The 72089-nt window shown below is 38.7% G+C and overlaps 1 protein-coding gene and 1 pseudogene across 1 annotated transcript; one reads left to right on the forward strand and one right to left on the reverse strand.

The window, feature by feature from the left end:
• Positions 1-23311: 23311 nt before the first annotated feature.
• Positions 23312-35746, reverse strand: LOC145640179 (protein FAR-RED ELONGATED HYPOCOTYL 3-like). The gene is made up of 2 exons (XM_081691482.1): positions 34821-35746; positions 23312-23453 (listed from the first exon to the last, which is right to left on the reverse strand). The coding sequence occupies exons 1-2, from the start codon at positions 35744-35746 to the stop codon at positions 23312-23314; spliced, it is 1068 nt and encodes a 355-aa protein (XP_081547608.1).
• Positions 35747-42232: 6486 nt separating this feature from the next.
• LOC145640180 (protein FAR1-RELATED SEQUENCE 6-like) lies at positions 42233-46137 on the forward strand (annotated as a pseudogene).
• The last annotated feature ends 25952 nt before the right edge of the window (positions 46138-72089 follow it).

Below are 72089 nucleotides of genomic sequence, written 5' to 3' on the forward strand. Positions count from 1 at the left end.
GATATTGATGCCGATGTCGTATACAGCTTTGAAAGTGTTCAGTGGAAGAAATTTGAGATGTTCCTTATATTTATGAGTCAGATTTTGAATAAAGAGGCGAACCATCTCTCTTTCTTTGGGAGGATCTACCAAGAGTGAAGTTGTTTCCCTCCACCTGTTCAGGTAAGCGGTGAAGCCTTCATTCTCTTTCTGTTTGAGAATGGAGAGTTCACGTTCAGAAGTTTTAGTTTGAATGTTACACTTGTAACGATTCATGAAACTGTTGGTGACATCTTGCCAAGTCGCAGTATGCTTGGCATCTAGGGAATAAAACCATTGTTGGCAAGCATGTTCTAAGGAGAGAGGGAACACCATAGGGAAGAGTGTTATGTCCAATCCCTTAAGAGCCATGGTTGCAGAGAACGCCTTCAAATGGAATATTGGATTGTCAGTAGGCTTGAACTTTGGAATATCAATAGTGGAGAACTTTTCAGGGAGTTTGTCCTTCACATCCAAAGGAGTGGGAGGTCGTTCCACATAAGTGAAATCCTCATAAATCTTACTCATTTGTTTCTTCAATTTGTCAAGGGTGGAAACAGTGACCTTGTTTTGTTCCATGGTAGGGACCCTAGTAGTAAGGGTTTGCATCATGGTAGACAGTGCCTCGATGGATTTGTTGATGTTCTCAATATCTTCTTTAGTTGCCATTGAAAGGTGATAAGTAATGTGGAGATGACAAAATTCTTTTTGAACGCCTATTAGATCTGATAGATTTTTGCGGTAATGACTCAAACTGTATTAATCTATCCCTGTTCCTGACTGGGTAAAGTCGTATCCCTTAATCAAAAGTAATTCCTAAATCCTCTAACTAATGTAGATAGAGAAGTAGGGTCGAATCCACAGAGAAACAAGTCTTTATATTCCTAATTAATTAATATAATCTAGATTATAAAGTAACCACAATATAATGATCGAAGGAAACTAAACTACGAAGATAAAGAATAAGGAAAAAACAATATATAAAAAGATCTAGGGCATAGGTTCACCAATAAATAATATTCCAGGGTAAAACATAATAATCAAATCATCAATACATACATTAATCAGATCATAAAGGGCTTTCACTACGTATTACAATCACACAATTAATTTACCGGTATTAAATCTCATCTCTCGAATCTCGACTTAACCATTTATAAATTAACCTGCCTATTGAAACTAGACCTAAACATCAATTCTCATCTGTCGAATCTCGAATCAATATTGTTAAACTCTTGCATAAAAGATCTGCGCAAATCTAGTCACAGAGCATTAAATCAATCAATAGGAAATTAATCTAGCATTGAAAATCTACAACAATAAATTACCCCTTCATATTATTTATGGATCCCCACAAACCCTAGAAATAAAACTACTCACACATAATAAAAACTAAACTAATCAAAGCAATAAAACAAGACATGATCAAAGGAATAAAATAAATAACTAAGATTGAGAGAAGAGAAATTGTTACTAAAGAAATCCGGAATTAAGAATAGAGTTAAGAACAAAGTATATAAGAGAGAAACGAATCTAAAAGCTAAGTAGAGAGAGAAAATCTAAAAAAGAAGGTAAAATAAATTACATACCAAGAATCGTACTTAAACCTCCCTAAAACAAATCCTAATTGAAAACTAATCAGATCCCCTAATAAACACACGCCCGATCGGGCAAAGGGCCGCTCGATCGGGCCCGCCTTTTTCTCTGCGTACTCTTCTAAACAGCCGCGCACGATCGAGCTAGCAGCTCACCCAATCCAGAGCGCCTTTGGCCACGCACCAGCACACTCTCGCGCGCCACGCCCAATCGAGCTAAACTTGCACGATCGGGCCCTTGCTTCGCCTCGAGGCTTGAAACTTTGATTGGGCTTATCTATTCGGCCCAATCCGGATATCCGCTTAGGGTTTTAATCATTCGGTCCAAATACCTCGGTATCCCGATTACCGAGCCCTTAATCACCGGCTTAATGACTCTAACCGGCCTTGGGCTTCAAAGATGGTCGTGTCCTCCTAACGCTCGTAGTTGCTTCGTGAAAAACCCGGAAAACGCTCCAAGTGTGCAATTTCCTACAAAACTCAAGCAAAACTACAAAAACATAAGAAAACACAAATTAGTAATAAAAGTGGCCCTAAAGAGCCAAAAACACTACTAATTATGACCAAGGACGGGGGTAAAATACTATATAAAATAGACATATCAAACTCCCCCAAGCCAAACCTTTGCTTGTCCCTAAGCAAAGATCTCATCAATGAATAAATAAATATGCTTCACCCTAAAAAGTAAAAATCAAGCACAAACAATTCAGGGTAAATCAAATAAACACGCTTCAAAGTCAATCAATCAAATCCACCCAATTACCTTTCTTCCCTAACAATTGTCAAATAGAGCAAACCACAAGAGCATATAGAATTCAAGACTAGTGCTCACACACTCAACTCTCATTTATGTGGCGAGTAAAAGATGTACTTGATCGCTCTCCAACCAACCCCTTTATGTGAACAATTCCCTCCCAACTCACACTCTCGTGTGTATAAAAAGATGTACGCTCAACCTACTAGTCGACTCGAAATATGTCAAATCATAACTTTCATTGATAAACAACACTTTCACATTCATACAACTCTATGCACAAAGGTCGGAAGGTCTTTAAAATTTGTAGTGTAAGGCTAGGGTAAAGGGTAGGAATCATTTCGGAACAAGTGAGAGAAAAGCTATGCTTAAGGGAGCAAATCCTAGCAAAACCCATGATCAAAATAAATAATGATCAACATCTCCTACATAACCAACTCTAACATCCACCAAATATACTCCAATCATAATAAACAATCCCAACACTTACAATTTCACTCATAAGATATAATAATAAAGAACTAGAGTGAATAAACAACTTTAATTTCCAAATTTGAATTTTTCATAGAAGCAAAATTTTTTTTCTTCCTTTTAATCAACCTCCAACTAGAACATTTGAACATTGAACACTTTTTCTTTCTTTTTGTTTTATTTTTCTTCTTTTGAAGTTCACTTATTTTTTTCTTGAACTTCTCTTTTTTTTCATAGCATCATACTTTATTTTTTCCACAAGAAAATATAACTTCCAAATTCATCAAAAATAAACATGATCAAAAACAAAATAACTTCTCAAAACCCACCCAAATTGTGCAAACAATAAGCACACTAAAAACTCCCTCACCTCACTCACTAATAGCTCCCCCAAGCCAAGCTTGGGACTAGTAACCAAAGGGGCAAAATAGGCTTGTAATGTGGCTAATAAACAACAAAAAGTCAAGGCAACAACATGGGTAGCAAGAAGGGAACAAATGTATCTACAATCATCTGAAGGCTACCTAAAAGAATGAACGCCTTCGTCCTCCACAATGTGCATAATAATGAGTCATACAAATATTACTTATAGTTGCAAATCAATACTCAAATTCATTGACATACCAGGAACTAACACACATTCCTAACCAAATCAACTAGTCAAGCACTATATTCACAAATAGTTGGCAAAATTGACTCATGTTAAGGTTTCAAGACAATCAAACATCAAATCATGATCAACTAATCCGCAATGCTTATCATCATATACCAAGAATCAAAACAATTTTTCTCAAGTAAGGGGCACAGGGAAGCATGATTTATAATTCATTGGAACGTATTTTTGGATTTTTTTTTTTTAATTTTTTTTTTTTTTTTTTTTTTTTGTATTTTTTTCATATAAAAGAAAGCAATAAAACTAACCTATAAAGAAATAAATCAAAACTAAAAAAACACACCAAAGCAAAAGAAAAGCGGAAAAGAAAGATACCAAATCCAAAATCTCCCCCCAAGCCAGAATCAGACAATGTCCTCATTGGCTCGGGAACTAGCCCAACATAGCTAGTCCTGATCATCCTCATCCATCCTCGAATAGCCTCCTCCATGGCTAGAACCGGCTCCTCCATGGCTCGTACCACCACCTCTGTAACCCGAACCACCTGCAAAATAGTTAGGGTCTACATTCCCCCCAAGCCCACCAAAAGGAGCATCGGTCCCATAACCGTGGACCGAAGAGTAGTCCACATAGGTACCAAAGGCACTTGGGTCCGAATATCCTCCTTGAGGATATTGAAACCAATCGGGAACAAGTGAGTCGGGGGGAATAGTCCCCCGACGTGCGTAGTCATCATACATGGGGCATAAACCCCTCTATCTAGTGACCCTACTCTCGTATCCAAGTCTCACACCATACTCTCCACTCTCCCATGCCCCATCTCAATCTTATCTAGCTGGCTCCTAAAAGTCGAGAAGTCATAAGGGGCGTTTGGGTCGATGTTATAGTTCGTGGAAGAAGTGGGGATATCATAAGTATAGGGATGGGGTGGTGGTTGAGGGTGAAATTGAGGTTGTGGTGAAGGTGGTGCTTGGTGGGCCTCTTGAGCCTCACCTTGGTTGCCTAAAACAAAGGTGTAAGAAGGTTGACCCTTCTCAAACTTGGTCAAAACGGGGTTAGGCAACGTAAAGGCATTGTCCCTTCTACCCGAATCCCTTTGGATTACCCACCAAGTTTCACCCCCTATGACATTAATCCAATTGAGGCTACCTAAGTAGGGTAAGTCCATAAGAGTCAGGCCTACTACCTTCCTAAAGTCGTTTGGAACAAAGTGAAGGTGCCTGACCGCTATGTGGGTGACTACTACCTTCCAATATATAGGGGCCCTTGTCTCACCACTCTCGGCCGCGTTGGCCGCCCGTTGAAATTGTTGGGCTATCCTATGAGGTATGTTTAGCTTGTCACTCCTAGGGATCATGTAAGACCCTAACAACTCTAGTTCGTCCCTTCTTACATTGGCGGGTTCATGCCTCCCAAAGATAGTAAGGCCAACAAACCGTTGCCAAAATTTTGGCACGGGATGTTGTATCAAAGTGCCCTTGGCATGTTGGAGGTTTAGATTAGCATCCCTCATGAGGGATTGATAGACAACGGCAATGTTGTCTTGGGATGGTTCAATAGGCCTATCCAATTTTAACTCAAATAATTTACCAAATTCTTTGAAAGTCAATCTCACATCATTATTAAGCAAACGGAATTAAACATGAGTAATTAAAGCATTAGATTTTATCACATTAAAACTAGAAATAAATTCTAAGGTTAAATAGTCATAAGTATCATAATGCAATTGAAATAAACCACATTCCAATACTCTTAAACAATTTTTCTACCGGTTTATCGATTCCTAATCTAGAAAGCGTAGAATGATGAACAAAACGTGTAGGAATTACCTGCCTTGAGATGAGGTTGAGCATCCTTTGTCGTTGTTCTTGTGAGGTTATCACCACTTCGCTCCATCCTGGAATTTACAGCTCCGGGTCAACCAATGGTGGTTGTTGTTTCCTTGAGAACCCCTTGCGGTTCTAGATCTTTTAGATGCCATTTTTGTGAGAAATGGTGGAATTTGAAGCTTTCTCTCTCTTATGGTTTTGGAAAAATTTGAGAGAAAGTGGTAGAAATTTAGTGTAGATCAAAAGGAAAGATGAGGGGATTAAGAATATGTAAAAAAATTTGAGTTTGGATGGAAGAATTAAAGAAGTTCTTGAAAAGAATTATGGTTTGAAGGTATGAAAATGGGGGTTTTAGAGAGAGAAAGTGATGAAGAAGAAGATGAAATACGAAGAAAGAGAGAAAAGAAGAGGAAGAAAAGAAAGTAAAAGGCCGGCCAAAAAGTGGCGCGCCCGATAGGGCAAGCTTCGCCCGATTGGGCGAAAATAGTTTGTTCTGGAAGTTTAGTTGTGCACCCGATCGGGCAAGCTCCGCCTGATCGGGCTCGAATGCGAAGGGAATTTTCGCCCTTTGCTCGCCCGATCGGGCGAGATTCTCCCGACATATCTTTTCTCCTTACTCGATTTCTCAAAAATTTCGCCCGATCGGGCGAAAATAGCTCGATTTCCAACCTCACTTGCGCGCCCGATCGAGCAAAAATAAAGCTGGAATTTTCTTTATTTGGGCGCCCGATCGGGCGAGCCTCTTCTTTATTTTCAGATTCTTTTTCTTAAGTCTCTGTACCTGTCAAATCTATACCTGTACAAAAACCCTTGCAAAAGGTAAAGTTGTACTCTCCTCTCCTCTCTCTAAAAAATAAAAATAAAGGAAAATAAAAGAGAAACTAATCTAAAAAGCAAGAAATACGGGTTGCCTCCCACAAAGCGCTGGTTTATCTAGGTCTCGCACGACCTTCTTACCAAGTACAAGAACTAGGACCCTTGACCTAACGCTTGGTCGGGTGGTTTCTCACCTGGTCGAGCGTTGTTTAGGCTACGACGCGGCTTCCTGACATACCCTGTGGTACGCCAATTCACTTTATCTGGTGGATCCTCCTTGACTTGGACTGAGGGTTTTTCAATGCTACGCACTAAGGATCCTTCTTCGATCGAGGGTTGCTTCAAATTTTCTTTGCATTTAGCACTTGCAACTCGATCTGGCGGAACACTCAATGTAGGCTCAATTTCCACAACTTGTTTGATTGATTCCACTTTTTCGTCCTCAAAACCAAGACCGACAGTGTAGAGGGCTCTTTCTATCGCATCAACTTCCTTCTGCCATTTGTCTATCTCATCTGAAAGAGATGCAACACAAGATACCGCCTCCAAGGGATCTTTTACAAGAGCTTGGGGCTTGTTAGAATAACTTTGAACCACATTGACACTAAAGCACTTCTCCTCTATCATGGGGATTTTAGGGGTATTATTTAGATTAAAAATAATTTTATCGTCCCCTACTGGTAGTGTTAATTTGCCACTTCTCACATCTATAATTACTCCTGCAGTGTTAAGGAATGGTCTACCCAAAATGATTGGAATTTGCATATCCTCAGCCATATCAAGAACAACAAAATCAACAGGTATGTAAAATTTACCTACTCTAACGGGAACATCCTCTAAAACACCTAAGGGGTACTTGAAAGAACGGTCGGCCATTTGTAGTGTAATATTAGTAGCTTTTAATTTATCCATATTTAACTTGGAACACACAGATAATGGCATAACACTAACGCTAGCACCCAAATCACACAATGCATTATCAATCATTAGATTGCCAATATGACAAGGGATAGAAAAATTACCCGGATCTTTTAATTTAGGTGGAGATTTATTTTGAAGTACGGCACTACACTCTGCATTGAAAGCTACTGTCTCTACCTCACTAATAGTCCTTTTTCTTGTCAATATTTCTTTCATAAATTTTGCATATGCAGGAATCTGTGTGATTAATTCAATGAAGGGAAATGTTACCTTTAGATCTTTTACCATCTCCAGAAACTTACCAAACTGCTTGTCCAAGTTTTTCTTCAAGTGACGATTGGGGAATGGAAGTTTGATAACTGGCTTTGGAGCATTATTGCTCTTATCTGGAGTGGCCACCTTCTCTGGAGTCGTACTCCGCAATGTAGAATTAGATATATTAGTACTATGCTTTAGCCCTGCAGGGCTATTAGCTACATTGTCAAGTTTAACGGAATCAAGATTAGCATTATTTAATAAAACAGGTTCATCATCTCTGGGCATTAGGGGCACTTCATAGTTTGAACCACTCCTTAGAGTAATTGCATAGGCTTGATCTGTTGGCCTGGTCGGTTGTGCTGGCAGAGCTCCCTGTTGGCGGGCTTGTAGAGTAGTGGAAAGTTGCACAATTTGATTATCCACAATTTTATTGTGTGCTAGAATTGAATCAATTTGTGCATCTCTACTCTCCATGTGCTTCTGCATATTAACCAGCATCACTCTAATTTCTGCCAAAGCAGGGTCGGAAGATGAGGAGGGTTGTTGTGGTTGGTTCTTATGACCAGCATTGGGATGGTAATATTTATGTTGTTGTTGTTGTGGCGTCTGTGGTTCTTGTGGTGGTGGATTTTGAACATTAGTACTCCGGTAGGAAAGGTACGGATGATTCTAGGTGTTGGAGTATGGGTTATTCTGCCTATAAGCTTGAAAGGAATTAACTTGCTCCACGGAACTCCTGTAATCTTGTTCCCAATGACCTAAAATTCCACAATTTTCACAGAAAGCCTCATTAGCATTATTATTAATTGCAGAAACATTAGCTACATTAGTAGTGCTAAGATTATCTAGTTTCTGGCAGATAGAGGTTAATTGAGCTTGCAAATAGGATACAGAGTCAACATTATGCTTCCCCTTGTTAGACAAGCCTCTAGGATTCCCACATTGGGAATTGTGTATCGCCATATCTTCAATAACCTGACCTGCATCATCAACATTAAGATTCATAAACCTCCCACTAGTTGCAAAATCTAAGATTATTCTAGATGAATTTCCAATGCCATTGTAAAAGGCTTGGATTAACTACCATTGTGCCAGATTATGGTGGGGGCATTCTCTTTGTAGGTACTTGAACCTCTCCCAAGCCTCATATAAATTTTCGTCGGCTTCTTCGGCAAAGTTCTGAATTGCACTCTGTAGTAAGGCTGTTCTCTCTACAGGATAGTATTTGTTATAAAAACTCAAAACAAGAGTTTCCCAGTCAGTTATACCGAGTGCAGTTCTATTTAAACCATTAAACCATAATTTGGCTTTTCCAGTTAAAGAGAAAGGAAAGAGAATCTCCCTGATTTGGTCTTGTGTGACCCCAGCTTGCCTGATGGTATTACAGTACTGACAATAGTCTGCAATATGAAGATTTGGGTCTTCACCCTTAGCTCCACTAAATTGCTTCCTTTCTATCATCGTTATAAATTGGGGTTTAATTTCAAATTGTACCCCATCAAGAGCTGGAGTGGGAGTAAGGTGTGGAAAATCTATAAGCTTTGGTTGTAAGTAATCACTAAGCTTCTTTGGAGCCGTCATTTCTGATTCTGGATCTGATGATACCTCTGAATCGCTAGAATCAGCTGGAGGATCTCGGCGATTATTATTATCACCAGAATCCGCCAGAATTTGCTTTTAGAAATTCTTCTGTCTATGGAAGGATCGTTCGATCTCAGGATCGAATGGGATGTCACCTGATCTTGAACACCTGGGCATAAACAAAAAAAAAACTAAAAGCAAATATGAGACCTGCCTCAAAGAACTAACGTTCTCTGAGACGAAAGGGAAATAACCTAGACTACAAAAATAATCAGAAATAAAAATAAAACCGTTTCCCCGGCAACGGCGCCAAATTTTGACAGGGTAAAGTCGTAACCCCTAATCAAAAGTAATTCTTAAATCCTCTAACTAATGTAGATAGGGAACTAGGGTCGAATCCACAGAGAAACGAGTCTTTCTATTCCTAATTAATTAATATAATCTAGATTATAAAGTAACCACAATATAATGATCGAAGGAAACTAAACTACGAAGATTAAGAATAAGGAGAAAACAATATATAAAAGGATCTAAGGCATAGGTTCGCCAATAAATAATATTCCAGGGTAAAACATCATAATCAATCATCAATACATACATTAATCAGATCATAAAGGGCTTTCGCTACGTATTACAATCACACAATTAATTTACTGGTATTAAATCTCATCTCTCGAATCTCGACTTAACCATTTATAAATTAACCTGCCTATTGAAACTAGACCTAAACATCAATTCTCATCTGTCGAATATCGAATCAATATTGTTAAACTCATGCATAAAACATCTGCGCAAATCTAGTCACAGAGCATCAAATCAATCAATAGGAAATTAATCTAGCATTGATAATCTACAACAATAAATTACCCTTTCATATTATTTATGGATCCCCACAAACCCTAGAAATAAAACTACTCACACATAATAAAAACTAAACTAATCAAAGCAATAAAACAAGACATGATCAAAGGAATAAAATAAATAACTAAGATTGAGAGAAGAAAAATTGTTACCAAAGAAATCTGAAATTAAGAATAGAGTTAAGAACTAAGTATATGAGAGAGAGACTAATCTAAAAGCTAAGTAGAAATCTAAAAAAGAAGGTAAATAAAATTACGTACAAAAAATCGTACAAACACGCGCCCGATCGGGCAAAGGGTCGCCCGATCAGGCCCGCCTTTTTCTCTGCGTACTTTTCTAAACAGCCGCACTTGATTGAGCTAGCAGCTCACCCAATCGGGCGCGCCTTTGGCCACGCACCAGCACACTCTCGCGCGCCACGCCCGATCGAGCTAAACTTGCCCGATCGGGGCCTTGCTTCACCTCGAGGCTTGGAACTTCGATTGGGCTTATCTCTTCGGCCCAATCCGGATATCCACTTAGGGTCTTGATCATTCGGTCCAAATACCTTGGTATCCCGATTACCGAGCCCTTAATCACCGGCTTAATGACTCTAACCGACCTTGGGCTTCAAAGATGGTAGTGTCCTCCTAACGCTCGTAGTTGCTTCGTGAAAAACCCGAAAAATGATCCAAGTATGCAATTTCCTACAAAACTCAAGAAAAACTACAAAAACACTAGAAAACACAAATTAGTAATAAAAGTGGCCCTAAAGAGCCAAAAACACTACTAATTATGACCAAGGGACGGGGGTAAAATACTATATAAAATAGACATATCTGTTCGTTGACCAAGTATTGTGAAATAAAATAATTCACTTAATTGTTTGACTCATTGTTCAAGATAGGAAAGGATGGAAAAAATAGACATTTGAAAACAGGTGAGAAAACTCCACTCTTTTTTGTTATTATGACGAAAAAAGGGTGCATGAACCTAGTATACGATCATAAACGACCTGGTGCATGACTCGAGTCGGAACATAAAGAAAGTGTGTGGACTAGACTTGACTCGTGAGTGACTAAGTGATGTTATAAGACTCGTGGTATGATCGTATGGCTAGACATGTGAACAATAACCAAAATGACTGACGCGAGGACCAAATTAACACGGAAGACTAAAAAAAGATGAATGGACTTATTTCAAGGGAACCGTGACACGAAAAACTGTATCGTGTCACGGTACAAGCTGCCGTGACGCGGTGGTTGTTTTTTTTACTTTTTTTTTGTGCTGGGTTTCCACCGTGCCATGGTGGAAACTGCCGTGACACGGTGAACTTTCCCGTGGCACGGTGGATGCTGACGTGTCTTAGGAAAGTTCACCATGGCACGATTTTATTATTTTTTTTTGCTGGAAATCCACCGTGCCACGGTGGAAATTGTCGTGACACGGTGAACTTTCCCGTGACACGGTGGATGCTGACGTAGAACGAGAAATTTTTTTTATTTTTTGCGCTAATTACTAAGTGAGTACGGTCCATTGGCAATTGTAAGTCATAAAATAATCCACCATAGACAAAGAAAGATCGTTAAGGTTAGGATCAAAACGACCAAACATAAAACACGTAGGCACAATGATGCAAAGAATAGTTCGCAACCTATGGTCAAAATCTATGTTCGACAATGGTCAGGTTTATTTGGTGTCAATAGGGTATCATGGTTAAGTGTTTGGACGTGTTAGCAAGGCAGCCTCCCTTGAGGGTGTATGCCAATGGGCGGCTCCGCGAGTTCATGATGAAATCGAACTCAACTCCATGGTTTGGGTGGATTTAATAACTCGGATGAACCCTTATTGCCATGAGCGTTTTTGGGTTGATAGAGCTTAAATCCCCCGGGACTAAGACGTATGTAGAACACACACATTTTTTCAGAAAAATCGAAGGAAGTTGACTGTGAGAAGAGAAAACAAGCCACCGGACTGATTTTAGGACTGCCGTGACACGGCAGAGAGCACCGTGCCACGGTGCTGCACACCATCTGACGGTGTACTACACCGTGACACGGCAGATTCTACCGTGGCACGGCAGTTAGAAAATCTGACTGGTGTCCTGTTTTCCTTCGTATGCAATCAAGTTATTCAATTTTTCCTACAAGACAGACCTAAATGCGACGTTAAAACGTCTATGCTTATGCAACATTGCCAAATTAATCACAGGAATATCTTTCAAGAATCTTTAAAGTGTCATCCACTCATCTTAATTAAATATCGATCACTCAAATCGATAAATAATCAAGAATCCTCCCCAGTGGAGTCGTCAAATTGTAGGCGTCGTTCGTTCGAAGTGCGCCTACATTAAAGCATGTGTGAATATGCTTGGCACTCATAGGAAGTGGGAATTGACATAATACGATTAGGGTTAAATAAAGTAGGGAGCCGCCAACAAGTTTTTTAAGGAACTTGTAAACCGTTCACGGATCATAAAAAGGCAACCACGAATAAGGGACAACGATAGGCAACAACAATTGACCCGTGAAGGTTACACCCCATTCATAATCCATGAGATTACTAACTCCATATGGTTCGGAACCACGAAAGGAGGATCGGGGATGATGGTACGAAGTGAGTCATGGAGTCACATTCGCCCGTATTGGCCTCTACTCGATTCTTATAGTGAAAAGTGATCCATGCGGTCTCAAAGGCATACAAACAAAATACTCAATTCGCTCCAAACTATTGTTAAGCTAAATTGGTTTAATATTAATGCAACACATAATTCTAAAATAATTGTAATCTCTTGATTAAACAACAAGATTAAAAGGAACCTAAACCGGTTGTCCAAATTATCTTATTAGGCGTGATTTTCAATTACATATTCCCTTTAACATGAAATATGATGACCAATAAAAATAAATAGAATAAACATTAATATTGGAAACACTTTAACAATAATAGCGTTAGTCAAATCAAATATAAAATAACCCTAATCATGATACTAGCAATATTAAAATAAAATAAGAGTAATTAAATTAATTAATTACTCACATTCCGCGTGTTTGACAGGGAAATAAACGCGTCGTCCATTGTCTATCCCTAGATCAAATACAATTTATACAACCTAAACAAACCTAATACGAGTATAAGGCAAGCATAGGGGTCGAACCACAGAGAACGGTAAACACCACCAAATGTTATCAACAATTAAGCTAGTTCGGAATAGGGGATAAATAAACTAAAGTCTAAAAATGCTAAAACAAGAAATAAAACATTAAGGGAAATGGTTTAGGTATAGCATTCACTTGAACATAAACAAAGGCATAGAAATTGAATTAATTATGAACTAAACATGCTCGAATATCGAAATTAAGAATCCAATCTAGCCGCCTTCCGGGGTCAATTGGCTTCTCCTAACATAGCCTCTATGTTTCCACATTAGAACCATATACTAGGAGGTACTATTAAATAACAATCGATAGTAATGAACCTTAACTAAGTCAACTTCCGTTTCTTGTTAGCAAAGATTCACCTTTAATCAACCAACAATGTGCACTTGCAAGAAGATTAAAGAATATCAAGCATATAAAGACTTTAATCACAAATAAATCAATTCTAAACCCTAGAACATGCTCAAGGTCCAACTACACCACAACCATCCCCTTAATGGGGAAATTACTCACTAATCATGATAATAACAAGATTAATCAACAAATAATCAAGAATCAACATGATCAACAAGCAATACCAACAACTAAAATAATAATCAAAATAAACAAATAAAAATAGAGGAGAGAGAGTAAGAAATTGCTCATTAATTGAAGATGAAGGTCTACAAAGGATTGAACAAGCTCCTTCTTCAAAATCCAAGTTCATTAATGAAGAAAACCTCACTTTCTCTCTCTACCAAAGAAGATTAATCCTAACCTAACTTAAAACTAATTAGAGAGAAGCTCCCCCCCAAACTAATTATGTTCAAGTGAATGCTATACCTAAACCATTTCCCTTAATGTTTTATTTCTTGTTTTAGCATTTTTAGACTTTAGTTTATTTATCCCCTATTCCGGACTAGCTTAATTGTTGATAACATTTGGTGGTGTTTACCGTTCTCTGTGGTTCGACCCCTATGCTTGCCTTATACTCGTATTAGGTTTGTTTAGGTTTTATAAATTGTATTTGATCTAGGGATAGACAATGGACGACGCGTTTATTCCCCTGTCAAATTGGCGCCGTTGCCGGGGAACGGCTTCCATTACCGTCATGTTATCTTATTGAGACTAGTCCATTGTTTATATTTTCTTTTGATTTGTTTTTGTCCTCTTTGTTTTGTTTGAGAAAAAATGGCTTATATTTCTATTCCTAAATTTGATAATGAACCGTTTTGGGTGTATTTCAATAGACTTGAGGATTTCCTAGATAGTGTTAAAGGTTTAACCAAGGGTGATTATTGTGAAATCATCAATTTGGGATTAAATGAGAATTTTAGAGGAGTAGTTGATAATATGTTAAATGGTAAATTTCAAGACATGTCTTCGGATGAAGCTTGGGATTTCTATTCATGGTTAGCTAGGGATAATTATGATTGGGAGAGGGCCAATCATGAGACTTATGTTCGGGATTCTCAGGATTTAATGTTGATGCTAATTGTCATGATTTGTCTAATATGAATTCCCATGATGTGCTTGATGCTCCCCATAGTGACCATGTAATGCATGATTTCAACTCCCCTCCCTCTATAGCTCAATGTAATGAGGTACATTCTAATGATGATGAAGTGCATGTTCTTTCTCATTTTGCATCCGATTTTTGCATGAATTCTAAAGGTGTGCCCCATAGTCCCCTAGATGATTCCAATGAGCAAGCTTTTGACTCGTCTATCCATGATGATTTGGACTCATTTGAGATTATGGCCCAAATATTTCTTGAGTTTCAAACGGTAGCCCATAACCTTATGAGTGAGTTCATTGATAAGGCTTCTTTAGAAAGAGATGAGTTTGAGAGAAATTTGACCCCATTCACTCTTGATGTTGAGATAGTAGAAGGAAAGGTTGTTTATTGTGGTGAAAAGGAGGATAAGGTTGATCACCTTGGAGTTTTTGAGCTTGAGGGAGATGTAGAACATGAGGGTTCTTCATTTGAGGATTCCATGATTGATTTTCATTCCCTCATTAGTGATGTGAGATCTTGTGATGAGGGATTAGCTACCCCTTTTTGCCTTTCTCATACACCTTTTTCCCAAAGGTTTAACCATATCTCCTACTATCCTATGTTCCTCCCTTCTTTTCTCAAAGAACCTCTTAGGGATCCTCTTCCTTTTCAAGCTTCCAAAGCCCCTAACCCTTTCATTGTTGATGAGGAAAAGAGTTATAATGCCAACCAAAAAGATTTTTGTGAGGATTTTTCTTTTTCTTCTTCTACTTTTTCTTCTTATTTTCTTGATTTTTCTTTTGATTCTTTTACTTTTTCTTTTCTCCCTTCTCTCAAGCATAAAGTCTCCTTGTACTTTATGTTTGCTTGTCATATGAGCATCGCGTATGCTCTATTTCTTGATATGTTTGCCGGTGCATATGACAAGTTATTGCGTTCTTTGTCGGGTTATTTACTAGATTGGTCATGCTTGGACGTTAAGCAAGCCTTTGCGGGAAGTAACCCGTGTTTTATTGCTTTCTTTTTCTTTCTTTTGTGTTTCTCATTTTTGTTTACTCTCTTGTCTATGTGTATAGGTACTCGATGCATATACTCATGTGCAAAGATTTTGGATTGAGCTCCTTGAGACGAAGCACACCAATGATTTCTTGCATTTGGAAAAGCAACAAAGACAAGGAATTAGATGAAATTGTGGACAATGTGCTCAATTGCGGGTTTCAACACCCACCTCACATTTGGTTTACTCTTTCCTTCTTCCCTCATCTTGGATTTGCTTTCTTAATTGCATTTGGATTGTATGATTATGAATTGTTGTGTGAATGAGTTTTCTTCCTTCCCCTCCCACCCACCCTTTGTGCCTTTATTTTGAGCATTGAGGACAATGCTCCATTCTAGCTTGGGGGAGTAGCTATTCGCTAGCTTGGGGGGGTTATCTATATCTCTTGGTGGTTTCTTAATCCATAGTCTCATGATTGCTTGGTTTATTTCTCTCATACTTGCCAAAGTCTATTATTGAGATTGGTTTTCTATGTTTGGATGGCCATGAGCGCCTTATTGAGTTGACTTTTGGTATATGTAGTTTTGATTGATCATGCTTTCATATTGCACTATTGCATATGCATTCTTGAGTATTGTTGGTTTTGTGAATATTTGTGTGTATAGTGTCTTTCCGTGGCATTCAAGGCAAGTTTCAAAATGTTTTGTTTTAAACTTGGACATAATTGGGCTTTAGCACCTAGAATACCCTCTTTGCTAGTTGTTAGAGGTTTTCATGCACTTGAATGTCGAGGTTGGTTCACACATATAACATTGCCAAGGTAGTAGAATTTAAGGGCTATGAGACCTTAGCTCACTTGGTTTGTGGTAAGATGGTTGTCGCTCTCTAGCTAGTTGAAGCTTTAAAGGTGATTTTTGCTACTCCACTACCGTCATTTTTGTGAGGATGTGTCTATTTTGTTCTAGCCTTCTACATTTCTTGCATGTGTGGCGTTTGGATCCTTGGCATTGCTAGCTTATATCGAGAATTTGGCTTAATCTACCCAAGATCGAGACCGAACCAACCTAGGGGAAGACGAAGGCAATTAGGATTTTTGTTTTGTTTTATTATTTTCTTTTCTTTTATATTTCTTTTGCATTTGCTCATTTAGTAACCCAATTTGAGCCATTTTCCCTTCTTTGGCATAACCACATTACAAACCAATGGACCTTTGCTTTATTTTCACCTTTATTAGTTCTTGTGAAGCATTCTTGGGACTTGATTTGTATTTTTGGTTAATGAAAGTGAGAAAAAGAATGAAAAAGAAGTGAAAAAACTCAAATTTTGGTACTTGAGATTATTTTTGTTATGTTGAATGGTTTGAGTAAATGAAAAGAAAATAAAGGAAATGAAAGAAAAAGTCGCTCAAAGTTAAAAGAGGCGAGAGCAAAGAATAAAAAGAAATGAAAAAAAAAGGAAGAAAATATCGAGAAAATACAAAAATATTTGTTGTTTGGTTGAAAAAGAATAAGCTTGGGGGAAGAGTTGCTAGAATTTTTGATTTGAAAGTTGGTAGTTTATTGAGTTTGAATTGAGGAATGATCAACCTTGCTTCACTTCTAAGTTTACCACCAATTTTCCAAATTTATTTCCACACCCTTTACCCTAGCCTAAACGTTTCAACCCTTTTAAGACCTTTTGACCTTAGTGAGGTTTAGTTACTACCGATGGAGGGTAATCAAGCCAAGCCTATTGAGCGAGCTATCAATGCCAAGATGTCGGGTAGCCTAAATGTTTTTCATTGATTATTTCTTCCGATTCCTTCGAGGAATCTCGAGATATCACCTTAAAAGTGGATGCAAAACTAGTGAGGATGCGGGAGTTTGGTTGGAGATAAGGAGGAGTGTAAGTCCCTCAAAGTTCTCTACCCTTTGCATGCTTTATGTGTGTACCAACCTTAACTATTCTTTTGCTTGGCTACCTTTAATGTCTAGAAAGGTTTGTATTCTTGTGCATTTAGCCCATTGTTTGTGTTTGGTTTGAAATATCAAAACTCGAGTTTTCTTGATTTCACCTTTGCCTTGAATGTTATGTTTTGTCAAGAGTTGTGGGGTAAGCTCTTAGGAAACCCTCACGAGAGCTTACTCGTCCTCTTTGGCGACATAGGGGTTTAAAGGGCTTGATGCATACGCTAAATGCATCCGTGATTCCTACGACAGTGAGTTAATGTACATTCTCTCTCTTTGTTTCTATTTTGTTTCTTTTGCTTTAAAAAATTCCATCTTGTTCTCTTTTGCCTTAGCTTTGCTCGAGGACGAGCAAAGGTTTAGCTTGGGGGAATTTGATGAGTGACATTTATGTCACTCTTAGGGAGTAGTTTTAGAGTCATTTTCGTGTTTATTTTATCTTATTTTCCTTTCTTTCTCTTTAATAAAGTTTCTAGTTTATTTTGGTAATTTTGTCGTGTTTTAATTCTTTTCGTAGTTTTTAGTTTATTTTCGTATTTTATTTGCTTTTGATTTGTTATATTTCGTTCTTTATTTTGATGAGTGGCATTTATGCCACTCTTTTATCCTTTTTCTCTAAGGATTCTCCCCTCGTTTGCACTTGTTTGGCCCTCTTTCTAAGCATTTTTACTTAGCTTTGCTTTCTCTTTTCTTTCTCCTTTATCCTCCCTTTTCTTAGTCTTCCCGCTTTGTTCTTATTGTGCTTTCCATGCTTATGCTTTGTAGGAACCATCGAGATTTTCAAGAGGAGGAAGCTAAGCTCAAAGGAAGCTAGAGGAAGCATGATTCAGAAGAGGTTCGGCCGAACCTCCTGATGGTGTGGCCGAACCAAAGTGTGGCCGAACCTGCTCAGTGGTTCGGCCGAACTTCGAGGCAGGGGCAAGATGAAAATTGGCAGTTTTGCAGGAGTGGCCGAACCACAGGAGTTCGACCAGACCAGGATCAGGGAGGTTCGACCGAACCTACCCATGGTTCGGCCGAACCTACCCATGTTCCGGCCGAACCTACCCTGTAGTCCGGCCGAACCTTCCCATTTGTTCGGTCGGACCTCTCCTTTTCTCAGCTGACTCTGTACGGACTATATAAGTCCCTTTTTTTAGAACGTTTTGGGGGAATGGAAGAACTATCTATTCAACTCTCTAATTAGTTTGGGGGGGAGCTTCTCTCTAATTAGTTTTAAGTTAGGTTAGGATTAATCTTCTTTGGTAGAGAGAGAAAGTGAGGTTTTCTTCATTAATGAACTTGGATTTTGAAGAAGGAGCTTGTTCAATCCTTTGTAGATCTTCATCTTCAATTAATGAGCAATTTCTTACTCTCTCTCCTCTATTTTTATTTGTTTATTTTGATTATTATTTTAGTTGTTAGTATTGCTTGTTGATCATGTTGATTCTTGATTATTTGTTGATTAATCTTGTTATTATCATGATTAGTGAGTAATTTCCCCATTAAGGGGATGGTTGTGGTGTAGTTGGACCTTGAGCATGTTCTAGGGTTTAGAATTGATTTATTTGTGATTAAAGTCTTTATATGCTTGATATTCTTTAATCTTCTTGCAAGTGCACATTGTTGGTTGATTAAAGGTGAATCTTTGCTAACAAGAAACGGAAGTTGACTTAGTTAAGGTTCATTACTATCGATTGTTATTTAATAGTACCTCCTAGTATATGGTTCTAATGTGGAAACATAGAGGCTATGTTAGGAGAAGCCAATTGACCCCGGAAGGCGGCTAGATTGGATTCTTAATTTCGATATTCGAGCATGTTTAGTTCATAATTAATTCAATTTCTATGCCTTTGTTTATGTTCAAGTGAATGCTATACCTAAACCATTTCCCTTAATGTTTTATTTCTTGTTTTAGCATTTTTAGACTTTAGTTTATTTATCCCCTATTCCGGGCTAGCTTAATTGTTGATAACATTTGGTGGTGTTTACCGTTCTCTGTGGTTCGACCCCTATGCTTGCCTTATACTCGTATTAGGTTTGTTTAGGTTGTATAAATTGTATTTGATCTAGGGATAGACAATGGACGACGCGTTTATTCCCCTGTCAGTGTTCCTTTAAATTGCTACATCATAAATAAATTGTTAGTAACTTCAATAAAAAAATATAAATCAAATGAAAATTAAATTAAATAAATGTAGATTTGATTTGGTCCAAACCCTCAGTTATTTGTACCTTTCACGCATTGGTTTAAGGACGGAACCTCGGGTTAAGTATGGACTCCTTGGAGTGCTTAAGGGAAGAATGATGTAATTAGAAATATAGGTTTAAGGCTTCATTATAATTTGAGAGAGAGAGAGAAGAGAATGATTTTTGGTGTAAAAGAGAGAAAGAGAGAAGGATTTGATTATTGGTGCCCCGAACTGCAGAAAGGGGGGTCTTATTTATAGGGAAAATGAGCAAAGAGGACACGCGGAACCCTAAAAAGATAAAAACCCTAAAAAATAATACCGTGTCACGACAAAGAGCACCGTGACACGGTGACTGGCACCGTCAGACGGGGGAAGATCCCGTGACACAGGGAAAACTGAGTGACGCGGGAAATAATTAGGTTACGGGAAGTGAAAACACGTTTAGGGATTACGCGGAGAAAACACGGAGCAATCCCGTGTCACGGGATGTGCACCGTGACACGGGAAGAAATGTCATGACACGGCATTGTCCACCGTTGCACAATGCAGTATGCCATGTCACGGTGTAAAAAATACGCGGAAATTACACGGAATATCCCCGTGTCACGGAATGGGCACCGTGACACGGGAAATTGCACCGTGACACGGTGCAAAATCCCGTGACACGCTATAAAATCCCATGACACGGTGGATTAAATGTGCATAATTACACAAAAGGGCACCGTGTCACGGGAATAAGCCCCGTGACACGTCAGCATTTGCCGCGTCGCGGCGTTTTAGCTGCTGCGCGGTAATTTCAGTTTTTTACCTGTTTTAAAATAGTCATAACTTTTGATCTGTAACTTGGAATAAGGCATATAATACATCATTGGAAAGCTTATCAAGTATACTTTCCATAACAATTCAAACTAGGTTAAAATAATTTGTAGATTTTAAGATATGTCCGTTTTAGTGGAAGGGTGTCGGTTTTAGGCCGAGTTTAGTATTTTGCTCATATATTTTTTCGTTATAGCTCAGAATTGGGCTTATGATATATGGTTGGAAATCTGATTTAAAGGCATATCCAAAAAAATAATAATTAGATCAAAATTATATAGCCATAAAATCAATTTCTCTCGGTTTTGCGACGTGGACACGGAAAGTGAAAAATAGGTTATGGTTTAGGGAAATGAGCTAGAAATTGGATTGGTTCATGAAATATATTGGATAGAACATGGATTTAAGCACTCCAAAGATTAAATACTCAACCCGACCAACAATGGCGGTGAAAGGTGTTCATCAACGGGTTTGGTTTTGGGGAGATATTTTTAGGTGTCTATATATCCAAGAGGGTGTAAACCACTAGATGCACCATCTGAGTTGATTTTGATGGAATCAAACACAACCAAAAGAGTGATATGGATTTCAATGGGTTTGTATATGGTATCCTTAAAAATGAACCATATGGAGTTCAATTCCTAGACGATGACGACATTAGGGCGTTGATAAGGAACCCTGAGGCACCTTGGCTGGACTGTTATGATCCTTTTCAAATGATGACAGAGGATGGTACAATGCGACCAGCTCACCTTCCCAACTACTACGATATGTACGGTATTATTGATCCTTCCTTTAGGTTAAATGATAAGCTTGCTTCTTTCGATTACTCTGAAATGAACACTATGTCGATGGTTGTTCCAACCTTCTTACTCAATATAGTTGATCCGCTACCTGTTGTGGACCTCAATTGTCCAATTTATCGTTTGTCCAAAACAACCCCAACCAAAGCCAAAGTAGGTTGTGGAACTGATGCCCTTGTTGTTTACCATGTTCATGGCCTTTTCACTACAATTGATTTTGCGGTTCTAACTAGCCACCTAATTCCTGAAGCACATGCATATCGCTTTTATAGCCTAAGAATTACTCCCACCGTTGAACCAAATACCCGAAGCTTGCCAATAGGAACACCTATTGTAGTGTGGAATGTTCGTGATGTGTCTAGACCTTCATTTGTTACCAATTTCCAATCCGTAGTTGATAAGCACAATCCCAGACTTATAATACTCCTTGAGACTCGTGCTACCCTTAGGAACTGGACACGATTATATGCTAAAATTCTGAAAACAAACTTTCAAGAGGCTTGTCTGCCTGGTCTTAGTTCCACGGGGGGCATCATTGTGTTATGGGATGCTTGTCAAGTGCACTGTGAAACTATGTTCAATTCCGAAGGCGCATGCGATTTGCTCGGGTTGGGTTCTCTCAAAGTGAGTCTCATGCCACATATCACATTGTACTCATATTATTCTCACAATTATTCTTATAATACAAATTTGTTACATGGCTATGATAACTTTATTTGGACATCATCATAACTAATACATTTATCTACTAAATGATGTATAATGTAGGTAAAGAGGCAAGGTGAAGATGGAGTTGGTACTTCTACGGCTGTGAATGGCGAATGAGGGTCCTGGTGGTGACAAGGAGTAATTTGTGGTGTGAAGCTACTGCTATGTTTGATCTTGTTATTATTCTTCTTATTTCGGGTTGTTTAATTTCCAGTTAATGTTATGAACTATGTCTCTGTTTTATTATGTAATATTTCTATATTCCGGATAAACCTGAATTCCGCTTATCGAACAACTATGTTTGTATTCCTATGTATTCCTAAGTGGAGTAGTATTTTCTACTACACCATCAACTATAATTTCGTACTATGTTTGTAGTAATATTTAGTTGTTCAATTCGTATGTTCGTTTTTTTATCCTAACTTTTATTTCGACATTATCATGGTAGTTCATGTATGTTATATCCAACATTACCCGGGGATTCGACCGCTCCCTAATTTTTTTGTTAGTTATTTTTCCATAATTAAACCAAAATTCTAATGTTATTGATAAATACAATATTAGATCATAGATTACAAATTGGACCATGTGTAGCAATTAAGGCCCAATTTGCAGATTAGTAGTCCATTTAAAGAAGAATTGTCAAGTAGTGTATGATAAATTACAAATTGGACCACTTGTGTAAAAGTTAAGGCCCAATATCAATATTATTACTCCATATGCTGATAAAATCCAGTGTAAGTAATTATTTTTATTAATTATTTTATGTAATAAATACAATTATCATGTTAGTTATTCTCCCATAATAAACCAAATTATAATGTTATAGATAGTTATCTTACAATGCAAACACAATGGTCAATATTATCATATATTACAATTTGGGCCACCCATTGGACCATGTTTAACAATTAAGCCCAATGATAAAATCCATTTGCTAAAAATATCCACTAGTCACTAAAGTTCATTACAAACTTTCAAATAATCAACCATTCAAATAATCCATAACAATTAATTACAACTAAATTATTCTAATTATCTAACTTACTAACCCCATTGAACACCATTTCGTTTTATAAAATCATCCTCATGCAACACCCCATCAAAGCACAACGGTTCTGAAACATCAAAGCACTCAATGGCTACATCATCCTGTCCAAGAAGAATCTGGTTCCCCACCGTATCTTCGCTACACTGGTGAAGTTAAAAAAAATGCAACATCAAGTTCAAAAACGCAACATCAAGTGACTTATTCATACCGCCTAATGCATAAAAAAAAAACATCAAGTGACTTTTTAGAGAGAATTCATGAAACATACTTCAGAATCTTTATATTACATTGGTTTGGAAAAAATACCTGCAAACTTTGACTTAAGCTGTGATCAAAGTCAATCTGCCTTGCTACACTTTTATCAGTCATCTCGTGTTCATCACCGGATGCATCTTCTTGCTTTTTTTTGGCTCGCTCCTTTTGCCGCTGCTTCTTTGCATATTTCTTTCTCCTTACCTCCTTTTGATGACACACTTCCTCGTACGTTGTCATAAACCTTGTAGCTCTGACACACCAGGCCCCCTGTTTGTTGGCGGATCCTTAATGCCACCATCAACTAGTAGCTCAACATTAACCATTGTATGATCATCTTCACCACAATCGGCCAACTGTCCACCTACAACAACAATCCTGCCCAGAGAGGAAGGAGTACGGAATTGGGGTGCGTTGTTAACACTATGTGGCGTGCTATTAGTCAAGGCCTCACCAAGCTCATAGGTAGAGCTGGTTTAACTACCTTCTTAATCTGCATTTCTAACTGTTGAAGCCCATTAATAACCATTCTCAATGCCTCATCATTCTCACTTGCAAGACATGATATTGGCTCAAATGCAACCTGAAAGTGCAGCTGGTACTCAAGAAGGGGGGGTTGAATTGAGTACAGGGTAGTGTTAAGAATTATTGGATTTTCTTCTCTATGTATGTAGGGGGACCAGGTGATGAACTGGTCCTGCAGCGGAAACAGAAAATTCAATAAATAATCAACACAAAGATTTAACGAGGTTCAGCTCAACTCTGAGCCTACGTCCTCCACTACCCTAATTACTTTTATTAATCAACTCTGAAAAACAAAAGCAATTACAAATGATCACACTCGTGATCCCCACACCTAACTCTAGGTGTCACTTCGCACTTGAACTCACAAGTACTTGCACTCACACTCGTAAATGCTACCCAATCACTAACCTCTTAGTGATTCAATACAAACCCTTTGTTTCCCTCTAAATGCTTCCACTCAAAGCTTACAAGAGATAATTACAAAACAATTTTTACTGTGTGCATAAATAGTTTGTAAGAGATGAACTAACTATTTCCCTTAGAGTGTATTTCGAGCTTTCAAAGATAGAGAAGTTTTTCAGAAAAGCTAACTCGAAATTCTGATCGAGTTTATGCTTTTATAAGGTTGGGAGATGAATTCTTTCGTGATCTTTTCAGATCATAACTTAGGTAAATAGAATATATTTTATTTTGTAAATAAGAGATATTCTAAGATATTATTCTACTTTCCATAAATGGGTAGAATAATATATTCTAAGTTATATGCGAAATAATTCATCTCCAACTCTGCATAAACTGAATCAATTAGTTTAGTAAATATTCTCTAAGGATAGGAAATATATATTCCAGAAAATATTTACTGAACTAATGTCCAGGTTCATGAAACAAGCTACGAAGCAGCTGTTTCCTAACCTGTTAGTGTCCTAGAGATCAGGTCAACTTTTCCTGATCTCTACAACACTAAATATTCTAAGTAAGGGATACAGATAGCTCACGTACAAACATCCATGCACACTTAACATTATAAAGACTACAAAGATTAACTATCCTAATCTGAGAGACTTCATAATCTTCAAGTCTTGACGGCCTTCCTTGATAGAACATTCTGATACAGATTTCTTGAATGCTTTGATTCAAAAGGACTTCATATTGCCTCAAGTACTTGGGATAGCTGTTCCTGTTCAAAATGTCAGTTGATATAATATAAAACCAACAAGAACCAGCTAGTCAGCTGTTTGTCATCACTCAAAACCTTAAGTGACTTAACAAATTCCCCCTTTTTGATGATGACAAACACTTTGAAGTTTCCTGCACCTGCACGTTAGTGAGAAACAGCAAAGTAAAGAAAGTTCTAATCTACTACTTAAGAAGACAAGACTTTCTACTAGACTTTCTACACAAGGGATATCTTGTGTAAAAGACTTATGACACTGATGACTGACCAGGATAGCCATCTTTATTTAAAAGAAACAACTTGTTTTTGGATTTTTGAAAAAAAGACACTGAAACAGTTAGTTAATCTAACTGTTCCCTCTATTTTAACTTGTTTTTGTGATTATCTGACTCAAGGAAATAAAAGACTCAATCTAATTGTCTAACAAGGCCTTTTCAGAAACTTCAACCTGCTTTTCCCCCTTTTGGCATCATTAAAAAGCATTCAAAAAATAGAATTGCACACCAAAATATCGCAAGTAAGCCAAAAATCAGTAGTTTCAACCACTGATCAATCTCAATGCTGCAGGTTAGCACAAACAGGTTATTCAATCACATAAAACAGAAAAAGCTTAAAACTGTTCAGGATTACACACCAGAAGGTTAGAAACATAATAGAAACCACACTGCATGAAAAACAGTCTAGCAGTGTGGGGGAACAACAAATATTATGGCAGTTAATGGAAGGGGAGGGGGAGACTGAAGTGATCATTCATCATCATCTTCATCCTCTTCTTCATCCTCTGGGTTGATCTCCTCCTCGAAGTCAGAACCTTCCTCAGCTGTCTTTTCTTCTTCCTTCTTCTCCTTTTCCTCTGTCTCTTCTTCTTCTTCCTCATCAGATTCATTTTCCTCTTCTTCAGAACCTTCTCCTTTTTCAGCATCAGGACCCTTCTCACTGGAGGATTCCTCATCATCCGTCTCAATGATCCTGCAGTGTGTAGAGTCAAACTTCATCCCAGACTCTGGGGGCAACAGGTGATCAATCACCCTGCAAATAGTGAGGAATTTCCTGTTGTTCATAAGCTTATCAAGCTTCCTTTCTTCTTCAGCCTGCACTAGACTGGTAGCCAACTTTATGATCCTCTCATCCTGCCTTTCCAACTTGGCAAGAAGCATTGCCACATCCTCAGGAGTGATTTCCTCCTGGTTCCCTGCATCCCTTGAGCTACTTTCTTGACCTACAAAAGTCAGCCTCTTTCTAGAGTAGTCAATCTTCTTCTGAGTGAGTATTTTCTTGGAGAACAACTGAAGACTCACCACCTCACCAGAAAAAGAAAACTTGGGATTCTGCTCCTTGATGATTTTGCATATAAAGGAACCATAAGGCAGGGAGTTGTGGGATGAAGCATGGCAGTAAACCATGTGCTCCATCATTAGAGCTGGCAGATTAACCTTAACCTTTTTCAGGATCAGATAGATCAGGACCATGTCCATGATCCTAACAGTACCTCTGCCTTGACCCTTGGGCAGAAAGACCTTCAAACACATGGAGTGCAGAACCAACATAATTGCCTCCCTAAAGTCACTAGGGGAACCAGCTTCTTCCTTCTTTCCAAACAAAAATTGAGTAACCTCCTCAGGTGTTACTCCTCCCATTAGGGGCCACCCATCACTGCTATATCTACCAAAACCATCTCTAGGTATACCCAGCAACTCAGATAAAACAGACTCAGAAACATGTACAATACTACCAGAAACAGTTGATGCCACAGACATATCAATGTTTAGCTTCAGATTAACAAAGAACTGACGAACAGGACCAACAAAAGCATCATTTAAATCATTAAACAGAGACATCCATCCTTGGAACTCAAGAAGTTCCTTAACTTGACTCAAGGCAGGAATATCAAAATATTCATTCTCAACACCACAACCAGATAACACAGTCCTAGAACTTAAAGAAGTTGCACCAATACTGGGGTTAACAGGTTGTTTACCTTTAGCAGCCTTAGAGATACGGGAAACAGATGATGTTGCTTTCCTTTTCTCTCCTCTCTTAGGCTCAGATGGTGTAGTCTCCTTCTCTTCTGAGCCCTTAATGACCTTTGAAGCAGCCCTAGTCTGCCTTTTCCTTACAGAACCAGTAGTGGTACCAGCAACCACCTTGGTCACCACTACATCTAGATCCTCCTCCATCTTCTTGTCCTCCTTCTCCTCATCCAATCCTTCATCAGCCAGTTCCTCTAACTGTTTTTCAAGTTTCTTGGCTATCTTTTTAACAGGTTCCCCCTCAGAAGGTGATTTGGGGTTTGAAGAAACGGTTTCAGTTATTTGAGTGAGGGTTTCGATGGATTTTTCTTTTGGGACCTTTTTGGATTTGGATTTTTGTGGAGATGGGGTTAAAGTTTTAGTCTTTGATGGTGAAACAGGTTTTTCCTTCAAGACATTCTCTTTTGAAGGAGTTTGTCTCAAGGGAACGGCCTTGATGGGTTCAGTTTCAGAGGGGTTGATTTCTGGTGTTGCTTGTGAAGGAGTCTGCTCAGAGACGTTCATAAGAACATCCTTGATTGTTTCTTGAGATTTTGAAGAGAGGGAACTAGCCAAACTTCCTTTGGAACCTCCTTTCCTTCCTCCTTTCCTTCCAGTTCCAGCCTTTCTCACCATTGTTGCTTGTCTAAGCTTCGAAGAATTGATCTTGTGTAGAAAGAGAAGTTGAGAATTTTTTGATGAATGATGAATAATCACGGAGCAAGGAAAGGGAAGCAAATATATAGCAAGAGGAATTATAGAGACAATCAGAAATAAAATCAGAGGATCAGAAGATATTTGGAAGTTATTTTAATTTGGAAATAACTTCCATAAATGAACAACTGCCCATAATTGCAACTGTCAGAACAAATTGCCGTTGGAGGAAAATAACTGCCATATTTAAAAGATTTTAAAATCAAATAAAAAAATATTTTCTCACGGTTTAATTTGAAATTAATTTCAAAATTAATCCGTTTGTATTTGCTGCTGTTTCCTCTGCTGGTAGGGTTACTGAAACAGTTGCTTATCTGTTCAATATGGCCTTCAATCCTGAAAGTGATTAGCTGCAATATTGCTCACATAGAGATAAGCAATTAACATTGAGATAATAGACAGATTGCAAAGGTATGATGCACGCACACATTTAAAGAATACTTAATTAGCCAATCATTGGGGAAAACAGCTGAGAGAGGTCTCTTAGTTTGACCTAGTCAGACCTAACATGACTCTAAACTTGCAGAAAGACTCTTTACCCAATGGCTTAGTGAAGATATCTGCAATTTGTTCTTCACTATTGCAAAAACTCAGCTCTACAAGACCTTTCTCAACATTATCTCTTAGGAAATGATGTCTTATCTCAATATGGTTTGTCCTGGAATGCTGCACAGGATTCTTAGAAATGTTAATAGCACTTGTATTATCACATAAAATAGGTACATTTTCATAGAAAATACCAAAATCTTTCAACTGGTTTCTTATCCACAACAGCTGGGAGCAGCAAGCTGCAGCAGCTATGTATTCAGATTCTGCTGTGGATAAAGCAACAGAATTTTGTTTCTTTGATCCCCATGAAATCAAGCAGGGACCTAAGAAATGTGCCATACCAGATGTGCTCTTTCTGTCTACTAGGAATCCAGCATAATCTGCATCTGTGTATCCTAATAGTTCAATTGAACCACCTTTGGGGTACCACAAGTACAGATCATCTGTTCCTACTAAGTATCTAAGTATTCTCTTGACAGCCTTTAGGTGAGATTCTTTGGGATTGCTTTGAAAACGTGCACACAATCCCACAGAAAACACTATATCTGGCCTACTAGCTGTCAAGTAGAGAAGAGAACCAATCATACCTCTAAACAGTGTAGCTTCCACACTCTCTCCTTTACCATCACTGTCTAGCTTTGCATTTGTAGGTATTGGAGTTGCATATGATTTACTGTCTTGCAATCCATACTTCTTGATTAGTTCCTTTAGATACTTCTGTTGATGTATCATGATCCCATCAACTGTTTGCTTGATCTGCAATCCTAGGAAGAATCCTAGTTCTCCCATCATGCTCATCTCAAATTCACTTTGCATCAGATCTGCAAACTCACTACACAAAATTTGATTAGTAGCACCAAATATTATATCATCTACATATATCTGTACTACAATCAAATCAAAATTCCTGGTTTTGATAAAGAGGGTCTTATCAACCGTTCCCCTTCTATAGTCATGTTCCATCAGAAAGTTGGACAGCCTTTCATACCAAGCTCTAGGAGCTTGTTTAAGACCATAGAGTGCCTTGTCCAGCTTATATACATGATTTGGGAATTGACTATCAGCAAAGCCAGGGGGCTGCTCAACATATACTTCTTCTTTCAAATAACCATTAAGAAATGCTGTCTTAACATCCATTTGAAAGAGCTTAATGTTCTTATGAGCAGCAAAGGCAATCAAGATCCTTATTGCCTCAAGTCTAGCTACTGGGGCAAAGGTTTCATCATAATCAATGCCTTCTTGCTGATTATAACCTTGCACGACCAGTCTAGCTTTGTTTCTGACTATAGTACCCAGATCATCCAATTTGTTTCTGAAGACCCACCTGGTACCTATGACTGACCTGTTCTCAGGTCTTGGCTCAAGATGCCACACTTTATTTCTTTCAAATTGATTTAATTCATCTTGCATAGCCAAAACCCAATCAGGATCTTTTAAAGCCATCTTGTAGTCAGTTGGTTCTATATTAGATAAAAATGAGAAATGCACAAAAGTTTTCATAAACTGCTCTCCTAGTCTGAATGCCTTTACTGATATCACTCAGAATTTGTTCAGTAGGATGAGAAGATTTATATTTAAAAATGCTAGATCTAGGTGCATTCTCATTTAATCCATCAGAACCATCATGCATCCCTGGTTCATTTGTGCCATCGAATTGGTTTTGCACAGATGGACCAGTATGCTGAGATGTTCCCCCTACCTCCCTTACCTGGGTGGAAAACTTGTCCTGAAAGTTTTCTGTTCCCCCTGAGGTGTTGCTTTCTCCATTTACTTGGGGGCCTTCATCTCCATCCTCATGAGTATCTACATGTTGAGGATCTCCTTCATTGTGACCAAGTCCTTCACCAGCAGCATCTGGTGAACCAGTATGTGAACCTGGTTTTTCTAAGGAAACATCAGTTGATTCTCCTGTAAAATACAAAAGTCCTATCTCATCTAAGTCATCAACCTGCACATTCTCACAACACATATTAAATTCATCAAAGACTACATGAACACTTTCTTCAACACACAAAGTTTTCTTATTGAATACTTTATATGCCTTACTGTGAGAAGAATAACCAAGGAAAACAGCTTCATCACTTCTTGGATCAAATTTATCCAAGCTGTTCTTACCATTATTATGCACATAACACTTACAACCAAAGGTTCTGAAGTATGCTATGTTTGGTTTCCTTCCTCTAAGAAGTTCGTATGGAGTCTTCTTCATTTGAGGCCTTAACATCAACCTATTTAACATGTGACAAGCTGTATTTACAGCTTCTGCCCAAAAAGACTTGGGGAGACAACTCTCAATGAGCATTGTTCTTGCCATTTCTTCCAAAGTCCTGTTCTTCCTCTCAACTACTCCATTTTGTTGAGGAGTTCTTGGGGCAGAGAAATTGTGAGAAACTCCATGTTCCCTGCAGAACTCTATGAAGCTAGAGTTATCAAACTCTGATCCATGATCAGATCTTATGGCAGCCAGTTGATGATTGATCTTGTTCTGAACCTGCTTTACTAATACAATAAATTCATCAAAAGTTTCATCTTTAGAAGACAGAAATAGAGTCCATGTGTATCTGGAATAATCATCAACAATGACACACACATATCTAGAACCATTTCTACTTTGGACTCTCATGGGTCCACATAAATCAATATGAATAAGTTCTAGAGGTCTGCTGGTACTGATAGTTTTCTTTGGCTTAAAAAAGGATTTGACCTGTTTCCCTTTAGCACATTCTTCACAAACTCTATCTGCTTCAAACTTGATGTTAGGCAGGCCTATCACCAATTCTTGAGACCTGAGTTTGTTAAGAAGTCTAAAGCTGACATGTCCCATCCTTTTATGCCAAAGCCACTGGTCCCTATCAGAAACAACACTCAAACAGATGGACTTGTTCTCAGGGATTTGGTTTAAATAAGTAATGTAAACGTTTTCATGTCTGAATCCCTGGCAGACAAGTTCATTTGTTTGCAAATTCACTATGTGACAAAGGTTGTCTTTGAATTCAACTTTATTACCTTTATCACATAATTGTGAAATACTCAAGAGATTATGTTGTAAACCATCAACATAATATACATCACTAATAGCATGGGAAAGTGACTTACCAACCTTACCAATTCCAAGAATGGTACCTTTGCTGTTATCACCAAAAGTCACCTTTCCCCCTTCATGAGCTGTAAGTGAGAGAAACTGTTTCCTATCCCCTGACATGTGTCTTGAGCAGCCACTATCCAAATACCAGTAGGTATTGTCTCTCACTTCAGCCTGCAAAGGAAAAATTCAAACATTAGCTTTAGGAACCCAAATCTTTTTGGGTCCCTTTCCAACAACAGATTCAAGCAAGTCTTTTCTAACCCAAATCTGTTTAACATTTTTCTCATTTTTATCCAATCTACTTTTCCTGTCTTTACACTCATATTTCTTATGGCCATTCTTGCCACAATGATAGCACACATGCATGTCTTTTGCTAAGACATACATACCTTTCTTATACTCCTGCAACCATGTAGTATCTCTGGGAGACCAGTTCCTCCTGTTCCCCTTCCCAGTATAACCAAGTCCCCTTCTACCACTGTTTCCAGCAGTTAAGGTTAACTGGTTCAATGAGTTCTGGGATTGGAGGACTTTATCCATTCTCTTCTTAAATTCTATGAACTCTCTGTCCTTTAAGTTCATTTTCTCATGCAGGGATAAATTCTGGTCAACAACTATCTCAAAGTCAAGCTTAGCTCTTTCAAGCTCAGCTTGCAATTTTGAAATACTTGAATCATGCAAAACTACAGAATCACATGAATTAGTCTTTCTAAGCTGGGCTAACTCAACCTGCAAGCTACAAATTTTAGCTTCACATTCATCATGCATATTACTAGAAACAGTTCCAGAACCAGTACTTTTGCTGTCCTTAACTAGGACATATGCTTTATATAGTTTCTCTACATCATCAACTAACAAGTTGAATCCTTCTAACAGTTTAGACCTATTTAGAGCACTTGCCCTAGATTTTATACTATCAAAGTCGTACAAGTCATCATCACTATAATCAAGCACGTTAATGACACAACTTGTAAACTGTTTCTCACATTTATCATCACTATCATCACACAAACCCATATCAGATTTTATTCTCTGAATTTCAAGTTTGCTTTGATCTAAAGCAATCTCTAGTTCAGCTACTTCCTGCTTCAAGTTAGCACAGACACTTTCCAACAAATCACAACTTGAATTAGCAATATCATATTCTTTAGACTTTTCTTTAAACTTTCTCTTAAAATCATGATAAGCAATTCCAAGTTCTAAACATTGATCTAAAGCACTACTAGCACATTCCATCAAGTTTTCTCTATCATAAAAGAGCATATCCTTTTTGATTTGATCAATGTTTACCTGATGTTGATCCAAGGGGTGCTTCTTTGTCATGAGGCAGTGGACATCTGAACTGGTTCCTCTGCTGTTCCTGGTACCTTCTTCTGAACTTTGATTCAGTATTGCTGTCATACATACATCTGACTGACTTGAATCATCTCCCTCTTCATCACTGTCTGTATCTCCCCAGACAGCAGCAACCATGGCCTTTTTGTAGGCCATCTTGTCTGCTTCCTTGGACTGGTTGTCCTTCCATTGAGGACAATTCTTCACAAGGTGTCCCTTCTCACCACACTTAAAGCATCCTGTTGCAGAGAAGTTGTTAGATTTTTTATTTGATGCATTATTAAACTTACCCTTGATGAATTTTCCCTTCTGGTTTCTGAAACTTCTTTCAAACCTTCTAGCCATCATTCCTATCTCATCATCCTCATCTTCGATTGTTCCCTTTAGTACAATTCCTTTTGCTGGTACCTTCTCTGACTTAGATCCAACCAGCATTTCATAGGTCATGAGGGAACCTATCAACTGTTCAACTGAAAGAATTGAAAGATCCTTTGCTTCATAAATGGCTGTAACCTTGGGAGTCCATTCACCTGTCAAACTTCTCAAAATCTTTCTAACAAGATCTTCATCAGTAAAGCTTTTACCAAGAGATTTTAAATCATTTACAATAGTCATGAATCTACCAAAACAAGTATTAATATCTTCATCCTTAAACATATTAAAAGATTCATATTTTGACATAAGTAAATCAATTTTAGACCTCTTTACCTCACTGGTACCCTCAAAGGCAAGTTCAAGGGTATCCCAGATCTCCTTGGCAGTGGTGCATGCTGAGATCCTGTTTGTCTCATTCTCAGCAATGACCTGTTGCAGTATCGACATAGCCTTAGCATTTTTCTCCAGCTTTTTGTAATCAGTGGAGATGTATTCATCTTCAGTCTTTGGGACTAGCTTCCCTTCTGGATCAGACTTCTCAATGGTCAAGGGACCATTCTTAACAACCAACCAGCATTCATAATCAATGCCAATGATGATGTTCTTGATTCTGTTCTTCCACCATGCATAGTTCTTCCCATTGAACTTTGGTGTCTTGTTGTCATATCCCATAACATTCATTTCCTGAGTACTCATGATCTACTTCTCTAGGTGTTACCCTTACAAGAAGCCGAGGCTCTGATACCAATTGAAAGTGCAGCTGGTACTCAAGAAGGGGGGGGTTGAATTGAGTACAGGGCAGTGTTAAGAATTATTGGATTTTCTTCTCTATGTATGTAGGGGGACCAGGTGATGAACTGGTCCTGCAGCGGAAACAGAAAATTCAATAAATAATCAACACAAAGATTTAACGAGGTTCAGCTCAACTCTGAGCCTACGTCCTCCACTACCCTAATTACTTTTATTAATCAACTCTGAAAAACAAAAGCAATTACAAATGATCACACTCGTGATCCCCACACCTAACTCTAGGTGTCACTTCGCACTTGAACTCACAAGTACTTGCACTCACACTCGTAAATGCTACCCAATCACTAACCTCTTAGTGATTCAATACAAACCCTTTGTTTCCCTCTAAATGCTTCCACTCAAAGCTTACAAGAGATAATTACAAAACAATTTTTACTGTGTGCATAAATAGTTTGTAAGAGATGAACTAACTATTTCCCTTAGAGTGTATTTCGAGCTTTCAAAGATAGAGAAGTTTTTCAGAAAAGCTAACTCGAAATTCTGATCGAGTTTATGCTTTTATAAGGTTGGGAGATGAATTCTTTCGTGATCTTTTCAGATCATAACTTAGGTAAATAGAATATCTTTTATTTTGTAAATAAGAGATATTCTAAGATATTATTCTACTTTCCATAAATGGGTAGAATAATATATTCTAAGTTATATGCGAAATAATTCATCTCCAACTCTGCATAAACTGAATCAATTAGTTTAGTAAATATTCTCTAAGGATAGGAAATATATATTCCAGAAAATATTTACTGAACTAATGTCCAGGTTCATGAAACAAGCTACGAAGCAGCTGTTTCCTAACCTGTTAGTGTCCTAGAGATCAGGTCAACTTTTCCTGATCTCTACAACACTAAATATTCTAAGTAAGGGATACAGATAGCTCACGTACAAACATCCATGCACACTTAACATTATAAAGACTACAAAGATTAACTATCCTAATCTGAGAGACTTCATAATCTTCAAGTCTTGACGGCCTTCCTTGATAGAACATTCTGATACAGATTTCTTGAATGCTTTGATTCAAAAGGACTTCATATTGCCTCAAGTACTTGGGATAGCTGTTCCTGTTCAAAATGTCAGTTGATATAATATAAAACCAACAAGAACCAGCTAGTCAGCTGTTTGTCATCACTCAAAACCTTAAGTGACTTAACACAACCATCATTTTATCATACCGAAGAACTTCCTTAGTCTTAGACAGGTCATGGTATGCGACTTTTACTCTAGTATGCTTGCGGTAAATATCTTTTCGCCATCTATCCAAAATGTATTTCTTCGGGACATCAGAGATTTGTTGGGACTCAAGGGCATTAATACAATGCCTGCAAAGAATCTTATTGCACTCAAACAACATGCATTCACATTCAACTTCTTCTGTTTTTGCATTGTATAATACCCGGTAGATTCGCCACCGATCAATTGGTTTCTCCTTCTTCTCAATGTCACTGTAAATATAAACTCTGTCTTTGATAAGGTGCTCATACAACCCCTCTTCAATCTCCTTGATGTTGTTGCAATTACAGTACAACAACCTCTTACACTCCTGTTGCACCTCCACGAATTTCGCATCTGTATACACATTCCTAAATGTCTTTTCTATCTTAAAATCTGTTAGTAGGGTACGAAGATACATAACAGAATTCCCATCAGCCAACCGTTCTGCTTCAATGCGGTGTTCCATAGCCCTAACATATCTCTCAGCAAAGTCACATAGACCAGTATGCCTATAAAAAAACTCATCTAAAAAATTATGGATGCTCTCCGACCTCTGAGTGGTCTTCATTCCAGCCCAAAACATGTGCTTCATTGCTGTCGGAATCCACATTTCCCTCTCCGAATACAAAACAGCCAACCACAAGTTACTCTCTAGCTTGTGCATAGCTATAAACTCCTTCCACCTCCATTGGAACTCTTCCATACTTAAACTATCATAAATAATATTCTTCAACTCATCTTTAAATTCAGCATACCCTTTACACTTGCCTAACTTGCTGCCAAAATTTTCAGTTATATGCCAGATACACCATCTATGCCGTGTCTGTGGCATAACTTCCTTCAACACCTTGCGCATGGATGCATCTTGATCAGTCAAGATAGCCATCGGAGGAATACCCCCTACGGCATCAATCCAAGTAGAAAACACCCACCTAAAATGTTGTAGCCAAGCCTAACAACTTTGTTATGGACGTTTCTTTAGTTCAAGACGTAGCATCATGCATTGGTGCTATGCGTTCTATCCATGTGCAGCAAGATATTCAATCCTTTGAGTTTCTTGTTGTTCTTATTAACTAGTTCAATCTAGTTCATTTTATGCTTTGAATAACTTGTAAACTTTAGTCTTATTTTAAGTTTGCAAATTAGTTTCATTTTCTTTAGTTTTCTTTAGCTTGTTAAAGTTTGAAAATGTAGTGTCACATTCACATGAAGTACAAGTACAAGATACAACAAGAAGGCAGCCGTTTAGCTTGGGAAAAACATAGAATCCGAAAATTCCTTTTGGAGGAGTTTCAAAGGCTTTAACTTGGGTGTTACAATCAGCTTCAATGAGGAGTTGCAAGCTATCAATTGAGCCTCCAAGTGGGCGTCATTTCAGTCAGCATTTGAGCATCAAAAGGCGTCCAAATACACTCTTGTCTACATACATTGAATCAAGAAGGAGTTACACTTCTTTTTGCTGTTTGAATTGGGCGTGAATTAAGGCGTGATTCTAGGGAAGGTTATGCCCACTTTTTAAGCTGATGTATCTAGACACAAAACATAGCTTCTTTTATTGATGTATCTAGACACAAAACATAGCTTCTTTTATTGATGTATCTAGACACAAAATCTGTTTTTGATGCTTAGCTTAGGCGTGTAACAAGTGAGCTGAAATTTCACTTAGTTTAGCTTGTACTTAAGGATGCTTGTTTACTATAAATAGCAAGCAAATGTGAATGAGAAAAGGAGATCATTAAAACATAAAAAAACCTGTCTTACATTCGTTTCTTGGATTAGAAACAAAACCTGAAATTCTTGGATTTGGAATTTCGTTTCCTTTGCTTAGTTAGCTAGTTTAGGCTACTAGTTGGCTTGTGATCTTAGGAACCCAAAACGTTTCTTAGTGGTGTGACTATATCTAAGAAACCTTTGGTTCTTAGCCTTATCTATCCCTTGGTTTATCCCTTGTGTATTTCGAGTGTTACTCCAAATATACAACATAAAATTCAATAAACAACAAAACCAAACAAACATCTCAGACAAATATTACATCCAAATGAAATACAATAACAAAAATCAAAATTAAAAAAAAAAGTAAGAGATCACCTAACTTGAAGGTTTCAGTGTTTTCACGAGAAATAAGAGCACAACCAAGCACTACTACAAAAACTAGAATAAGAAACGCAAGATACAAAATGGTTATCTAAGGTAGGCGATCTCTAGGATTATATAAAACGCCTATGTTAGAGAGACGTTTTATATGTTGAATCATATAGAACGCCTCTAAAGTTAATCGTTCTTTTTGATTTGTTTTATTTTTTAATAAATTGTGACTTTACAATGTAGGGCGCCTTTGTTAGCTAATCGTTCTATTTGATTGAAACATTTTAAAAAATAAAATTAAAATTAAAATGGCAAAACCAAATTTCTCACGAGTTTACCCTTTTTTTTTTTATAACTCCATTCTCAACCAGCCGTTAAAGGCATACATCTCTTCCCTTCATCAATACTTTCCTCCTCTCTTCCTCTCCTTAGATATGGCTTAAGGTTCCTCCATGGATTTTACCCTAACTACAATCAAAATTATCTCCATGGCAGAAAACCAATCTCTTCCTCAACCAAAAAGCCCAAATTTAAAGCTCCAACAATGGTGAAACCACAAGCAACTAAACCAATACAAGTCGCCCAATTTTCGGCCACAACGCCTCTTCCGCTGTCCTTCGTCAATTCTCCTCCACATCACTGCCCAATTTGGATTTGATTGTCAAATTCAAATTGACTTATTCAATTTATAGATGTATATTTAGCAGATTAGACTGTGATTTTATATGTTTATTACTTCATTGTTAATTATCATATACTGTTTGTTCTTGTTTTCTCACATCTTTTAATTTTTTTTTTCATTTTCATTAACTGTTCATTTGATTAATGTGAGTTTCTATGCTTTAAATTAAAGGTTTTTTTTGTTTATGGATTAATTTCGAAATGATGCTATAGATCTACATTTTTTTGTTAAGTTGTTTCGTTTTAGGAAGATGTTTCTTTGATCTTGATTTTTTTTTTAATTTTTTTTTTTTTGAGATTAAGATTAAGATCTACAGTTTTGTGTTGATGAAAATGTATGCCTTATACTTCCTATTTGTTTTTTTGTTGGCTCTGACATTTAAAACAAAGGGTTATTATTTGGATGTTTGGTTAATTGCTAGTAACATGATCTAAAAATGAATACATTTTAGTTAAATATGTTTTATTTGAATTATCTATACATCTAATACTTATAATTTTTTTTTGCTTGTTTGTTTCAACAGATGAAGTAGATATAGAGGAGAAAACATTCTTAAAGATCTTCATGGAATCCTGCATTTTTGTTTCAAGTATTATTTTTTTTTCGCATTTGATTTGTATCAAAATGTAGTTAGTGTTTTTGTCAAAAAAATGTACTTAGTGTTGTAATTAATTGAATACAGAGGTGAATAAAATTTATTTTGGTATTGGATTTCGACTTTTATAGTTTAAATTTGATTTGAGTTATTGATTGATGATGTAGATTTGTAGATATCAAACCTCCGCAATTCATGGAAATTATTATATTTTTTAAAAAAAAAACAATTAGACAAAGAGAACTGTTATCTATGGGAACCGTTCTCTTTGATTTTGTATTCTATATGAGTTTTGAAGAATAAAATAAAACGGTTGACTCACAAAACCGTTCTCTTTCTTTTGCATAAAGAACGCCTTTTCTGCCTGTTTTATAAACTTTACACATCGCGTAGCAGAAGAACGCTTTTAAGACATTCTATAAGCCCTATTTCGACAGTTCTCTATCCCCTTTTTTGTAGTAGTGAAGCAAGGTAGTCTGACCGTGATGATTAACACCAACAAAATTTGCAAAGGGCAACTCATATTTATTCAATAGGAATGTCGTATCAAAACAAACAACATCCCCAAAATCTTCATAAGCAGCTCGACTACGAGCATCGACCTACAAAACATCTTGAAGCACACCATTCTTATCCAACCGCTGCATGTGAAAGAAATTCTTGTTGTTAGTCTACATCATTTGAAAGTACTTCATCATCGCATTTGCATCACCATCTTTAAATTTCAGCTTCTTCTCCCTCGCCCTTAAATTATGCAAGTCCTTCTTACTGAAACGCATATTCTGTAGGTCATTCCTCTTACTAGCCATGAGGTTATGCATAATTGAAGTGCTTATCCCAACATCATCATCAAACTTTAGTCTTTTCCTAACATGAGGCATCCTCTCCAATTCTGTCATTCTATACTTTGGAACTAGCAATGCTTTGGAAGGGGTTGGATTATGATTCTTATGCTCCAACTCCACCTTCTTCAACTCCCATTTCCCATTCTCCAACAAACCAACATATACCTTCGCAAGACACCCACATTTTTTAGTCTTCTTTGTTGCTACGGGTTCCCCTTCTAACTCCCTTGCCAATCTTTTCCCACCAACTTTCCTCCTAGTATCTGGTTTACCATAACACTCGCATTTCCATGTTGTTGCACGCTTAACCTTAACTCCCCCCACAACCTTATAGGCACTTTGTGCAAGCACAACCCCAAACCCTTGCTGCTTGCCATACATATTGTAATACAAATCCGCTTCTTGCCAAGTATCAAAAATCATACCAGCCTGAGGAGCCTCCGCGGTTACACAGTCTAGGTTCACCATAGACTTGCACACCTTCTCATCTGGAGTGCAATATCCTCCCCTTTCCCCACTCCCATCCTCCTCTACATAATCTTCTACATAATCCACAACGATTTTAGCTTCATCGTCACCCACTTCATCATCACCAATAAACATCAAGTCATCTTCCTCATCCTCTCCTTTTTCCCCCAACAAACAACCCTCAACTTCTCCTGACATTTACACCTATATTGGGGTAATTCAAGGCAAATTAGCACAAACACAGGCATATTCCACAAATACAAGCGTATAACAACCATTTCCACAAAAACAGGTAATTAACCAAATAAATCAGAAATCTAACTAAACTAACTCAAAATCAAATAATTACCTACCCAAAATCAGATAACTAAATACAAAATCACAATGATTTTCAAATATTTTCCCCAAAAAAACAACACATTTCTACAACAACATGATATACCAAACTAGTATAGCAACATAACTAGTCAAAAATCAATTATGTAAGCTTCAAATATAAGCGTATAACAACCATTTCCACAAAAATAGATAATTAACCAAATAAATCAGAAATCTAACTACACTAACTCAAAATCAAATAATTACCTACCCAAAATTAGATAACTAAATACAAAATCACAATGATTTTCAAACATTTTCCCCAAAAAAACAACGTATTTCTACAACAACATGATATACCAAAACAATACAGCAACATAATTAGTCAAAAATCAATTATGTAAGCTTCAAAACTTTAACAAAAAAACAAACAAATTGGCAAGAAAACACTAAGACAATAACAATTTAGCATCAAACACTAATTTAATGGGACTTACAAATCAAAGCTTCAACACCGTTAATCGCCTTAGCCAATCAATCAATTGCAAATTCACTATGCATACTCAAACAAAATAGACCCACAAATTAGCTTCAGCTCAAGCAATCCACTTCACCTTCAATCGCAAAAATTAGATTTGTAACCCTAAACGTGCAAAAAATATTGCATATCAACATTAAAATTCCCCAAACAAATACCTACTCACGCTTGAATTGATAAATCATACCTGATTCGGAAAGCTAAGAAATGTTCACAATTGAATTGCGAGGAGAAGTACTGCACAAGGAGAAGACATTGATGATTGCGAGGAAGAGCGCAGAATGTGTTGAATTTGCCTTTCATTTCGTGGTTAAAGTCTTCAATATGACACTGTTGACACAATGGAGTATACAATACCCAAATACACTCACTTCGTATAAAGATACATCTTAAAATACAGCCGGGACCCACAAATACACTAACTTCGTATCGTGCTATACATAGCACGGTTCTGGGAGCCTGGGAAGAGAATTAGCCCACCAAAAACCCAAAAAACTATTGCCCATTACCAGGTATTGGCCCCCCTTGCCCAATACCTGAATTAAAAAATAATATTTCCTAATTAAAAAAAAGGCAAAATAAAAAAAAGGGGGTAAAATTAGAATGGGGTGGGTAAAAAAGAAAAAGGAGGAGAGAGAAGTGACTCTTTGCTGAAGTTACTCGCGAAAAAGAAGACTGGCGCCGGTGGTTTGGCGATTTTGGGGTTAAATTCCACCAAAAATCTGCAAATTTGGGCTTAAATTCCACCAAAAATCTACAAATCCACCAAAACTTCCACCTCAAAGAGGCGAATTTGGGCTGAAATTCCACAAAAAATCTGCAAATTATCCACCAAAACTTCGACCTTAAAGTGGTGATTTTGGGCTGAAATTCCACCAAAATTCTGCAAATCCAGCTTAATTCTAGTAAGATCTTTGCTGTATTTTAAAAGTAGTTATGTTAATTTTTTGTGAAAGTTAGGGTTGGTTAGTTAATCAACTATTGTGTTTTGTACAGGGAGAATTGTAAATGGAAGTTGGTGAAGCTTCATGTGGAAATGGTGACCACCATCAAGTAGAAGTGTTAGACTTGTATCCGGTTGAATTGGATGAGGTATGTTATTCCTGTTTGGATTTATAAATTGGATTTCCTTTGTTTTTATTTTTTACTTCTTCAATAGTCAAGTAAGAATGTTGTTGTAATTTTTTTTTATTAGTAAGAATGATATTTTATTTTGAATGATAATTTATTTTTTTGTTGTAATTAATTTGGAAATCCACCAAGTAAGAATTTTGTTGTATTTTGTGTTTATTAATAAGAATGTTGTTGTATTTTGTGTTTATTAGTAAGAATGTTTGTTAGTATACCTGAAATTATATGCTCTTGTTCTGTTGATTTTAGTCATATATAAGTTTGTGTGTGTTTTGATTGTTGAATGGAAATGTCTGACCAGTGCATCGTGCATAATGAGTAATATAATGACCAGTGCATAATGAGTAGTATAATTAAGCAATTTGTTAGTAGTGATACACAAGCTATAGAGTTTAAGGGAAGGACTGAGGAAAATACGTCTTGCATCAGAACTATCACCATCTTTATTATTCTGTTTTTATTTGTTCTTGTCTGATCTTGTGTTGGATACAAATGTAAATAATTTTCTTACCTGAGCTAGTAAAGAGTAAAGGCTGAATTATATACAAGGCTTACCCTCTTCAGCTTCTTTGCTGAAGTCAATTGTATGCTTTAGTAAGCATTTGAGAATTTTTACTTAATGGGGGACTTTTTGTGAAGTCAATTATTTGTGCTTGCTTAGACATGTTAAGGAAATGATTAATTTGTGTTAAATTTGACAGGTTGGGATCATGGGGACCCCAGTTAATGATGTGGTAGGGTCTGCTGTCTTTGTGGCTGGTTCAAATGAAGCAACCCCAACTCGGTGTGTTGTGGAGTGTGATGAAAGTGATTATGAAGAGTTACTGGACCATCCAGAAGTGGGTATGGTGTTTAGTACCTGGGAGAATGCTGATAAATTCTTTAGGAAATATGGTAAACAAAGGGGATTTGGTGTATACCGGGCAGCTGGAAATTATAAGATTGAGAATGGTAAAACAGACAAGAATAAGAGAAGGAGCTACATTTGGCGGTGTGAATGTGCGGGTAAGCCAGACTTACAAAGAAGGGTAAATGGGCAAAGGGTCTATGGTGGTCGTTTATCATTGGATCCAAACAGGAGGAAGACTAAGAAATGTGGTTGTCCTGTGGAAATGAGGGCTGCTTGTAAAGCTGATGGTTCATGGGAAGTGCGGAAGGCAATCATATAGAACATAAATTTTACAATCCAACTCCCCGAAAGTCTCGATATATAGCTATGTATCGACAGGATGAACTAACAAATGCAGTTAGGAGGAGGTTGTTCAATGACTGTAGTGCTAGGACTCAGGTTACTCAACTTCATCGCAGTTTAGCAAAGGAGCGGGGTGGGGTAGAGAACATGGCCCTTACGGAGAGGGACTTGAGGAATGTATTGGCTCGTGACAAGAAGTTGAAGTTAATGGGTGGTGATGCAAATGCTATGCTTGCCTATTTTGACAAGATGTGTTCGGATAATCAGAATTTTTTCCACAAGTACCGATTAGATAAAGAGGGTCGGTTAACGGATGTGATGTGGGTGGATGCTTGTAGTAGGGTAGCGTATCAAGAGTTTGGGGATGTTGTGTGTTTTGACTCTACATATGTTACCAATGATTATGCGCTACCTTTTGCCAACTTTGTGGGTGTAAATCATCACGGACAGACTATTCTTTTGGGATGTGCTCTATTATACCATGAGAACACCGATACTTTTGAGTGGTTGTTTGGCAATTGGCTTGATTGCATGGGTGGAAAAGTACCCGGTGGTTTCTTGACAGATCAATGTGCAGCAATGCGGAAAGCTTTGAGGAATGTTATGCCTAATTCTAGGCATAGGTGGTGCTTGTGGCATATTGTCAATAAGTTTGGTACGAAGCTCGGGAGCTATGCGAACTACCAGGAATTTCATGATGTGTTGCTTAATGTTATATATGACAGTTTGAGCGAAGATGAGTTTGAGATTAACTGGACGTTAGCAATGGAGTCTTATGGTCTCGGATCAGATGAGTGGCTTTCAGGTGATCTTAAATCCTCTTCTCTTTTATGTTACTAATGATATGTAATTTTTTTATGAATTACCTGAGGTTTATGGATAGTCTAACCTAGTACATAGGTCAATGAGAAGATCTAGAGTTTGGTTTTAATGTACGATGTATTCCTTATGAAGAGGTTATTAGTGTGATGGTTCTATTTTCAGAAATTTGGAGTTACTGAGAGTATCTTATGTAGAAAAATACAATTATTATTCTTGTATGAATTTGATGTATACATTGAAGTGCAAAAGGTTTGGATGGGGATTTGGGGACTGAGAGTCTGAGATTGACTGTTGTTGAAGCGGTTTATATAGCAAGTTAAGTAAGGCAGCGAGCTTCAAATACTATTAAGGTTTGTTTGAGTAATAAACTGTATTTCATTTATTTATGGGGAGGGGATAATACTTGTTGCAGTTGTATTGATTTAATAAGGAGCAGGAGAAGAACTAGATATGATATTTTCTAAAGAAAGGGAAACATAATTGTTCAGACGGAATCAACAATTCATCAGAGGTTTTTTTTAAACTTAATAAGTTGTCTGCACACATGGGCATAATGACGGAAAAAATAATATGTAACTCATAATTAAGGGTAGATCTATGTAGGATCCAAGGTGGCATGTTCCCAATTTTTATAATAACCTTTTAATGCAATGTATGATACAATAAATTAAATGTGTAAGCGTTACACAATTACACATTGAAACAATTATTTTATTGGTTGAGTCATACCCTTCACAGCACACGCACAGAAGTCCATGTTCCTAGAGATCTTTGGTCTTTGATCATAACTTTTGTAGTTGTAAGGACTAAGGTATTGAAAAGCTGCAATTGCTTGGAATTTAATTGTAGTTATAGTGAAATTTTTTAGACCATAAATATTTGAAACTTTGAAAGCTTGAATGTAGAGATTAATCAAGATATATTTTTATTTACATCTTTATTATATGTAAATTTCTTACATTTTAGTGTTATTGGAAGACAGGTATTGAAAAGCTGCAATTGCTTGTAAGGCATGTTTCCATTTTTTTTTTTTTTTTTTTTTTTTGACGGGGAATGATATGTATGTTAAAAATTAGTAAAAGTGATGGTTATTATGTGGGTGTTATGAGTAGCAATTGTAAATTGATATTAGAATGATGTCGATATTTATGCCATGTAAGAAATAGTATACCCAGGTATAATTTATGCTTTTTATATAAAAATGAAAATGGACATGTGTTTAACATATTAATATATACTTAAATTGAAAAATGCAGCGAATATTGGCAGACTGGTAAACAAGTTAAGCGTTGTTATTTTATTGTTTTTGTCTTAGGTCTGTATGAAGAGAGGCATATGTGGATCCCTGCCTACATGAAACACCTATTTTGGGCAGGGATGAAAACCACTCAGCGTTCAGAAAGAATTAACAACTTCTTTGACAAGTACGTGAATTGTGACACTCGTTTGTACCAGTTTGTGGAGAGGTATTGTGATGCCATGGAAAACAGGTCCAATGCGGAGAAAGAAGCTGATGCGAACAGTGCAAGGAGATTGAGGCATGTGATAACTGGTTTTGCATTTGAGAAAGCCTTTCAGAAGGTGTACACAGATGTAAAATTCGTCGAGGTATAGGAGCAATGCACCAGGCTAATGTACTTGAGCATTGTTGGGAAAAGGGAGGTGTCTAACAATGTTGTTGAACATTTGGTTCAAGATAGGGTTTGGTTCTATGATAAACAACTGAAAAAGGAAATTCCTATGGATAGGAAGAGAGTGTACACTTTAACATTCAACTCTGAAACAAGTGACGCTTCATGTGAATGCAAGCTTTTCGAATGTCATGGAATCATGTGTAGGCATCAGTTTAAGGTGTTTGACGATAATGGGGTTAAGGAAGTCCCTTCAAAATATATATTGAGGCGGTGGCGTAAAGATGTCCATAGGCGTCACACGCGGGATAAGGTGGCATACCATGATCCCACGAAAACGGAAGAAGTTAAGAGGTATGATAGAATAATGGTGCAGTTTGACAGTGTTTGTCTTAAGGCAGCAACTCGTCCAGAGTATGCTAAAATGGCGTTTGAAGCTATATGCAAGCTGGAAAAATCCTTGGATGCTACCATCCTAAAGGAAAGTGATAAGGGTGCTGCAATTGAAAACGAAAGTGTTAATGCAGCCAAGCTAAAGGAAAGTGATAAGGGTGCTGAAAGTGTTGGTAGTGAAGCTGCCACTATGGAATCTTCCCCTTCGGTGAATATGGATTTAGAAGGGATAGGTATCGTGCCGCCCTCTGATTTTACGGGATCGTGTATGGTCAGTTCTGCTTTGGGGTTAGACGATATATCCATTGACCCCGTAGTTAACACTCCAACTCAAGCTATAGTTGTTGCAAATGATGATTCTTCTGTGAATGACAACCTAACCCCAGCATCAGTGCAGAAGCCATTGTCTGTTGGCGATCCAATCTCTAGGAAAAAAGCACACCGACCGAGGTCTAAGAGTTTCCTTTCATTTGCTGAGAAATGTGCCAAGAATTCATTGCCCACACATAGTGTGCCAAACAATGGGGTATATGCGTTAACTTTTTTGTTTGTGTTTTATATGCGCTATGAGATATGAAGTCACAAAAATGTTTTGATGTTGATTAAAATATGTAGGTTTATGGAATTATGCTTTATCTATTCAATTTTTTTTTAATCTATTTTATATATATATATTTTTTAATTGATAACTCAGGTTGTTCAGCCTCAATGTAACGCTCCTAAGCCAAAAAGAAAAAGAGGAAGGAAGGCCAAAGATCAGGAACCCGCAACTGTTATGCATGTATGAACTTGATTTGTGAAATATGGCATTATGTTTTTTGTTAATGGTTTTGACATCTAAAGGGTGTTTTACTCATCACAGGGGCATTTTCAGGCTTCTCAAGCTGCAGTTCCGACAATGTGGGTAGGTGGAATAGGGTATGGCCCTGCATATGGTGAAGTTGGGTACTTTACGAGGTCTATTCAGTCCTGTCCCGAATGGGTTGCTCGTGATGTTTTTCCGTTCTCAGGAAGCTTTAGTGGGCCGTCGTACAATAACTAAAAGTGTAAAAGTGTTGTTGTGTTTTTTGGGCATCAAATGTTAGAACCTAATGCAGAAACAAAGTGTTTGATGTAGTAGTGTCTCGTATGAAAATGAAATCACTTTATGTCTCGTATGACATTTAAGCAATGAAAATGAAATCAGTTATGTCGTTCACTAATTCAGTTATTTTAAAATCAAAACTGTTAATTTCATTAAAAATACAGTTACTTGTTACCACTTAAAAATAGAATCATTTAAGTTCAACTCATACAAAATGAAATATTTATAAAACAATCTTAACAACAAATGCCAACTCTTACGAAATCAAATATTTAGGGATTTGAAAAGGTGGCATGTTAAAGTTGAAATTAATTTAAAATCAGTTATTGGTTTAACTAAAATTAACATTAACCCGAAAAACCAAAAAAGTGTAAAAATAACTTAACCGAAAAATGCATTCGAAGTTAGTGCTGTGAAAACCTGAACCGACCCGAAAAACCGACCTAACACGATTCGGATCTGACCTAACCCGAACTGAAATTTGACCAAACCCGTTTTAACCCGTCAAAACAGGAATTCAACCCGACTTGTTCCTAACTCGACCACAAATCCAACCCGACTCTAGCTACAAACCTGACCTGCTACAAACCCAATCTCCTAGAAACCAGACTCGAATTTCTCATGTTGGTATTGGAACAGAAATTGAATCCTAACTCTATTCCTTGAATATTTCACTTTGAAATTTGAGAGGTTAGTCACAATATGTTTTCCGCAAATTATTGAGTTGAAGGGTCGAACCCGACTTCAACGTGAGAATGACCCGAATTAGAAATGACCCGACATGGACTTGATTATAACCCGCAAATTATTGACTTGAACCGAACCTTACTCGAACACGGAGAACAACCCCAAGTTGTTGAAACCCGTAAAAGACCCAAATCCTAACCCTAATCACTATATTGCAAGAAACAGATTTTTTGATCTCCTTTTGAAAGACAAAATATTTTCGATCTCCTATTTTTTTTCACTCTGTCATGGATGGAAAAGGGTGAAAGTTCGGCATGCGGTTTGGATTATAGCCAAAACCGAATTCAATCTGAATTCATATAGCCAAAACCGAATTCAATCCGATCATGAATTCATTCTGTTTCGGAAATCTCAATCCGAATTATGATTCGATCCAATCCAATCCAATCCAATCCAAACCAAAATTTGAATTATGATTCGATTCAATCCAATCCAATCCTAGATGAAAGTATTTCGTTCAATACAGTTAATATATAAACTAATACATCTTTTTTACTTTATAATAATGTTATAATGTACACTAATACTTGTTGTTATGTACACTAGTACAATACTGTGGTAATATAGTTAGTACAATATTGTGGTAATATAGTTAGAATATATTAATATATACATTTATTATAGAAATAAATACAATTATTATGCATTATATATACATCACATTATTTATATATCACAATTTTTTTAATATACAGTTATTGTGTATAATAGTACTTCTTTTAGCTACATTAGTTATGTTAGATTAGTTCTGTTACAATGTAAATTAGTTATGTATAATAGTACCAATCTACATTAGTTTGAGGATTTAGGAATTACTTTTGATTAGGAGAAACGACTTTACCCTGTCCAATGGGAAGTACAAAGATAGATTAGTTATTACCCATGACATGTCATCAATCAGTTGCTCTTAATTGAAAATTGTTAACCAATCATATTCATTGTAATTTTTGCACAAGGATTATGAGTGTGTATTAAGTAAGGATGAATGAGAAAGCATTAAAATAGAAAGGAGGAATGTCATTTAAGGACGGAGGGAGTACTTTAATTAGGGTTTGGGTAATCTCTATATGCCAATTACCACGAATGAACCCTAATTTGTTTAATTTGTTTTGCTAAACCGAAACAATTAAACAAGGAATCCAATTACTATACCCCAATTTCTCAAATTGATTACCCCAAAGCAATTTAAGATTGAATGAATGACCAATTACCACGAATGAACCCTAATTTGTTACCCTTAACCAAAACAATTAAACAAGGAATCCAATTACCACGAATATACCCCAATTTGTCAAATTTGTGGAATATAATTTCTCAAATTGATTACCCTAATTTGTGGAATTAAACTAATTAGGTGAGTTCGTCATGTGTCAAAGTGAAATTTTAAAACTTTTGGAAAAAAGTACTTGAGGTGTATTTTATATAGATGGCTTATTATCGGATTTTCTTACTATTTGCATACAATTATTGGTTAATTTAGTACTGTTACTATATAAATTAGTACAGTTATTATGTATATTTTGTATTTTAGTACTGTTATAGTTTTATTTGCACATACATTTATATATTATTTTATACAGTTAATATCTAATAAAATACAGTTATAATAGTATTTTGTCATTTAGTACACTTATTTTTATAGATCTTTTACTTGTATAGGTGATAGATTTTTTACATATTTTTCATAATATTATACAGTTTTAATATACAATAAAACCGTTATTATTAAATTAAATACTGTTAAATTATGGAGTTACCTTTTTTTAAAAGATACTAGAGTTACTTTTTAGCAACAAATTTTTTTGGGAGGGAAAGATTTATTTTCATTTTGGCGCCAAACCAAATTTTAAAGTATATAAAAACAATAAAAACTTATAGGTATACTGTTATTATATATATAAAAAACAGTAAAAGTTTATCACATATATAAACACAGTAAAAGTTGATTTTACAAAACCTACGCGGTCAATTCAAAACATATAAATGTGCGAGCCCCAAACTTTCTTATTACCCAATCTGAAACCATGAAGGAAATCCTAATAAGTTCTTTGATGATGAAAACTCACAAGATTAAAAAAAATTGCCTCCAATCTACAAACATGAACCTACAAACACGAAATCTAAATCAATTGGCAATCTATTATGCCCAAGCTCATGTAAAAACCTCGTCAAAATCCAGTTCCTTACAAAAAGGGAACTACTAAATTTGATGCTACAACCTGAAAACACCGATCACCCAATGAACATCGTTCAAGTTTCAAACAATGGTTTTATATCACCTTTCCACATACCCGATTTAACCAACCTTTCATTACTACCAAAACCATTGAAGGTGTACTTTTGGTGGCTAAATTAAAAATCAACAGTTGGGAACCTATTAACTTCATTAGATGAAGTGTTAGCATTCACTAGTCCAATGCCAAGGATGCTTAAATCTACTACCATAGTATGTGGAGAGTATTGTACTTCGTCTCATAGTTGTTCTGATGAACTGAATTTGGTGGTCACTCAACGAAGAAACATACATTTGTCGTTGAAGACGGTGAATGCCACTTCTGATGCAAGGGATGGACGTCATATCACAATGAAGGTTAACGTCGTTCCACCATTGTTAGTGGGAGAGGAGGCGGAATTATGTGGAGAATACAAAATTCTGACATGGAATTGTAAGGGTATGTCTAACAAGTATTTTCCAACTCGAGCTTCCCAATTCATAGAAGTCATTAACCCTGATATCTTAATTGTTGCGGAAACACGGGTGTCTAATGTCCATGTCCGATGGGTAATAAGCGTATTAAAATCGTACAACATATCTATGGCTCAACCAGAAGGTGTTTGCGGAGGCATGGCAATACTTAACTTCTATAAGCAATGCTCATTCAAGAATGTGATGAAGGAGACAAATCACTGGAATGGTATGCTTGTTAATAGTTAGTTAGTGTAATTATTTATATTACTATGAATGTTATTACTATGAATGTCATTACTATTATATTATCTTTAGTATTAAATCAACTTGAACTTGTGAATGATGCTTTTTGAATCATTCTTGGAAGAGGTTTGACTTTCGTTGACTTTCTCTCTTCTCTCTCTTCTTCATGGTTCTTCATTTTTGATTGGTTTTCTTCATCAAATCTGGATATCAATGGCGAAGAAGAAGAAGCAAGCTATTTCTACACCTCAAGTAGCGCAACAAAAGACTTCTCATGAAGTTGTTGATTCGATTTTGCAGAATTTGGGAATCTCAAGTACCCCTTTCGTTCCTAGCCCGATTCAAGAGGGGGATGAACTGCTTACTCCGGCGCCGAAGTTAGTTTAGTCGACCTGTGGTGCTATTTCTGGTGTTCCATTGGATGCTGAAGCTACTTTCGTTCCTGAAGTTGCTGCTAGGCCGAGTCAGTCCAATGGAACAGTACCTAGGGTTTCTGGGTTTACTGTTCTATTGGATGCTGATGGATCTGGGCACAGTGGTGAGCCAGGGCGTTCTTCCTCACCCTCTTTGGAGCATAATGTGCATAAAGTTAATGAAGATCGAGCTGCTTCTCCCTTTGCCTTGGAGCTGAACTCGCGCAAGTCTGATGAAAACCGAGCTGCCTCTTCCCCTGTTCTAGAGCAGAATGTGAGTGATCAAGCTGCACCTTTTACTGGGAAATTGGCTGCAAAAGGGGCTACATTATCCTTTGTTTCTCCGAAAGTGCAGGATGGGAAACTCATTGCTGAGCTACAGGCAGCCGAGCTTGAGGCAAGTAATCGAAAATGGGCTAATGCTCTAATTTTTTATGTGGTTGGCTTTTACCCTACTATTGCTGTTGTTCTTCGTTTCTTTGCTCAACAATGGAATGATATGCAGAAACCAGATGTGTATTGGCATGATGATGGGTACTTTATTATCAATATGTGTTTTAGTGAGTATAGAGATACTATACTTTGTTCTGGTCCTCATATGTTCTTTGGAAAGCCTGCAATAGTTAAGCCTTGGTGTTCTAACTTTGATTTTCATGCTGAAATTCTTAGAACTATTCCTCTTTGGGTTAAATTCCCTAATCTCCCACTTAATTGTTGGGGATCTCACACTCTTAGCCGTCTTGGTAGTTTGCTTGGAGTGCCAATTTGTGCTGATGAGTGTACTACTAGACAGCTTAGAGTGTCTTTTGCTAGGGTTCTGATTGAAATTGATGTTACAAAGCCTATGCCCACCTTTGTGTGGGTTGAGAGTCCCTCGAAGGAACTATTGGAGATCAGGGTGGCATATGAGTAGGCTCCTTCTTTTTGCAATAAGTGTAACAAGATTGGTCATGATTGCTTTGTTAAGCCTCCTATGCCTAAGCAGGCTTCTAAGCAACCGGCTCCTGTTCCTCCTAAGAAAAAGCAAGTTTGGGTTCCTAAGCCTACCCATGCTCCTGCTTCTACTGCTGCTGTTGATGTTGGTGTTTCTGTTCATGGGCAATCTATTATTACTCCACAGGTTCATACCTCTAAGAATTCAGATGAGGGGTGGAGAATAGTAGGGAGGAAGATAAAAAGCCAGCAAACTAGAGTTCATCAGCCTGCTTCTACCTCTAATGCCTTTGTTGCTTTATTTGCAAATGAAATGGATGGTGCAGGTGGTTTCACTATAAATCCAAGCGGGGGTGAGGTTAATCCCCCTTTGGTGTCATGATTTACTCTGTTTGGAATGTCAGGGGCCTGAATGACCCTGACAAAGTTGCCTCTGTAAAGAGGTTGCTTCACTCTCATTCAGTTGATGTTGTTGGATTGCTTGAAACAAAAATCAAATTGAAAAATGTTCTCACTTATTAGAGGAAGTTTGGCTCTTCTTGGCTTTGGTTGTGTAATTATGATCATTCTCCCAAAGGGAGGATTTGGCTTGGTTGGAATGTTGATAGAGTAACTGTTAATGTCTTGAAGATTTATGAACAGTTCATTCATTGTACTGTTTCTTCTAAGGATCTCTCTACTCAAATTTATCTCACTGTTGTCTATGGTCTTCACTCCATTCATGATAGGCTTCCTTTGTGGGTAGGGCTCAGAAGCATCTCTATCCAGCATTCTCCTTGGCTTTGTGTTGGTGACTATAACTCTGTTCTTCATACTTCAGATAGGCTTCATGGTGCTGATGTTACTGATTATGAGACTAGAGACTTTCAGAATTTGGTTGATGATTTGGACCTCACTGAGATCAAAAGCAAAGGGTCCTTCTACTCTTGGTCTAATAAGGCTCATACTGGCCCTATAATGCTCTCTAGACTTGACAGAGCCTTTGGTAATCAAGCTTGGTTAGCTTCTCATGGGCATGTGGAGACTGTTTATCTCCCTCCTTCTTTATCTGATCATAATCCAGTTGTGTTGGATATTTGTTTTGGCCCTGTTAGGAAAGGTAGACCTTTCTGATTTCTAAATTGTATTGCTGATCACCCTGATTTTCTTGATACTGTTTCGCAGGCTTGGGGTTCTGGTAGTTCTGTTTGGCAGAAGCTTAATTCTGTGAAGTCTAGTATCAAATCTCTTAATAGCAAGCAATTTGGTAACATTGAGGAAAAGATTTACCAGGCTAATGTTGAGCTTTCTAGAATTCAAAACTTAATGGCTCAGAACACTGATGATTTGGATTTATATGCTAAAGAATCTGATGCTATTAAGGTTGTCAAGCACTGGAATGATATTCAGGAAAGCATCTTCAAGCAAAAATCTAGGATTAATTGGGTTAAGCTTGGAGATGGCAATTCTCACTATTTCTTCTCTGTGATGAAGACTAGGAAAGCAAGGAATAGAATTGATTCCATCTTTGATTCTAATCAGGTGTTGCTCAAGGATCCAGATGCTATTTCTCATGAAATTATCTCTTTTTATAAGTCTCTTTTAGGGACTTAGGCTCCTTGGCTCCCTGCTGTTGACCTTGTTACTATGAGGAGGGGTAAGCAGCTTAGCTCTGCTGCTCAGGGCTACCTCATTAGGCCTATTTCTTATGCTGAAATTGATGTCGCCCTTAAGGGAATTGATAACACTACTGCTCCTGGTATTGATGGCTTTAACTCTTTTTTCTTTAAGAGAGCTTGGCATATTGTGAAAGATGATATTTATGCAAGTGTTATTGATTTCTTTAATAACGGGACCTTGCCTAAGCAATGGAACTGCACAACTATCACTTTGGTTCCTAAAGTCCTTTCTGCTTCTCAAGTTAAGGATTTTAGACCTATAGCCTGTTGTATTGTGGTCTATAAGCTCATTTCTAAGGTCATAACTGCTAGGCTTGCTGTTGTCATTGGTGAGGTGATTGATGATGCTCAGGCAGGGTTCATTCCTGGCAAGCACATTGGTGACAATATTCTTCTTGCAACTGAACTGATCAAAGGCTATGATCACAAATTTATCTCTCCTAGGTGTATGGTTAAGGTGGATTTGAAGAAAGCTTATGATTTAGTTGAGTGGGGATTCTTGATCACTGTCACGCAGAAGCTTGGTTTCCCTCAGAGATTTGTTGATTGGATCTGGAATTGTCTTACTTCTGTCTCTTACTCTATTCTTATTAATGGTTTTCCTGCCCCCCCCCCCTTTGAAGCTAAGAAAGGGTTAAGACAAGGTGACCCTATGTCTCTGACAAGGGAATAAACGCGTCGTCAATTGTCTATCCCTAGATCAAATACAATTTATACAACCTAAACAAACCTAATACGAGTATAAGGCAAGCATAGGAGTCGAACCACAGAGAACGGTAAACACCACCAAATGTTATCGACAATTAAGCTAGCCCGGAATAGGGGATAAATAAACTAAAGTCTAAAAATGCTAAAACAAGAAATAAAACATTAAGGCACCAAGGGAAATGGGTAGGTGAAGTTGATGCTTGACCATACAATAACAAAGTAGCATATCAATGGTAAACTAAACATACATGAATATCGAAGTAAAGGGTCTAATCTAGCCGCCTTCCGGGGTCAATTGGCTTCTCCTGACATAGCCTCTATGTTTCCACATTAGAACCATATACTAGGAGCTACTATTAAATAACAATCGATAGTAATGAATCTCAACTAAGTCAATTTCCGTTACTTGTTAGTAAAGACTCATCTTTGATCAACTAACAATGTGCACTTACAAGGAAGACCAAAGAATATCAAGCATGCAAAGACTTTAATCACCATTAACATAACCCCAACATTAAAAGCATGAACAATTAGCAACTACACCATCCCCACACCCTTGGCTAGATGACTACTCACAAATCATGTTGAAAACAATATTAATCATCAAATCAATAAGCATCAACATGATTAATAAGCAAAGAAGAAAAAAATAAAAGCAAATAAACAAAATCAAGAACAAAGGTAAAGAAAGAGAGTAAGAAATTGCTCATTAATTGAAGATGAAGGTCTACAAAGGATTGAACAAGCTCCTTCTTCAAAATCCAAGTTCATTAATGAAGAAAACCTCACTTTCTCTCTCTACTAAAGAAGACTAATCCTAACCTAACCTAAAACTAATTAGAGAGAAGAATAGATGATAGTTATTCTATGTCTACCCTTTTAATTATCCCAAAAATGGGTATTTATACTCACTTAATAAAACTAGGAAAAATAGAAAAATAAAGAAGAAAATAAATAAAGAAAGAAAATAAAAGAGAAAAGAAATAAAAGAGAAAAGAAAATAAGAAAAGGAAAAGGAAAAGAAATAAAAATAAAAGAAAAAGAATAATGAACCCACAAATTCCCCAAAAACACGAATCATCAGACCTTCATTCTCTTCTCTTCGTGGCTCCCTTATTTCCATTCATCACCATCACCACGCATCAAAATAATCAATCATCATCGCTTATCATCATCATCTTCATCAAGCATCCAAGATCGTGGCCGTCCAATTTTCATTAAAACTCGCGTGAGAAGCTCGTGAAGTGGTTCGGTCGAACCACGGGTTGGTGCGGCCGAACTGCGGGGTTGGTTCGGTTGAACCATGGGTATGTTCAACCACTCCTCTTCGATTAACGAAACCCACAAAGTCTCTGACTCGAACTTCGACCGAACCACCAACGGTTTGCCCGAACTTGATTAAATTGCTAATTGTTCTGATTTTTCTCTATTTCTTGCGCGAATTGGTAGGGTGATGGCCGGAATTGAGCGGCTGCGGTGGTCGGGTGGTTCTGGTTTTGTGAGGTTGATGTAGCAAAGGTGAAGAAAGGTGCGGTTGTGGTGGTTCTGGTTGTTGGGTGCGTGAATTGGTAATTGGTGGTTGTGATGCGGGGTTTATTGCGGTGGTCTGGGTTGTGGTAGGTTGCGGTAGCTGGTGGTGATTGCTGTTGTTGTTGGCGACTGGAAGTGAGGGGTTATTGCGGCAGCTGTGTGGTGGTGTTTGGTTGTGGTCGTGTAAGGTGGTGAGAGAAGGGGGTTGTGAAATGGAGCAGGGGATGTAGCTTGGTTGCTGCAATTGGTGGTCAGTTGGTTGTTGGCTGGTGGTGTGAGGGTGGCAGCAGGTGAGTGAATTGGCTGGTGTGTGTGGTGTTTGCGAAGGTGGTGTGTGGTTTTTGCTGTTGCGGCTGGTGGAGCAGGGATGAAGCAGGGGTTGTAGCTTGGGGTGGTGTAGGATAATGAAGGGTGCGGTGATGGATAAGATTGGGCAGCAGCTTTGGGGCTTGAAAGCTTCTTGGACTGACACCTTTGACCCGAGCCTCCAACCTCCGAGCACGATCCTACACAACCAAATAAAAACAAGGAAGAAACGGGACAAAGATAAAATAAAATAAAATGAAAATAAACAAAGGACGAAATAAAACAAAACCACGACAAATAGAATAAAATAAATAAAATAGAAATAGATAAAATGAAATAGAAAATAAGAGACATAAAACTAAACTAATAAAAATAAACAAAAACTATACAAGCAAATAAAGTAAAATAAAATACGAAAATAAACTAAAGCTAATAAAATAAAGAAAATAAACTAAAACGCTCCAACACTACCAAATATACAAGAAACTTTATTAAAGAGAAAACAAGAGAATAAAAGGAAAAATAAGGGAAAATAAACACGGAAAGGACTCTAAAACTACTCCTTAGGAGTGACATAAATGTCACTCACTATGTCTCCCTTTCTCTTTGCTATTGGTATGGAATACCTCTCCAGATTCCTTGATGAGCTTAGGTTATCTCCTGATTTTAACTTTCATCCTAGATGTGAAAAGTTAAACCTAACCCACATGATGTTTGTTGATGACTTATTGATGTTTTCTCGAGTTGATAGTGTTTCTGTTAAGCTTCTCTTCCAAGCCTTCTCGAAATTCTCGGGTGCCTCTGGGCTTTCTGCTAATCTTGATAAAAGTGAAGTCTACTTTGGAGGAGTCTCTGTTGATGTCCAGAAAGAGTTGAGGGAGCTTCTTGGTGTTTCTCAAGGTACCATTCCTTTTAGGTATCTTGGGGTCCCCCTCTCTTCAAAGAAGCTTACTATTGCTCAATGTAGGCCTTTGGTGGAGAGAGTCACTGCTAGAATTCAAGGGTGGATGGCTAAACACTTATCCTATGTTGGGAGGCTTCAATTGGTGAAGAGTGTATTGTTTGGTATCCAGACTTATTGGGCTCAAATTTTTATTCTTCCGAAGAAAATTCTGAAAGAGATTGAGGCTAGGTTCAGGTGCTTTCTTTGCACTGGATCCTCTACTCCTGCTAAGAAGTCTTTGGTTGCTTGGAATAATGTATGTCTTCCTAAAGTTTGTGGTGGCTAGAACTTGCTTTCTCTTCCTGAGTGGAATAAAGTAGTTGTCACTAAGTTACTTTGGGATATTGCTCACAAGGCTGATAATCTTTGGGTTAAGTGGGTCCATATCTACTATTTCAAACATAAAGATTGTTGGACCACCCCTACCCCTGCTAGATGCTCTTGGTTCTTGAAGAAGATTTTGAGTTGTAGAGATATTGTGAATGATCAAGGGGGATGGGATGGGTTCACTTAGGGCAACAAGTTGAAAATCAAGAAACTTTATGCTGCTATTAGGCCTGAAATGCCTAAAGTTCCTTGGAAGAGAGTTACTTGCCATAACTTAGCAACTCCCAAAAGTGTTTTTATCTTGTGGCTAGCTTTGTGGAATAGGCTTGTCACTAAGGATAGGTTGCTTCAATGGCACATCTCTTGTGATCCAAAGTGTTTCCTATGTCTGAATGGCAATGAAAGTGTTCAGCATTTATTTTTTGATTGTGATTTCTCTAGGAAGGTTTGGAGCAAGGTATTGGGTATCTTACGTGTTTCCAAGCCGGTTCAGCAGTTTAGTGATGAGGTCGATTGGATGAAGAAAATCTGCAGAAGTTCCAGATTGAAGAATAAAGTGATCCAGGTGGCCTTCATTGAAACAGTTTATGGTATTTGGATCCAAAGGAATGCAGTTCTCTTTACTGGTTGTTGCAAATCTGTTGATGCTCTTGTTCGGGATATTGTCTTTCATTCAGTTTGTAGAATCCCGGCGAGAAGCAAATATTTGATTGTTTAGGGCTTGTCTCGGGCTCCTAGTGTTTGCGTTTTGGTTTCTTTTTTACTCAGCTGAGGGTCCTGTTGCATCTTTTTTTTTGTTTGCTGTTCTTTTTCTGCTGACTATTTTTCTCTGCTGTATGCTGGTTGCTACTGTTTGCCTTGCTGTCTATGCACTTCTGGTGCTGTGTTCTGCTGGGTGTACTGCTGTGCATTGTTGAGCACTGCTGTCTTGCTGCTGCACTGCTGGTTGTGCTACTGCACTGCTGTTTTGGTGCTGTTGTTGTTGCTGCAGTTTGTTGTTGTTGTCTGTTGATGCTGTTTGTTGCTGCTGCACTACTGTCAGCTGCTGTTGTACTGTTGTTTTGCTGCTGCTGCACTGATCTTTGCCTTGTTGTGCCTTGGTGCTGGTGCTGTGCACTGCTGTTGGTGTTGCTGTGCACTGTTGTGCCTTGCTGTCTGCTATCTGGTGCTCTGTGCAATGTTGCCTGCTGACTGCTTGTGCTGCTGCTGGTCTATGCACTGTTGTCTGTTGTCCGTTGCTCTGTGCCATGCTGTCTGTTGTTGGTGCTAGCTTTGTTGCTCTTATTGTTGCCTGTTTTTGTTTTATTGCTCCTGACTGTTATTTTTGGTGACTTTTGGGTGTTTGGCTTTGTTGTTTTTCTGGTTATTTTGTTGTCTGGTCCTGGTTTCCGGAACCCTTCCTAGAAGGTGGCCGGAAATCTGAGTCCAGTTGTTCTAGGCCCTTCTTAGAACCCTTCCTAGAAGGTGGCTAGGTTTGGATCTAGAACTGGTTGTGGGGTTGGCCTGTTGTTTTCAGGTCTTTTGGTGTTCTGGTGGTAGTTATAACTTAGCTTATGTAAGTTGTAACTTTCTCTCTTTAGTAATAAAATCTTATTTTCCAAAAAAAAAAAAAAAAAAAAAAAAAAAAAAATTGAACTTGTGGAATGAAATGAATTTAATACTATCTTTAGTATTAAATTAGCCTGTGGAACTTGAAAAATTAAGTACTTTGAACTTGAACTTTAGTATTATTAACTTACTACTTACTATGATGTTATTTAACAAAGACTTTATACAAGTTACTATCTCATAAATTACTTAAATTACTTTCATTTAAAACTTTTAAAGTAGCCAAATATAAGTAATTAGACATCATACACGTGTCATTTATATAAAAGAAACTACGTCATATTTATATAAAAGATACTATGTCATAATTAGTTCAATCAGAAAACGAGTCAGACCACAATATGATTTCTGAGGCCGAAATTTACTTCCAAAATTACTGCCAAAACAAAAACATAAAGTACTTTTTTCAAGTTTTTTCCCTAAACTTATACTTTTTTTCCCCTGCCTGCCTAAATATTGTTGGATCTTTTTTTTCCCTAAATATTGTCTAATACCTGCCAATTATACAAAATACAGGTATTTTGGATACAAAATACCTTCTTACACCGTACCCAAAATAATAGTCCACACCCCAACCGTAAATCTTCATCACCTAGTTAAAGTCCTATCCAAAAAAATACAAAGTCACACTCCATATACACATAGATCATAGATTTAAAACGAAAAACTTCTTTTTTTGGAAACCACATCCAACACCGTATCGCGAGCCTCGTTGAAATCAGACAGTAAGTCCTCGAACAACAGCCACGACCGTTCCACATTTATATCAGGATCCTGTACAAGTGGTGATACAGTCAACTACAACAATTTATTTAAATAAAATGTGATAAATAAGAAGATACACACTAACCATTCTCAAATCAGTTAGAAGTCCGCAGCATTCCGCTTAATTGCTGCTAGCATATGAACTCCGCAACTGTGCCTGTTTTTTTAAGCATTTGACGCATTCATAAAGTAGACATGTAAGGTTGAATCTATAATACTTAGCATCAAAATGGTTACAAAACTAAATGGTATTGTAGACACCCATTTGTGTCTCCCCAAAACCAAACCCAGTGATGAGTGCCTTTCACGTCGAATCATAATCGAATGAAACGAAAGAGTGGAAAGGTCTAGTGTTGCGGAAAGTTTTATTTCTTTTCTTTTCTCCCTGTTTTGGAAAACTTTATTTTAAGAAAACAGCTAATCCAATTTGGTTGGTCCGTGATATGGGTCCAATAGTGGTGTAGTTGGATGGGGCTTGCAAAGACCTTTCCAGCGATATATTATAAGCCCAATTCCGATGAATATTGAGGAAGTTATGACCAATTTACTAAACTGGGCCCGGTTTGAGTTTTATGTACGGCCCAATGATCTAGGGGAGGGCCTAATATGATTTATCATTCCTAATGCAATTAGGAATGGTTTTAGTCTTCTAGAATCTTCTAGAAGGTTCTTTTCATTCCTAATTCAATTACGACTCTTTTTAGAGTTTTAATTAAGATCAAATAGCATTTTCGAAGAAATTATATTATTTTATCTTCCAGTACGGTAAATTTATCAGATTTTCGAAAAAGCGTTGGAATTAAGACTGGCGTCTAACCCCAGGCATTGGCGCCTGGAACCAGGCTTGGCGCCAGACGCTAGCCATTGGCGCCTGGCGCTAGCCACTGGTGCCTGGCGCCAGTTAGCCAGGGTTGGCGCCAATGCTGTTTTGCGATCTTCAGACTCTGTTTTGTTAAAATATCTTTTTTGGCTGATTTTCTCTATAAATATCGTATTAAAAACTCCGTTTTCAGGAACCGATGATCATCTACATCTATCAATCATCAACTCTCCTCATTCTCAAGTATTTTTTAGCATTCAATTCTAAACTTTGGTTTTCATACAAAATTCCGCATTCACAAGATCTAGAAACACCTAGCCATATTCGAAGTTGCTTTCGCCCTAGACGTGAAAGGTTTTAATTTCTGAGAGTTTGGTCCCAAATCTCTCTTTCAATTATTTAATTTAATTGTTTGATTATTATTTTTCCTTGAAGTTACTAACGTGTGTATTTTGTTATTAGAAAGAGGTACGAGGCATCAAAGTAAGTGCTTTAATGGTTTTAATTGATATTATGATGTAGAAATCATGTTTAGATTGTTATTATGATTTTTAGTATCATGTCTAGGGTAACTTTAATATTAAATATGATTTATATGATGCTTCCTATGTTCTTTCTAATATTTATGATTGTTAGTATCATGTTAGGGTTAAAGATTTGATTTTTATTGCTTAGTGACATGCTAGGGTTTGTTATTAATCTTGTTAGTACCATGCCTAGGATATTGCTATGCTTGAACATGATTATGATTATTATAATTATGATTATTAATCATGATTGATATTATTGTTATTAATGATGATGATTATTTATTATGTTGCTTGATATGCATATTATTTTATATTGTTATTGTTTGATCACCTTTATGCATGTTTAAAGGGAATTGGTACTTGCAATCACGCTTAATAAGATAATTAATAATCTTGTTAGGTTAACTTTGATTATAATTCAAGTGATCGCCAATAATAGTTTATTTGTGCATTAAATTCAACCAACATAGATTAAACAGGTTTAGGGTAAATCCTATTGATTGCATGTTAGTCAGAAAGCGCACATGAATACGAGCAGAATAAAGTAGAGGCCTATTATTAGGGCAAGTTCAATCTCTTTTAGGTTGGATTTGTACCATCATCCCCGGACCCTTATTTGGTTCATGACCTTATGGAGTTGACGATCTCTTGGATCGTTAAGGGGTGTAACCTTCACCTCGTGAACGGTTTACAAGTTCCTTAAAAACTTGTTGGCGACTCTTTTGCTCTATCTTCTTCCCTTTTGGACGCCACCGTACTTTAGTGTATGATCACAGTGGGGTTCAAGCTAGTGGGATTTTTAAAGACTTGAAACTATTCCCTACAGGTATACATACAAGTCTCCTTGTTGATCCATTCTAAGCGATGTCTTCGTCTAGTTGCCAACAGTACCAAGGGGTCAGTCTTCTTGTAGTAACTGGAAGACCAAGTCCATCGCGTATGCCTCCAAAAAAAAAAAAAACTTATTGTAGTAATGGAAGCAAAAAAAAAAATTTATTTAACTGTGACTCTATGTACAAACGATTCAATTCTTGATGAGGTATCTACTCTTCATGAGATAAATTACCTCCATTCTCCTGAAAGTAAGTGGATTTTCCATTTTATTCAATTATCCCGTAACAATTATATTTTATTATTTCAACTGAAAACTTGTTTGGTCCATTTGTATTGCAGCTATTGATGAATTGAAACCAGTGACACATCTTCTGGCCATAGATTTGACATCAACAAAAGGGTTGAAGTTTCTTGTTAGTCTCTTATTTTGCATGTTTGCCACTAGTTTTTTTGGAATTAATTTAGTGAGAGAATTGGGTTTGTTAAAGAATTAAAATAATTCATTCACAATTTCAGTAGCATATAGTAAGCGTAATGAGATCAAACAGCTTAATATCAAGTTTCAAAAGAATCAAGCTTAATGTTGAAAATATGGTTCACTATGACAAAAAAAAATGGTTAAAAAAAAATTTACCAGTTGCTTCACATGTATGGAGTGGAGATCTGCAGCAGTGGACGTTTCGATGGAGTCCATCACTAGAATCTCTTCCCGATTAAGCGAAAAGGCCACACACCACCAATGATTGTTTAAAACCACAGGGACAAAGACCTAAATAAAATCCATGTTTTAAACCACGTTACTAATGAATAAACTCTTGATAACCACCTCTTTGTATTTACAACAGAATTAGCTGAAAACATTCCGTACCACATTAATCTGGTTTGGTGTTAAACCAGACATCTGACTAGTAAACACACATGTGACCCGGCCCAACTCTGCTGAATTCTCCATTTTCAAAACACGAATCTGGAAAAACAAAGCACACTTTACTATACTATAATTACCAACTCATATGAACTCTAAATTATTTTAAGATAAGATGTACCGCAAATGCAGGATCCAGCATGAACCGTCGACTACGGCCTTCAAAGCGATGAGCCCAAACCTTTTCATACAATTTACCAGCAACCCTAACATACTATACACATCATGGTGATATCGAATCAGATAAGATTTTCATTTCATAAACAGTTGAAAAAACATAACTTTGTTACCGTACACTACATTACCTGATCACAAACTTGGCCCCTGTTTTAGGTGTTTTTGTCTCTCGGGAGAGTTACAACACGAAGACTGATCCGGCTTGAGCTGTACCTGCAAAATAACGGAGACTCCGGGTGGTTGGAACTCCGCCTCCGACGGTCAAGTTAGTAACTTGAAATGGAATAAAGAGAACGGAAATTTAGGTTGGTATCTGCTCGGATTCCAAGCTCAGATGTCTCTATTACAGGGACAGTGTGTAATAAAAAATGGTAAAACGTACCCTCCAAAAGAGGGAAATCTCCCTATTTATAGGGTTCTCGGGATTTGTGCCCCTGATTAGGTCATTGATCCCTAATCATTGGTGGGCTGCGCCGCATTACGGCTTTCTCAGGATTTGGACCTGAAGGCCGCCTTTTTTCCCTTAACTTCTAGGATGACACGTGTCAAGTAGGGATTGGTCCACTTTGGGCCATCCTGAGGCTAACACGTGTCACCCTCTAATTGGGCCACGTGGCAGGGTAAAATTACCCTAAACATTTGCCCCTCACATATGGGACGTGGCACGCCACGTGGCATCTGTGACACATGTCACGCTCCGATTGGTGGTAATTTTACCATTAAAGAGTAACCGTTCACCTTTTGAGTAAATTACGAGAATGCCCCCATATTTACCCTCTATATATAGTCGTTTACCCTCATAATTTTGTACGTTTACAAAAAATTTCTAGAGAAAGAACTTTGAGAGAGCAGAAGTCATCCGTTTGAGTCAGGCACTAGCAAGAAAGCTCGCTTTCCATCGACCCAGCCGGACCCGCCTAGTTTCAGATATCACTTCAAAAGGTACCGTCTCTGCCTCTCTCAGCTCTTTTTCTTTTTTCACCGCTTGTACATATTTCTTGCACTAAATGGATGCATCACCAACACACACGGCACAGCCTAGGTTAGAGTCAAGCCGGTTACCAGGGACGGCTGAGTCTAGGACTGGAGTGTCGTCTCGGGGTGTTGGGACCACCCTTTGCCTTGGATTCCGACCAGTTATGTGTCTGTGCAGGACACAATGGCTCGGACAATGCAGACGACAACTGATCCAAATTACATAAGCGAAGGCTCAGGCGGCCAAACGCTTGAGGGAGAAACGTCTGGTTAGGGAGACCAGACGGCTCTAGAGAGATCCCCTCCGCGCGCCCCTTCAAATCCCGCTGATTCCTTTTTGGAAGAGTGCAACCAAGGTGGCGATGAGGCCGTCTCTGCCCCCTTGACCCAAAATGAGGAAGAGACGGAGAACGACAGCTCCGCCTCTACCTCTGAGAGCAGTGACGATTTACCCCCGCTTAAGGATAGCGAGTTGGAAGAAAGGAAAAAATGGAACGAGAAGGACGATCCCTTCAACATCCACGTCTCCTCCAAGGACCGGATCCAAATGGAGGAAAACTTAAAAAATTTTACTCAAATGCACCCGCTAGGAGACGGGTATAGATCCGGGTGCCGCCTGAGAACGGCACCATTGCCTGGGAGAACGATCAAGAGAACGCCAACAGCTATTTCGGCTGTTATGAGGCGGCGTTCAAGGCTGGTCTTCGCTTCCCCCTTCATCAGGCGGTGAAGGCAATTTTGAGAGGCGACGGCCTTGGAGTCTGGCAACTTACCCCCAACTCTTGGACAAACATTCTAGGGTATGCTGCCGCCTACGAGTTCCAGGGGCTTAACCCCGGCTGGGAGGCTTTTGCTAGTATGCATTATCTTAGCAGAAGCCCAGGCGACTGGAGGGCGTGGTATACTCTAACCACGCATCCCCAATACATGATGACCTTGGACAAGGTCTCAAAATTCAACGGCTGGAAACACAAGTTCTACCTGATGTCAGCTCCAAGCAGACGGGAGAATTATGAATTCCGTCTGTACAATAAGAAGCCCGACTTGATGGGCCGGAAGTATGCTCTTCCCCGGATCCCAGAGGAAGATTTTGACAAGATCATTGAGGCAGACTTTTTCGGCCTCACAAACGCAACCTTGTCAACCAGGGAAACAATAAAGGTCCCCAAGAACAGGATCCCCAAAAGCGCCTGGTTCAGGGACGAGTGTTTCCTAGCCGCCTGCGGGCTAGGACACATGTTTACCAAACGTATGCGCCTGAGTTTATATTCGTCTATAGTATCTTTCTATCAGAATTGATTTATGATATTGACCAATTTCTCTTTTTGCAGAAGAAGCATTAAAAATGTTGCAGACGGTCCTCTGCAGTCCTCTGCAGTCATCCGCAAGGAGCTTGCGGAGAAAGCTGCGGCTGAGGTCAAAGCCAAGGTAATAAACGCCTGACCCTTTCATTAATTGATCTTAAAAATTATTATTCCCGGATGCTAACTTTAACTTAGTTATTTTCGCAGGAAGGAGAGGTTGGAAAGACGTTTGAGAAACAACTCAAACGGGCTAGGGAGGAGACCCCCTTCGTTCTCAACAAAAATTTAAAAATTCACCTCTACGTCAACTCCTGGCGCCTCAGTCGGGCATCAGCAGATGCGGATAGCGGGGCGAAACGAGAAGGTAGGCGGCAGCTTGTGCCTCGATCTCGTCAACCCCTTATCAGTAACCGGGGGGTTCACTGCGCCTGCAAGCGGTTCCCGCTTGGCCGGCTCTGAAGGTAAGAACCCTTTTGAATCCCCGCCTGAGCTGGGGTGGCCTTTGCGAGTGAAATCCCACTCCCAACAAACGTCATCCTCAGACGGTCGGCAACAGATAGGTGTCGCCTTAGTTTCGCTTTCATCACGTATTGATTGTGGTGCAGATCAATCTCCCCGCTGGCCAGACGTCCAGAAGCATGCTAAGGCCATGCTTGACGCCGTCCGAAAGAGGGATAAAGACAGCATCCCTGGGATAGAGACGTTCAATCTGGAACGCATTCTATCCCTTCTGGCTGAGGTAAGAAACTTGTCAAATTTATTTTCTCCAAGTGTTTTATCCCGCCTGCAATACTCATACCGCTTGCTTTTTTGTAGGCTATGCTGCGGGTGGACGGGCTCAAACGTCCTTATTCCCGCAAACGGGAAGAGGTAAAAAGGGCGAAGAAGTCCGCCATAGACGCTGATAATATTGCTTTACACTTGACTATCGTAAATGAACTTGAAACTAAAGCAATCATTATGACACAGGCGTCTAGAATCCAGCAGCTGGAGGCGGATCTGGAGACGGCCAAACAGCGGGCGAGCGATGCTGAGTCGGCCTAGAAGAAGGCGGAGGAGGCCCGGAAGAAGGCGGATGAGAGCGCCAAAAAGGCTGATGAGGTGCTCAAGAAGGCCCAGACGGACCTTGGCACACTTCAGGGTGTTTCTGAAGAGAACACCAACCTGAAGACCAAGGTTGAGAAACTAGAGAAGGAGGCCTGCTCAGGCTCAGAAGAACTTTGCAGCAACCCTGGAGGCGGAGCAGAACCGCCTAGTTGCTGAGAGTGACGCTGACAATGACGCTCGTATGAAGATCGCCTGGGCTGCCTTGTACCCAAACGCAGATTACAGCGTCTGGGCACTAGCTCAATGCTATGCCGAGTACGTGGTGTACTTAAGGATAGAGGCGAGCCAGAGCCTGACTCTTTTGAAGCCTGGGTCAACTCCAACAACGAGCCTTCCGCGCCTCAGCTACCTGGTCCGGGTGAAGTACAAGAGATACCCTCAGATGATGAGGAGGAGGACCAGGAGGCACCGTCTGCAGGCAAGAAGTGACCTTTCAGCGGCTGTATGCCAATCTCTGTTTTTTATCTTTTCTTTTATTCAGCGGCAGTATGCCAAAACTTGTTTTTCCGACCTGTGTGCCGAGAATATTTGTATTTACCGGCTAAGGAGTCGGGTTAATTAACAATTTCTCTTTCTCCCGGACAGGGTCCGGTTAACATTTTAATCCACTACAACCGTTTGGTTGGGTGGACTTTATAAAATGCACCGACTGAGTCGGTTTTGATCATTTTGCGTCTGAATTTTAATTTTTGCAAATTTTAATTTTTCATTTTTGCCTAACTTATCAAAAGCATACGGCGATTTTTTGCCTAACTAATCAATAGTCTGGCTGTCCTTGCCCCTGGACGGCTGTGTGATTGGTTTCAAGTGGAGTTGGTTGATTGACTTGAAAACATCTGGCTAACTAATCAATAATCTGGTTGTCCATGCCCCTGCAAAGAGCATGATATGTTTGTAAGTCAATCCATCACAATAGTGATTGCCCCAAACCAAGTGCACAGCCGTACACCAACAGGCGATCCAATCACTACCTAGACAGCGTTTATCCGTCTTTGGCAGAGATTTCATAGCCATTGAACAACTCTTTTTCCCCAATTGGGGTAGGAAGTGCAATTTTGGAATAAATAACCTAAGTGAGAACTTCAGCCGGTGACCGACTGATGCCTTAGGGCATCCGGTATTTGGTAACTTGATCATTCTTCACAGGTCATTTTGGTCAGACGGCTATGAGTTGACCAATTTGGTCGTTCAATTTTTGCCGTCTGCATGGGTACGTAGAACCGACAAATGGTCTATTCTTTGCGATGATTGCACCCGGAGGGGTGTCGCCGGACGCCTTTGTCCATGTTGGGGCAGGCGATTTTATAAAATGAGCAACCATCCGGCCATTTTAGCCTCTGGTCTTGTTTGAGACCGGTTGTATAACCACTAAACGTTTTTGTGCTTAGTTTTTAGTCGGAGTATTAGCCGAATGTCATTGAATTACACTAAGTATCGAACTTAGTTAAACAGAAAAATTCGTCTGGGTCATTACCCAGGCGAACAGACAATTATTAAGTCAAACTTAGTAAAAATACATAAAGAATCCATCTAAATATTACCAAGGCGGAAAAACAAAACTAGCTTGCAAACAAAGTCCGATTTCTCATTAATTGACTCATTGTTTACAAAAAAAATTACATTCTCAGAAGTAGTACTTTTTCAGATTGTCTACATTCCAAGTTCTAGGCAGGCGCCTGCCGTCTAGGGTTTCCAGGCGGTAGGTGTCGTCCCTTACTTCTTCATAGATCCGGTAGGGGCCTTCCCAATTTGGAGTTAGCTTCCCCAGCTCATTGGCCCTACCGGTTGCCTCCATTTTTTGTAACACTAAATCGTCAACTTTCAAGGGACGCTTGTGCACTTTCTTGTTGTAGGCTCTAGTCATTCTCAGACGGTAAATCTCATGACGCAAGGCGGCATTGCCCCTGCGTTCTGGGAGTGAATCCAATGTCAGGCGCATTGCTTCCCAGTTTGCCTCTTCATCATATAGCATGACTCTGAGAGTCGGCTCGTAACATTCGATGGGCAAGACGGCTTCAGCACCGTAAACCATGAGAAATGGGGTTTCACCGGTTGCCCCTTTTTGTGTTGTCCGGATGGCCCATAGGACATGGATTAACTCTTCTTCCCACAAGCCACCGGCTCTTTCTATTTTCTTCTTAATTCCGTCTAAGATGAGTTTGTTGAAGGCTTCAACTTGGCCGTTTGCTTGGGGCCGACCGACGGATGCAAAACAGCTTGAGATCCCCTGATCTCCCAACCAAGTTTTTAGATGAGGCGTCTCAAACTGAGGACCATTATCAAACACCATAGACATAGGTACCCCATACTGGGTGATAATGTTCTTCCAGATGAAGGAAATTACGTCTGAGGTCTTGATATTCTTAACCGCCTCAACCTCCACCCACTTGGTGAAATAATCCACAGCCAACAAAATGTAGCACTTTCCGCCTGGAGCAGGCGTGTAAGGACCTAGAATGTCCATGCCCCATTTTGCAAACGGGATTGAGTTGTGGATAGCCATCAGATCAGTAGCCGGACGGTGAATGAGTTTGCCAAATTTTTAGCACTTGTCACATTTCTTCACCAACTCCTTGGCGTCTGCCTCAAGAGTGGGCCAAAAATAATGTCGTCTGGCTCTGACGGCTAGGGACCTGCCGCCTATGTGGGAGGCGCAGAATCCCGAGTGCAAGTCTTTGAGAACTTCCTTCCCCTTTTTTGGGGTGACACACTTCAACAGGGGCTTAAGAAACCCCGCCTTGAAGAGTTCTCCGTTTCTCAACTCGAACCTCGCAACTCGCTTCTTCAGGACGGCTGCTTCCTGTGGCGAATCAGGAAGTGTGTCGTCTGAAAGATAAGCCCGGATGCCATCCATCCAGGTAGAGCTTCGGTCCAGAACTCCAATGGGATCTTCATAGATGCTTCTCTTTTCAAGAACTTCCCAAAAGACAGACCGAGGCGTATCATGGCAGGCGGAAGACGCTAGTTTTGACAATGCATCCGCCTGGTTGTTTTCCGACCTAGGCACTTGATTCAGCCGGAATTCCTCAAGTGCCCCGGCCTCTTCTTTGACTGCCTGAAGATATTTGATCATAGCCGGATGAGTAGCCTCATAGCTTCCCTGATACTGGCTAACAACCAATTGGGAATCAGAGTAGGCGTCAATTTTCATGGCCCCTACCGCCTTACACATGCGAATGCCGGCTAGCAAGGCTTCATATTCCGCCTCATTGTTAGAGGCCTGAAACTTGAAGCGTAGTGCATACTCAAATCTGTCCCCTTTAGGAGACTCGTAGATTACGCCTGCACCACAGCCGTTCTTTGTAAAGCTCCCGTCTATGTACACTTTCCAAACCTTATCAAGATTATCCGGAGCCACCGGACGGGTCATTTCAACAATGAAGTCGGCAAACGCCTGACCATTCACTGCCTTTCTTGGTTCGTAAGTGATTTCAAGGTTTGCATTTCAATAGCCCATTTCAACATTCTCCCAGATGAATCCAAGGTAGACATTGGCCGCTTGAGTGGCTGATCAGTGTAAATCACCACCAGATGTGCCAAAAAGTAAGGCTTCAATTTTTTGAATGCCATATACAAAGCAAGGCCAAAATTTTCAACCATGGGGTACCGGAGTTCAGCATTTTTAAGAACATAGCTAATGAAGTAAATCGGGAGCTGCACGCCGTCTCGCTCAGCAAGGAGAACGGCACTGAGGGCATGATTTGAGACGGCTAAATACATGTACAACGTCTCCCTAGGCAAAGGACTGACCAACTTAGGTAGAGAATGTAAATGCTCTTTCAACCTTTGGAACGCCGCCTCAGCATCATCCCCCCATTCAAATCTGGTCTTCTTCCTGATTGCTTGGAAGAAGTAGAGGCATTTGTCGCCTGACCGGCTGAGGAACCTCCCCAAGGCGGCCAGACAACCGGTGAGTCTCTGCACTTCCTTGACAGAACAGGGTGACTTCATGTCAATCACCGCCTGTATCTTTTCGGGGTTAGCCTCTATCCCCCTTTGATCAATCAGGAATCCGAGAAACTTCCCAGACTCAACACCAAAGACGCATTTCTTTGGATTTAACATGACCTTATTCCGCCTGAGGGTGGTGAATGTTTCTCGGAGATCAGCAAGGTGATCCGTCTGTAGCTTGGATTTAACTATCATGTCATCAATGTACGCCTCCACATTCCTCCCAATTTGATTAATGAAGACCATATTAATCATCCGTTAGAAAGTGGCAGGCGCATTTTTCAAGCCAAACAGCATCACAGTATAACAGAATAACCCCTGATCAGTGACGAAGGCCGTCTTCTCTTGATCCTTTTTCCACAGGGGTATCTGATGGTCGGTGGAAGTCGGAGTAGGCATCCATAAAGCTCATCAAGGCGTGACCGGCTGTAGAGTCGACCAAACTGTCGATCTTTGGAAGCGGGTAACTGTCCTTTGGACACGCCTTGTTGAGGTCTGTGTAATCAACACACATGCGCCAGGTCCCATTCGGTTTTTTAACAAGGACCACATTGGCCACCCAGTCGGGAAAATTACAAGGCCGAATGAACCTGGCATCTACCAGCTTTTTGACTTCGGCAGCTGTCGCCTGACTTCTTTCCTCGCCGTGGTTTCTTTTCTTTTGCCGGATGGGCTTCTTTTTAGGGTCCACGGCGAGTTTGTGGACAGCGAGATCCGGGCTGACGCCTGGCATCTCTTCCACTTCAAAGGCAAAAATGTCTTTGAATTCCTTCAGCAGGAGGTGCAAACTTGCACCCAAGGTAGCATGAGCAATCGTCCCAACCTTTACAGTACGTTCTGGACGGCTGTCATCCAGAACGAGGTCAATGTTTTCACCAGCCGGTTGGGGACGGAGCTCATCTGGCCGTTCACCGGTCAGTGATTGCTATTTTTTCTCTTTCTTCACCTCCACCAGCAGAGGTGCCTTTCTTTTCTTTCCGGCAGCTAGTGGGGCAGGTGCTAGGTCGGCATCCTAGACATTGTCAAGGTCTATTGGTTCCTGGCCGCCTAGGGCCACAGTATCTCTGACGGCTGAGAGATCGCACTCTCGGGCCGTCTTCTGATCCCCATTCAGGGAACCAACAGAGCCGTCATCCCTCTTATACTTGATGAGCATCAAAGACGGGATGATTACTGCCTTGGCTACATTGAGGGTTGGCCGGCCAAGGATAATGTTGTAGGCGGTTAACTCCTCAACGACCAAGAATCTGACGACCATATGTCGTCCCTGGCCTTTCTCTCCCAGCCGGATGTAAACATGAGCACGGGCCGTGCCGGCACGCGGGCGGCATGGGCCCGGCACGACTCCGGCACGGCCCGGCACGGCGGCCCACCTGTGGGCCGTTCCGTGAACATGTTTGTGGGATTTCGCACGGGCACGGCACGTGGCACGCTGGGCGGCACGGTGGCCGGCACGTGGGCCGGCACGGTGGCACGACCTGGCGGCACGGCACGGCACGGCCCGTGCCAAATTAACGTTGGAAAACTAGCCGTTTATGGCTGTTTTCCAACAACTATAAACGGCTAGTTTTCCACCCCTTTTCCCACCCAAATTCCCTATAAATACCTCATATTTTCCTTCAAAATTTTCACAATTCATCAACTCATCTCTTCTCTCTTATTCTCTAATTTTCTTACTCCCAAGTCCCAAATTCTCAATTCTCAAATTCCTACAAATCCTACAATCTTGCTCTCTTTTGTGAAAAAAAATAAAAATTCCTACTCTCTTATAAATTTTACATTTTTACTATTATTACCTTTATTAGTCTACTACCAAAAAAAAAAAAATTGTTATATTTACATTCGGGAAATTATAAATTCGGGAAATTATAAGTTCGGGAAATTATAAATTTGGGAAAGCATTGAAGCGTCATTGTAAGATCTAACTCAACTTTATTTTAATTTGTTATTGT

This window comes from Chenopodium album, chromosome 7, assembly GCF_948465745.1.
Source record: "Chenopodium album chromosome 7, dcCheAlbu1.1, whole genome shotgun sequence".
NCBI classification, from domain to species: domain Eukaryota; kingdom Viridiplantae; phylum Streptophyta; class Magnoliopsida; order Caryophyllales; family Amaranthaceae; genus Chenopodium; species Chenopodium album.

Bases quoted from the DNA above. Each gene is read 5' to 3' on its own strand.
- LOC145640179 (XM_081691482.1), bottom strand. From the start codon at position 35,746: ATGGCTATCTTGACTGATCAAGATGCATCCATGCGCAAGGTGTTGAAG. The intron at 23,454-34,820 runs GTATGATAAAAT...CTCTCTGGGCAG, and splicing joins AAGACTAAGGAAGTTCTTCG to GATTGTTGTTGTAGGTGGAC.